The sequence below is a fragment of the Callorhinus ursinus genome, unplaced genomic scaffold (genome assembly GCF_003265705.2).
Source record: "Callorhinus ursinus isolate GAN/ISIS: 27379988/994484 unplaced genomic scaffold, GSC_fseal_2.0 scaffold16, whole genome shotgun sequence".
In the NCBI taxonomy this organism is placed as follows: domain Eukaryota; kingdom Metazoa; phylum Chordata; class Mammalia; order Carnivora; family Otariidae; genus Callorhinus; species Callorhinus ursinus.
The window spans coordinates 24,370,261-24,442,172 of record NW_027397078.1 but is presented as its reverse complement, the minus strand read 5'-3'; the positions used below and the strand labels follow the sequence as shown (position 1 = coordinate 24,442,172).

The window sequence follows — 71,912 nt, the reverse complement described above, 5'->3', positions numbered from 1 at the left end:
GTGACTAACATAATAAAATTAAAAATAAATAAATAAATAAAGAGGGCTTTAAATATATGAAACAGGCTGCCTCAGAAAAGCCACAAGGCTAAACACGCAGGCTTAAAAGTGTAGAGACAACATCACACTAGAGATAATCCAATATATAAATTCTCTCTAAGAACAACCGGTAGGACTCAGGCCTAGAGAGAAATGAAGGCAGTCACACATGTGGTCTGCATTCTTCCTGACAACTCCAATAAGATGAGAAAAAGTATACTGGCTCTTCCCCACTTTACCTGACCATGACTTTCTGAAAATTCTCCATCTCCTCTTTTTTCCACTTCACCCCCAAATTCCCCTTTCTCTATTTTTCACTACTCCTCTCCTATTTTCGCTCATTCTGTCTAGTCATATTTATAAAGTATGCAGTGGTTCTCTAATTTGGGTCAGGACCCCAAAGCTACAAGGGGCCTGTGATATTTAGTATCAGGAGTTGTACTGAGGCTTTATATTTATCACCCCATTTCAGTTTCACACATAGTGAGGGTCATGAAATATCTCCCACCTACACTAGAGAAAACTGAGGGTCAGAGAGATTAAATATCTCTCCCACTGACACAGGGCCAATAAACAGTAGGTGTCAACTGGGACTAAGAAGAAGTTTTTCAATATTCAGGAGTTGGGGGTTATGATTATTATTCTAGATTGGGTTTCTAACTTCTTGGAAGTAACCATAAGATAGGTTATTTAAAAGTAAACAACTGCTGGAACTTCCTGAGATTTCTTCCCATACATAGGAAGAACAGATCCCCAAGCCAGCTTTCACACATAAAGAGAAGAAGAAAGTTACTTTCCCTTTATACCAATGAAGGTAATCTCAACAATAACACAATTACAATCACAGTGAACAAATTCCCATCAGAATATACTCCAACAAATCAATTGGACAGGCAGGCCATCATAGTGAGGAGTGTGGGAAAGGACTCCATTCTGGACTATTTGAAAGCCCAAGGCAGGAGATTACAATACATGGTGACTTCTCAGTGATGAACAAAACTACCGTTCTAGTATTTTTTAATTAGACATTGAAAATATGAAAAATAAAAAGCCCCCCCTGAGAAAATCCATTAGTACAACAAATTACCCTCCTTGACATGGGAAAGTGAATTTCACACTGGAGATGAACCTTCAAGAATAAAAAGAGGGCTTCTAACCCAGAGAAGAGCTGAATGCATTCACATATGTGACGGGGTGTGCATACAATCTGGTAATCCAGAAAAGGACAGAATGAAGGGACACTGCGTTACACCCATATTATACCCACTTTGTCTTCCTGGATTGCTCCCAGTTCAACCCCCTTTTCTCCTGTCCTTCCCCTTTTTGCTCGTTGTCTCTTTCACCCTATGCCTCTAGGATTCTCATTCATTATGCTGAGTAATATCTACTGAAAAATACAGTGGTTCTCACACTGACAACTGGATTCTAACCTCAAGGACACTTTTCTAACAGTGGCTGGGCTGGGAAAATCCTAGTGGAATCTATTTCCACATACTCATCTTCCGTACATGTGGTTTCCTAAATTAGATCTGCCCTCAAATGACCATGGAACACATCCAGGTTCTCCTCCCATCCTTTTCACTATCAACTTGTCCCATTTTAACCTGCAGGATCAACTATATTTTTCCAAGAATACACTCCAGCCTCAGAAGCCTCTGGAACTAAAAGGTTAAAAATTTCATCGAGTAAATTTGGCAAAAGCAGCTGACACCTTGAATGCCCACTCCATGCAGGAGCTGACACCAGGGCCCAATCTAGAGATAGGGCCATCAGACATGCCACCACTATTTCACTGCGAATTTGGTATCACACTTCCTACCTGGCAACTCGACACCTAACATGTCATGACACAGAGGGCAGTAAAAGTACAAATAGGGGGAAATGGTTTTTGCAAAATTCCAGGACCACACATGGATTGACTACACACCGGAAGCTACAGTGAATTTAAAAGCCAACAAATACCAATTTTTCAGGGGGCCTTAAAAATATAAAAGATGCTCTCAGAGAATACCCACTAGTCTAACTACTTTACTTGAACATTAAGGGAAAGGAGATAATCCAATATAAAATTCTGACAACAACCAGAACAGTTCTAGTCCAGAGAGAACAGAAGGAAGTCAGTATGTGGCAGGGCCTGTGTACACGTGACATCTCACAGAATTACGGGATGAAGGAACACTGGCTTGCCCCCACTTTTGAATATGTAAAGTAGGTAAGGAAATGTACCCGCCATACCTACAATTAAGGGTACAATGAAAGAAAGGGCTATGGGTCAGTCACATCTCTGAAAGTCTGTCTTGACCTGAATATTGAAAGAACTCATCCTCTGATAATAAGCACTGACCGAGGCTCCCAAGACCCGAACAATAAATGCCCAGAACTCTATATTATAAGGTGAGGCACTGTGTTAAATAGATAAAACCTGACCAAAATTAGGTCTGCTACCATTAACCCATTAAGTGGAAGTGGAAGAAAGGAGGAAAGAAATTTTGAGAGTTATCAGTGTGATAGGCATTATCTTCACTGTCCTGAATCTGGGCCTCCTCCCACTTTCCCCAACCTCAAAATCAAACATCTGGGAGACTCCTGCTGGGGAAATGCTACATTTAGAGGCCAAACTGATGGAAAAGAGAAAGGGCTGGGTAGAAAGGTGATGCTGAATGTGCTAGAAACAGTCTGAAGAGCACAGATTTCAGCAAGGGGGTCTAAGTCTCTAGATCCTCCTCCTGTCATTAGCAATACGGACGTGGCCAGACAGGCTTGAAACATGGGGTTGGTCATAGATAACCAGGTGATCTTCATAGCCAAGGAGCTCAGCACATACCCTCCCATTGGGCATTTTCCCAAATACAATTGTCATATCATTGTTTCCCGTTCACTCTACTTATGGACCTCAGTACATTCTGCACAACCTACTGCCCCTCGTCACCAAATACTTTATCAGTGAGGTCTGCTACTGCCCCTAGGTCCTGTTCCATACTTGACTAGCCAACCTGCAGGATCCTGCCTGTAGTTTTCCAAAAGGGCACTGTGACCTTACCAGCCTCCAGGAAAAAGGAGTTTAAAATCCCATGGAGTCAATCTGCCAAAAACAGGTGTAATTTTCCCTCTTTTATAGTAAGACAAACTGAGGAATTTCGGCAGCCCTACTGTAGCAGCAACAAACGTTGTCTCAGAAACACAGAACACTGTAGTTTGGGAAAGACAGCAGTTGCTCTTTGGCTACACGGGATACAGTGTGCAAACCCACCTACCTGCTTCAAGTATCATGACTGGCAGGTAAGCCCTGAATTTTGTTGCAGACTGTAAGTCTCCTTACTGGTGGGCATCCAAGGCCATAGAGAATAACACCTTCAACTTGCCAATCAACAAGATATCATAATACCATGAAAGTGTTGAACATCAGGGAATTTTTTTCCCTGATACCATGTGAACATTCACAATTCAGCACAGAACACATTACAATACGGGTTACATATTAGTACACAGAGCAGATGGTGAACTGGCTGCGCTCGCAGGCCTCTCAGTGACAAAATCACTTTTAACTTTTCCTCTTTTCACAAGTTCTCTCAGCTGCTTTCAGACACCTTCTGCAGAAACAGAGACCAGGGATATTTTTACGTAGACGCCACAACACCAGCTTCCTGGAGACCATCTACTCTCCTCAGTTGGAAGCTCAGGATATAAAGGGGGGGAGCAGGCAGTGGGAGCAACTGGCACTAGTAAGCACTGATTAGCACATACTTTCAGACATTCTCTGGCCCACAAAAAGGTACTTTTAAAAACAATTAGGCATTAATTGGATAGGTGATTTTAATTCTACCTCTACCTGCCTAACCCTCCAAACTCTTTCAACAGGTAGCATACACAATGGCCTCCCAGAAAACCTATCTTACTCCTAAACTGGCCCAGACACCCTAGAAGAGGTTGGACAGTGGGAGGACCCTTATGCTCCCCATCACCCACCATGTAGATAAGGAATGTGTGACCAGATCCTGGGGAGCCACACCTCTTGTAACCTGGCCCACGCTGATCCAGCGCAGCATGGATTTCTCCTAATCTGACCTTACTGTGTTACCACACAGATTGGGAGAGTCTCATCTCATCCACTGATCCAACCAGGGTCAACCCAAGTGCCATGGATCCCTGGTACCTTATCCTTTCTAACACAGAATGCACTATGCCCTAGTGGGGGGGGACCTACAGACTCTCTCACTCACCCGGATTACAGGATGCACTACCAGATCCTAAGGAATCTATCTGAGGCCCAAACCAGGCCAGAGTGGCCTCTTGTCTAATAAAAGGGCATCATAATTTTTTGGGCCACACATTCCAGACCAAATCTGTCATCTCATGCACAGAGACATGCAAGGCCAAAGCCAGAACCCAAATTATTATTCCACTAAAAACACAAAAAACTTTTAATATTTTGACACTTTAATACTTAAAAAAAAAAAACAGTAAAATGAAGGATGAGGCAAAAGCGTCAGCTTCCCACAATTTTGTCCCACACACCAAAACAAAGACAGGGTAACAAGAGGGTAACTTAAGACCTCAGTTTGAGTTGTAGGATACCCCCTTATGGAGAACCACCTCTAGGCTGCAGCTAAGTGCTTTTCTATCCTGCAGCTCTATACTCATACGAGGGCAGGGTAGAAATTCCCATATCTCAACAGACCCCAAGATGATGAGAAAAATGGCCTCATGAGGATGAGGATTGGAATGGTTGACTCAAGGGCAACCTTTCAGAAAGCTTCACTTGTGTTCCCTGGATTCATGTAGAAAGAGTAGCAGGAGCTAGAATTCCCCTGGCAATAAACACATAAGGAGGCTGACATGGGAGAGGACTGCACGTCCCCCAACTGAAGAAAGAAATGTCCACAATAGCCAAACTGTGGAAAGAGCCGAGATGCCCTTCAATAGATGAATGGATAAAGAAGATGTGGTCCATATATACAATGGAATATTACTCAGCCATCAGAAAGGATGAATACCCAACTTTTACATCAACATGGATGGGACTGGAGGAGATTATGCTAAGTGAAATAAGTCAGGCAGAGAAAGTCAATTATCATATGGTTTCATTTATTTGTGGAACATAAGGAATAACACGGAGGACATTAAAAGGAAGGGAAAAAATGAAGGGGGGGGAATCAGAGGGAGAGATGAACCATGAGAGACCATAGACTCTGAGAAACAAACTGAGGGTTTTAGAGGGGAGGGGGGTGGGGGGATAGGTTAGCCCAGTGATGGGCATTGAGGAGGGCACATACAGCATGGAGCACTGGGTGTTATATGAAAACAATGAATCGTGGATCACTACATCAAAAACTAATGATGTATTGTATGGTGACTAACATAATATAATAAAATAAAATTTAAAATAATAATAATATTTTGAGAAGGGAAAATTATGTACATGCAAAACACAGGAACAAGATGGAAACATTGGAACATAGCTGTATAAACTCAAATAAAATACTAGCAAACCAGAAAAAAAAAAGAAATGTATTTTCCAAAGTTCACATGTAGACCCTGAAAAAGGAACAACAGTGGGCATTTTCTCAACCCTCATGGGTGGGGGGGGACAAAGATTATTCCCTCCTTGCCTCAAACTAAATACAGACAGTTTCAGAAAGCTTGATGTATGTCCCCTGGAGTTAGGGGGACAGTGGGATTAGTGTTTGACTCACAGAAATGAAGCTGAGAGCCTGAGGCAGGAACCAACTGGGTCTGAAGATACAAGAGAGGACTGGCTGGGAGCAAAGAGCACTTCTAACAGCTGCTATGAGAACAGCTGTGTTTTCTATGGTCCACACACGGACTCTGCACAAGTGTACTTCTGAAACAAATAATGCAATATATGTTAAGAAAAAAAAAGAAGCAGAAGATAGCAGGAGGGGAAGAATGAAGGGGAGTAAATCAGAGGGGGAGACGAACCATGAGAGACGATGGACTCTGAGAAACAAACTGAGGGTTCTAGAGGGGAGGGGGGTGGGGGGATGGGTTAGCCTGGTGATGGGTATTGGGGAGGGCACGTTCTGCGTGGAGCACTGGGTGTTATGCACAAACAATGAATCATGGAACACTACATCAAAAACTAGTGATGTAATGTATGGTGATTAACATAACAATAAAAATTTTTTAAAAAAGTAAAGCACCCAAGAAGGGCACCTGGAGACAGAAAACCCCAATCCAAGAGAGGCCTACAAAAGCCCGAGTGTTTAGGGGAGTTTAATGTCCAGAGAGAAGCTGCACCCATGGTCCCTTCAGATAAAGGGACACAGGCACTAGTCTCTAACTGACACAGGACAAGAAGATACGGGTAGAGCTGCCCTGCGGTGGAAAGGTCTCTGTTTTCCAAAGTCAGTATGTGCACCCTGGGAAGCGATAATGGTGGGTGTTTTCTTCACCTTCATGAGGACAGGACAAGGATTACTTCTTCCTACCTTAATCAAATATAAACAACCTTGAGAAAGCTCAACTCGAGTCTTCTTCAGTTGGTCGGACACCGGAACTAATGCCTGACTCATGCAAGTAAGTCAGGAGTCGAGGGCTGGAAATGTCCAGCTAGAAGCTACACTAAGAGGGCTTGACTGAAGGAGAACTACACTATGACTACGTGCACAGAAGGATGGTGGTTTCCCTGGTTGACATGAGAACCCTGTACAGGTGAGTATATCAGCTGTCTTAAAAGGAAGGAACCAAGGTAGAGCACCCAGAGAAGTAATGACCCCAACAGAAATGTGGGTCACAAGAGACTAGGGGCTAAGGTGGAGTCTGGGGGCCAGTTAGAGCAAAGGCACATGATGAGGCAGGAGCCAGCAGTCTTAGGTCCCTTTAAGAAGCTCAAAATGTGCCCATTAAAATGTCAGCTCAGGATTTCACTGTCACAGCCCCAAAACTACATTACAACTTTACAGATCATGCCAGGGTGTACTCTTCTCCACACACCTCTCCCCCTGGTGATCAAGGAGTGGAGGGAGGAGTAAAGAGAGGAAAGGCAAAAATAAGTACTATATCCATCCTATGAACACATATACACACATCACTAACAAGATGAAAAAACCCATGAAGGCACCAGTTGGTTTAGACAGAAGCTCCCAGTATTCAGGAACATAGTGTTTTGATTGTTATAGTACACTTCAAGCTGCTTGGAAGTGACCACAGGATGGTTGGTTATTTAAGAGTTAACAGTTGGCTATGGGACCTTCTGGAAATTTCCTCCCAGACTAGGGACAAACAGATCCCCAAGGAAGTTTTCATGCACAAGTAGAAAGAGAAAAAGTTATTTTCTCTTTACACTTGTCAAAGGATATTCAACAGACTGTTGATGAAGACCAATTCCAGAGGAAAAACCCATTTTTTGGAAAAGCTTCTGTTTTCCCTCCAACAACTGTAGGACAGCAATATCAAAAAAGTATCTCCAAAAAGAAACATTCTTGGAAAGGGCTGTGCAAATGTGTATAGATAACTCTAGAAAAGGTCACCTCAACTCTGAAAGAGGAAATGATGAGGTCCCATTTCACAGCTTTGATGCTCAAATGAGAGCATGCCATTTCAGCCTACAGAGTATCACCTATATTTTTCCAAAAGAATATTGTGGCCTTAGCCTCCAAGAGGAAGGAGTTAAAAATCCTGTGGGATCAATCTGTCAAAAGCTTCTGAAAGCTCAAGAGCTTGGGCCAGAGACCCACATGAAGACAGGTCACTTCAAGGAACATTCACTGCCATGTGCCCAAACTTGGGCTCAGGCTTTCTGGCCTGGTAAGGAGCCCATAGAGCCTGGAGGACTGATACGGTGCTACACAAATTGCAGAAGGAACATAAGGGCGAGGAACTGGTGTTCAATGAAACAAAGCCCTACCTACACTGGCCAGCCAGACTGACTAGACCCATTAAGCTGCAGTGATTTCAACAACCAACAAATACTGAGACTTTTTAGGGGGCCTTTAAATTTACAAAACAGGTTCCCTGAGAGAACCCAAAAGGCTAAACACTGAGGCTTGAAAGTGCATAGACAACATCACAATGGGGATGTTCCTATATGGAAATTTTCTCTGAGAACAATCAGGAGAATTCTGGTCCAGAGATAGATGAAGGCAGTCACATATGTGAGGGATCTCCATGCACCCTGAAAACTCCTACAAGGATGAGATAAAGGGAGACAGCCTTCCCTCACTTTACCCCAGTGTGACTTCCCAGTACCCTTCTAGGCCCCCACTTTTCTCTCCTTTTCTGCCATATTTCAAACTGGTGTTAAAACACATCAGTTTCTTTAGTATGATGCTGATAGCCCTAGCAACCAAAGTAAAAGTAATTAAACAGGAAATTATGAAAATTTTTGAAATTTTGTGTCAAAGAACAGTATCAAAAAGCGAAGATGATCCACAAAGTGAGAAAATATATTTGCAAATTATATCTGATAAGGTTGTAGTACCCAGAACAAACAAAGAACTCTTAAAACTCTATAAACAAAAGACAACCCAGTTAAACAATGGGCCAACATATGAATGGACATTTCTCCAAAGACAATATACAAATGGCCAAAATGCACATGAAAAGATGCTTGACCTCATTAGTCATTAGGCAAATGCAAATCAAAACCACAACGAGATACTACTTCACACACAGTAGGATAGCTATCATCAAACACATGGACAATAACAAGTGTTTGCAACCATTTGGAGAAATCAGAATGCTTGAACATTACTAGCATGTGATGGTGTCATTGCTGTAGAAAACACTTGAAAGGGGCCTTAAAAAGTTCAATGGAGTTACCATACGGTCCAGCAATTCCAGTATAGATATACCCAAGACAACTGAAAAATATGTTCACACAAAAACTTATATTCATATGTTCATGGCAACATTATTCATGATAGCCAAAAGTAGAAACAACCCAAACATCCATCAGCTGAAGAACAGATAAAAAAAATGAGCTTGATAATGATCATTACTCACCCATAAAAAGAGTGAAGGCAGAGCACAGAGGATTTTTACAGCAGAAAAATACTCTGTATGATATTATAATGATGGATATATGTCATTATTCATCTGTCCAAACCCACAGAATGTACTACACCAAGCATGAACCCTAAGGTGAATTAGGGACTTAGGGTGATTATGATGTGTCAGTGTAGGTTCATACTCAGTACAAATGTACCATTCTGGTGAGCCATTTTGATAATGGGGATGCTTATACATGTGTGGGAGTGGGGGGTATATGGGCAACCTTTGTACCTTCCCCTCAATTTTGTTATAAACCTAGAACTGCTCTAAAAACAAAATCTTTTAAAAAGAGAAATGAATGATTGACTCATGCTGCAACATGGAGGAACCTTGAACACATTACGATATATATATGTAAGAAGTCATTCCCAAAAGACTAAATATTGTATGATCCCATTTATAGCAAATGCCCACAATAGGCAAATCCTTAGAGTCAGATAGATTTGTGGTTGTCAGGTGACACAAAGTAGAGGGAACTAAGAGTGATAGCTAAAAGGTATGGAGTATCATTCTGAGGTAATAGAAATGTTCTGGAATAAGATAGTAGAAAGAGTTGTACAACAATGAATATACTAAAAATCACTGTATGTATGTGAATTGTATTTCAAAAATTGCAAAATTAAATAGTAATGAATATTTATCAAACTCACTGTTTGTGTGGGTCACAATATTCAGGAACTGCTGAGCTGGGTGCTTCTGTTCCAGGGCATAGCATGAGGCTACAGTCAGAGGTCCCTGGGGCTGCAGTCATCAGAATCTGTTGGAGCTGCAAGATTTGGTTCGAAGGAGGTGCAGTCACAAGGGTTGCAAGGTGATGCTGGTAGTTCATGGGAAGCCTCAGTTTCTTCCCATATGGGTTTCTCCACAAGCTACTTGAGTGTCCTCATGACTTGGTAGATAACTTCTAGAATGAGAGAGGGACAAATGTTGCTACCAAGCAAATGACAAAAGGTTTCAGAAAGCTGGTGTCTCCTGCAGGTTGAAGATCACAGGAACTAGTGTCTAACTCAACACAAGTAAAGTCTAGAGGCTGTGGCTGGAACTGTCCTTACCAGATGGGACAATAAAATGACAGCCTTAGATGCAAACTGAACTGCCAGAAAATGCAGAAAAAAACTATGTTTCTAGAGAACAAATGTGGACCCCACAAAAGACAGTGGCCTGATTGTTATAAAAGGAAAAGTAGGAGCACCTGGGTGGCTCAGTTGATTAAGTGTCTGCCTTCAGCTCAGGTCATGATCCCAGGGTCCTGGGATGGAGTCCCACATCAGGCTCCCTGCTCAGCGGGCAGTCTGCTTCTCCCCCTCCCTTTCCCCCTCCCCCTACTCATGCACTCTCTCTCTCTTGCTCATTCTCACAAATAATCTTTTAAAAAACTGAGTAAGAGATTTTCATAGACATTTCTCCAAAGACAATATACAAATCACCAATAAACTCAAGAAAAGTTGCTCAACATCATTAGTCATTTGGTAAATGCCAATCAAAACCACTATGAGAAACTGCTCACATCCACTAGGATGACTATAACCCAAACAATGTAAACTACCAGCTGTTGAATAGGATGTAGAGAAACCAGACCCATCACACATTGCTGGTATGACTGTAAAATCGTACAGCTGCTTTGGAAAACACTTTGACAGTATTTTAAAAAGTTCAACATAGAGTTACCATGTAGTCCAGCAATTACAGTCTTAGATATACACCCAAGAGCACTGAAAACATATGTTCACATAAAAACTTGCATGAGGGGCACCTGGGCAGTTCAGTTGGTTGAGCACCTGACTCCTGATTTTGGCTCAAGTCGTGATATCAGGGTTGTGGGATCGAGCCCTGAGTCGGGCTCCGCACTCAGCACAGAGTGTGCTTGAGATTCTCTCTCTCCCTCTCCCTATGTCTCTCCCCGCAACTCACACTCTCTAAATAAATAAATAAAATCTTATTAAAAAAAACCTTGCACAAGAATATTCATAGCACCATTATTTCATAGCAGTCTAAAAGTATAAACAACCAGGGCACCTGGCTGGCTCAGTCGGTAGAGCATGCAACTCTTGATCTTGGGGTCATGGGTTCATGCCCCACGCTGGGTATGGAGATTAAAATACATAAAGGAATTAATGAATGAATAAATAAATAAAAGGACAAAAAACCTAAAAACCCATCAATTTATGAGTGGGTAAACAAAATTAGTACATCCATACAATGGAATATTATTCAGCCATAAAAAGGAATGAAGTATCAATACATGCTACAACATGGAAACCATTGAGCTCAAATGAAAGAAGCCACACACAAAAAGATAAATATGTGATTCTACTTCATGAGGTACCAGCAGTAGTGAAATTATGAGATGAAAAGTAGAATGGTGGTTTCCAGGGGCTAAGGGGAGGAGAGAATGGAGAGTTACTGTTTAACGGGTATAGCTTCAATTTGGGAAGATGAAAAAATCTGAAGCATACTAAAAACTGCGGTGATGAGTACATAACAATGTGAACAAACTTAATGTCACTGAACTATTCTCTTAATGGTTAAAATGGTATTACAGTATGTATATTTTACCACAAAAAGAAAAAAAGGAATGAAGTACCAGTACATGCTACAACACAGATGAGCCTTGAAAGCGTTATACTTAAGTGAGAGAAACCAGACACAAAGGGACACACATTGTAAGATTCCACTTATATGAATATGAGATGTCCAGAATAGGCTAATCTATAGAAAGAGGAAGCAGATTAGTCATTGCCAGGGGCTAGAGAGAAAGGAGGAATTAACTACTAAAAGCATAAAGTTTCTTTTGGGGGTGATGGAAATGTTCTGGAATTAAATAGTGGTGAGCACAAAGCACAACATGATGACTATGCTAAAACCACTGAATTATACATTTTAAAATTTTAAATTACATGTTTTATGAATTTTCCTTCAAAAAAAGTTTGAACAAAAAGTCTTCCCCCAGAATGAGTAATCTAAGTGCAAGACAGAAACTATCCTTTTTATGACCGAGCTTCCCAAGTCACAAAGCATTTCTCCTGACATATGCATCAGAAGTGAGTCCTAAGTTGTGAAGCCATAGCTGCCTGGGACCCCCCTCCAAAGGACCTCTTAAATAATCATTTGTAGGGGCGCCTGGGTGGCTCAGTTGGTTAAGCGACTGCCTTCGGCTCAGGTCATAATCCTGGAGTCCCGGGATCGGGTCCCGCATCGGGCTTCCTGCTCGGCGGGGAGTCTGCTTCTCCCTCTGGCCCTATCCCCTCTGATGTGCTCTCTCTCATTCTCTCTCTCTCAAATAAATAAATAAAATCTTTAAAAAAAAATAATAATAATAATCATTTGTAGGGCTTGGTCGGTACACTTGAATGTTTTTAAGCTCCCCAGATGTTTCTGAGACGCATCCTATATATAGAACCACCCCCTCCGTGCCTGATAATTTTGTATTATTATTATGGGCAGCTGACTCCAGCTGGACGGTCAGTGCCCTGGGGGCAGGTCCCCCACCTCCAGCTCCCTCGTGACTGCCACTGTGACAGCACAATGTCTGCCTACACAAGGCAGGAGCTCAGGAGCTTTCATTGGACAGAAGGATTCAGAGCAACTGCCACCTAGAATGTCCGCTGCCAAGGAGTTCACAGGGAGGTAAGGGGAGCACAGTTTGTGCCTGAGAGCTGGCCACCCTGGCCACTCTCACCAGCGGGCAGGAAGGTTGCTGGGCCCACTTGGTGGGCAGCCCCTGCTGCCAACTGGGGCACCTCAGCTCAGCCTAGAACGGAGGTGTCAGGAAATAACACTCTCCTCAAGCTTCCTCTCCCAGTTCTCAAACGTAGAGACCCAGCCTAGGGCCTAGAATTCACTGAGGCTTGGTGGCTGTCCAGCGGTCAGCATGGATCACCGAAGCCGACCTCGGGGCATAGGCCTGAGCCGAATCCCTGGGGCTCAGTCCCGAACCTCTCGGATCCCGTTCCCCTTCCACGTGGAACAGGAAGCCAGGGAAGGAGAAGAATGGGAACAACGAGAGCAACCTCGTCAGAGGACACCTGTCTACGGCCCCCCGGAAAGTGAAGAATTGTCAGACAATGTTATGGGTAAGAACAAGCTTCTCCCCCCCCCCCCGCCGCCTCAGAAAAGAGAGGTAGCTTCATATTTTCCTTCTCTGCCCACAAGAAAGAGGTGTCAGGAAACAAAAATCAGAGCATAAAATGGGCAGAACTGGGGTGAGAGATGAGTCTGAAAGGGCAGATTTCCTATTGCCTCAAAGGGCTGTCACAAGGACCAAGGATGTAATTTGAGAAAGCAACTGGAAGCTAAGACAGGCTGTTGGGAACATTAGGTGTCATATAGAAAATCAAGTGCTTACCATAGCAAATGCTCACAGAGTGCCAGGTGCCTTGGGAAACAAAGATGAATTACACATCGATTTCAACCCCAGGGAGCTGTCTAGTAGAAGAAAGACAAACTGTTAGGATGGCTTCTGCAGAATTCAGAAAAATGACAAGAGCTCAGGGGAAGATAGAAAGGATGGGGGCGGAGCATAAGGGCTGCCAGTGGCCGCTGTCCTTCTGGCGTGTGTTGTACCTCTCCCCCCAATTCTCACCTGCCATCCAAACAAATGGGTGAGTGAGGGGGTTAACTGCTGGGAGAAAGGGTTCTCCGGGAACTTATCAAGTCTTAATTTTTTAAAAATTATACATACCTTTAGACAGTCTTAAGTCACCAAACTGACTTTACGGCTGGAAGAGTCCTTTCTCACTGGATGAGAATAAATGGTCTCCAGATAATGCTTTTCAGGTTAGACCTTTCTTCAAGTTTTCCCGGGACGTAAAAGGGATCCAACGGGAGTGGGAGTCATCGCTGTTGACCCGCTCACTGCAAGGAAAAGGAGAGTAAATGTTAAAGGTATAAAATGTAATCCTTTCTAAGGCAGAATGGTTTGTTTCAGCTTTCGGTGGGGAGGAAGGCTGGCTTGCGGAAGCGAGGCTTCCGGCAAGAGGTGGGCACCGAAGGGTGAGAGGATCTAAAACAGTGCTGAGTGCAGAAGACCAGTCACCAGCAAGGGCCGGAGGTCATCTCCAGCTAAGCTTTGTAGAAGAGATGGGCCTGCAAGGATGAGCAGCGTCTAAAACAATGCTGAGGGCGGACGGAACACGGTACCACAAATTGGTCTTCCGGGGGTTAGGAACCACCTGGCCGCTGGGGTCTGGCCCCAGAGCGCAGGCGCAAATACCCGCGGGGTGAGGGAGGAGGTGAGGGCCTGAGGGAGCAAAAGAGGGGGTAGGGAGCCAGGGACCTTCAGCCCTATTCCCATCAAAGTCTTCCAAGGTATACAATGGGCTGGACTGGGGTAAGGGTTGAGGCTGGAAAAAATCAGGTTTCCTATCTGCTTCAAAGGGTTGTCACAAGGAGCAAGGACATAATATGTGAAAGCAACTGGAAGCTAAGACAGGCTGTTGGGAACATTAGGTGTCATTTAGAAAATCAAGTTCTTATGATAGCAAATGCTCACAGAGTGCCAGGTGCCTTGGGAAACAAAGATGAATTACGCAACGATTTCAACCCCAGGGAGCTGACAGTCTAATGGAGGAAACAGGATGACTTTTGCGGGATTCAGAAAGAAGACAAGAGCCCACAGGAAGCTAGAAGGGATCCTGGGGAGCGTAAGGGCTGCCGAAGACTCCTGTAATGTGATGGGGTAATTATCAGAAGATGGAACAACGCTGTGTTGGGAGAAAGTCTGGTTTTCTGGTAACTTATCAAATTTTAAGTTAAAAAAAAAACAAACTTTGAGACAGGCTTAAGTCACCAAACTGTCTGTTTGCTCTTGCCTGCTTGAGAAGAGTAAATGGCTAGACCTTTCTTCTCCAAGTTTTCCAGGGACTTAAAAGGGCTGCAGCTTGAGCAAGTAGTCCTGGCACTTTTCACAAACATCGCTTCAAGGAAAAACCGAGTAACTGTGAGAAGTACAAAATTTAAGCCATTTAAAGGCAGATAGGTTAGTTTCACTTTGGGGGTGGTGTGCGGTGGTGAGGCTTTGTCAAAGAGATAGGCGTGGAAGGATATCTAAATCTGTACAGAGGGTTGGCGCGCTTCGACCCACTCGCGCGACGCCACTGGGCGGCTTCCGTTCGCAGAGTTCGGCTAAACTCCCCGGCCCTGGCCCGCCCACGGCGCAGGCGCAAACTCCGGCTGGGGGCGCGCAGGCGGGGCTGGAGCCCACGTGGCGGGGGGAGGGGGAGTGGGTGGAGCAGGGAATAAGGGGGGGCCGGGGCGGGGTGGGGGCGGAGCAAGTCTCGCGAGGCCGCGCCCCGGCTCACGCGGACTCCGGGCGCGCGGTTGTAGCTCCCTGACGGCGGGAGAAGTCGCGCTCGCGCCAAGGGACGTGTGTTTGCGCTCGCGTGGTCATGGAGGCGTCGCTGCAGCCGCCAGCCGCGACGACTCCGGCCTGTGGCCGGAGCCGAAGGCTGCTGCTGCTGCTGTCGCTGCTGCTCTTCTTGCTGCCAGCCGGAGCTCTGCGAGGCTGGGAGGCAGAAGAGAGGCCCCGAACCCGCGAAGAGGAGTGCCACTTCTACGCGGGTGGACAGGTGTACCCAGGGGAGGCGTCCCGGGTTTCGGTCGCCGACCACTCCCTGCACCTCAGCAAAGCCAAGAGTAGGTGGTGCCCCGCCAAGAGGGAGGGTGGGGGGTAGCAGAGGGAGGTGGGAGGTGGAGAGGGCCGGAGACACGTGCACCCTGGTAGTACCTGGGAGCCTGGCTTGGGCGGCACCCTCTGGGCGACCTTAGGTCCCTGGGCGGGCCTGCCTGGGGGGCGGGGTAGGGGGGTGGAAAGGGGTTCCAGCTGTGAAGGGATGGGTTCCACGAATCAGATTTTGGAAAAAGTAGTGGTTACCCCAAAGCCGCAGATGAGGGAAAGAGGGTGGCCCTGGCCCAGAGTTTGTAGGCATCAGGATGTTGTGCAAACTGAAGCACTTCCTCAAACATTAAAAAAGTACCAGCAGCACATCGCGTCTGTTTTCAAGTACTATTTCAGGGAAGAATACATTGAAAAGTTGAATAATGGTTCACAGAAAGTATTAAACAGAAAAGTGGCTAACCAAAATGCTCAGGAAGACAAACCTTTCGTTTTCCTTTCTTTCTTTTTTTTTTGTTATTGCATCTTATAAAGACTATTAAAAGCCACCTTCCCCAAAACCTGTATAGTTAGTGGGTATTCTTTGTGTTTCTCAAAAAATGAAGAATTTGTTACAGGCTGTACTTGGGAGGCTCCTTGTAAGAAAATGGGGGGGAAAATGGTTGGAAGTAATGCATTTGGGTTGATGATAAACCTTGTGGCAAATTTGTGTCCTGCCAATTTGGCTTTCTGTTATTTGCATTTCTGTCCAGTGTACACAGCTAATGGCCACTTTCAGGAAGGACACGTCAGACTAGATACTGAGAAACTTGTGGCCTACTGCATCTGGATGTTAAGATTGGCCAAAAAGAAGTGGCCAGGGGCTAAAGGATAAAGATTATCTCTTGCTTGCTTTTAAGTAATCAGCTTTTCCTGTGATTATTTGGCATTCTGTGGATACATATTTGGTTCAGTTATAGCATGTTCCCTGCCTGTATTCAGTAACAAAAGTAATGCTTCACAATTATGAATCCTCAGTCTTAAATGGGATGTTGTTATAACTTAGGATGGAGTGGGAGCCATAAATGAGAAAAACTGTTTTGCCTCCTTACACATTTGCAGTTCTTTCCTACTGAAAGTTAACTGAAAGTTACTTTTAGATTTTTGTTTTTAAAGAGCCAGTCTTGCACTTTTAAAATCATAGTATTTCCAAGTCCTTTTGCTTTTACTTGGCTTGGGGAGATATTTTGAAATATGGCAGCCTGTTAAGTATTTACTGGCATCACATAAATTTCCCATAAGAAACGAATCCCATCCAAGTCTGCTCAAGGAAGCAAAAAAATGGTAATAATAGATTTCCCTTTACCAGCAAACCTTTTCAGAGTTTAGATACCTGCCACATTTCTGTGTCATATGTAGGCTTATCTAGAATTAAAGATAGGAGGACTTTTATTCATAAAATGGAATATTATAGAACCATTAAATTTTAAATTTTAGTAACATGAAAAACTGTTAATGATTTACTTTCCCCCCCTTTTTCAATTTTAATTCCAGTGTAGTTAACATATAGTGTTATATTAGTTTCAGGTGTACAATACAGTCATTTGACAGTTCCATATATTACTCAGTTCTCATTACTGTTCCCTTTTTAAAAATGGGTGCAACATGATCCAAATTTATGTGTTTAAAAAAGAATGGAAGGAAAGACATCAAAATGTTAACAGTAGTTAAATTGATGGGGGGGCAGATATGGGAAGAAGGTATTTAAACATTCTTCTTTACTGCTCTGCATTTGCCAGAATCTCTGTTAACTCTGCTATTTATATTTGGGACAGTTGTTATTTTGTAACAGATGCAGGGGGTTGCTTTGGGAATTCCATTTATAGATCTTAATAAAGTAATTGCAGTCTGCCTTAAAAATTGATGTTTTTTTCTTTGAACAACACTTACAGTATTTGCAGATGACATGATACCATATATAGAAAACCCTAAAGACTCCATTAAAAAAACTATTAGAACACTGCAGTTCTTAAGTCAAAAACCCCAAATTTCCAAAATCACAATTTTCAGAAAAAAAATTATTTTTCGGATTTGGTTTTCCCTGTATGCTAAAATCATTAAGGAGTGTCATTTTAACAGATCATTACAATTATAACCTCACACTTGAGTAGCATTTTCAGTAATGTATATAAAGCATATACAGTTAAGTTCCCTTCTGTCCAATTCTCCCTCATGGCCTTTACCTAACTAGATGAGGATATTTATATGAGGTAGCCTGCTGGCTCAAGATAAATAATCATGTGTTATATATTAGCTTCACAGAGAAATTCATCTTAAGTCTGTCTTCATTTTCAGAGTGATCAAAAATGCTAGCTATTGTAAGCCTCACTTTCTAGGAACCTTAGTCAAACTTGGAATCAAGTATTGACTTCAATGTATGTAATGATTCTGAAAGTTTAAGTGCCATGTGAACGTGTTAACAGAAGATCAAGGTACATTATTATGAAAGCGTGTTGGCTAGAATTACAGCATGCCCTTACAGGAGAGCAGCATGAACTATTCAATTTCCATCAGTCACTTGAAACCTGTTCAGAGCCCTCTGGGAAAATAATCCCAATGGTCTGGGATTTTAAACTTCTCACCTGACATTTGCAGATTTCCTACTCCTTGAGTGTGGCAGCAGGTCTTCTGTGTGAATGTGAGAAACTGGACAAACATTTAAAAAATGAATACATCTAGAAGACTGCCATTAAAGAAGGAAAATCTAATTATTTGAACTGTAGGAAGTTGATTAACTTGGAGGGGCTATAATGAAGTATCCAGTAGGATTTAGTGCAGGGATGGAATGTAGGGGGTCTGTGAGCATGCATAGAAAAACAAAGTATTTTCACTAACCTACAACTGAAATTTAGAATTTCCTTTATGAACATCAGCAACAAATCACACTAGCTTCAGCAGTACTTGCTTGTACCTGTTGCCAAGAGAATCACAAATATTTTTATGCCCCATAATTGCAGGTATCCTGCAACAAAATTTACACTCATCACTGTCTTGGACAGTTACTAGACCACTTCTAGATCTTGCAGTTTAAAGATTTTATTTATTTATTTATTTAAGCGGGAGAGGGGGGAATCGCACGCTCTCACGTGCTTGCCCAGAGAGCCAAGGGAGGGTCAGAGCGAGAGGGACAAGCCGACTCTGCGCTGAGGGCGCAGCATGAGTGGAGTGGGGGTGGGGGAGGCAGAGATCATGACCTGAGCCGAAATCAATAGTCAACAGTCGGCTGCTCAACTCAGCAACCCAGGCGCCCCATAGATCTTGCAGTCTTAAAGTGTTAATAAAAGGGTATATGTATTACTATATCACCAGTTTGTTTTCTATTATTTTGATAATTACATTTCAATATACTCAGCTTCCTTTGTAAATCCATATATTTTGTTTTATGCATTCAATAACACTATCCATAGAAAAAGTCCATAAGCTTCACCAGACTGCTAAAGAGATCCAAAGGTTTAGAATCCTTAATTTTCAGTGATTTCCTAAAGATGTCTTTCTGTCATCCCACCAATTTTCTCAGTGTTGTAAAGCATCATGTATTTCTCTTTCTTAGTTTCCAAGCCAGCACCTTATTGGGAAGGAACAGCTGTGATAGATGGAGAATTCAAGGAGCTCAAGTTGACTGATTATCGTGGGAAATACCTGGTTTTTTTCTTCTACCCACTTGATTTGTAAGTAATACATGTACAGGTCCTAAAATGTCAGTCATTATCAATCATTATTCAAGAACATCAAGTACAAATTATTTTATTTAGCTCTTGGTTCTTAAAAGGCAAGCTGAGATGAATTTTTTCAAGAAGGTAACATCTACCATGTATTTCAGAACCAAAACCCATTGACCCCAATACGTTATCCTTAAATCTACATGATTATGTTATAATATAATCATCAAAGAAAGGAAAGCTACAATTATAGTAAGCTATACCTACTAAGGCAAGAAAATGGATATTTTAGAAAGCATTTAATAGCAAGACTTATGCCACAAATCTGTTTAATGTATCTCTCTTAACTAGAAAATTAACCCTCTACAATGATGATGCCACTTAACTATGGTTTTATCATTTTTATTCTTTGCTGCATCTCTTGCTTTCCTGTGGTTTGAACATTTTCCTGAAAATACTGCATATGCTTAAGAAATAATGCCTATTAATATAAATTATGGTTATTGGGGGAATTTTCTCTTTAACTCTGATGGTAAGCACTTTAGATAAAAAGTTGACTCAAATAAATACTTTTGCAGCTTCATTCCTTTCAAGGATATAGTTTTATCTGGAGTGTTTTTCAAATTCCACAAAAGTGAAAAGGAGACTTATCCTGACTTTTATCTTTTTTTTATTTGAATATGTTTTTTGGTTATAAAAAAGAGAACTTCTATTTTGCCACTGTATTATTAAGGTCTTTTTTCCATTAGGACTAACCTAGAACTGTGTAAATAAAACCTTAAACTTGCAGGGAGAATATACATAAGCTCATCTCTATAGATTGTCTCTAGGCCAGAGGTCAGCAAATTTTTCTGTACAGGGCCACATAGTAAATATTTTTTGCCTTGAAATCTCTATTGCAACTACTCAACTTTGCCATCGTAGCATAGAAACAGCCATAGACTATACACGAACGAATATTGTTTTCTATTGAAAGTTTATTTACAAAAAATAAGGTAGGCTGGATTTGGCCTGTGGACTGAAGTTTGCTGACCCCTACTCTAATCTAAATAGGAAAAATTCTCAGAAAAATTAGTTCACTGAGACTAAACCAAGTCATAAATGTGGATAATACATAATCTTTTAAATTAGTATGAACTTCCTTCTTTCTAATCAACTTGTACTGTGGCCTGACTAGCTAAAATGTATGATATAACTTATTTTCTAATAGAAACTAGAAGTCCAGTTTTTTTAAAAGATTTTATTTATTTATTTGACACAGAGAGAGACAGCGAGAGAGGGAACACAAGCAGGGGGAGCGGGAGAGGGAGAAGCAGGCTTCCCGCCGAGCAGAAAGCCCAAAGCGGGGCTCGAATCCAGGACCCTGGGATCATGACCTGAGCCAAAGGCAGACACTTAACGACTGAGCCACCCAGGTGCCCCCAGAAGTACAAATTTTAATATATAAAAATGATAGGCCTTCTAAATTCATGTTGTTATAAAACCAAAAAGTTAACACATCTGTCAAATAAATAGGATCTAAACATGAGTTTTGAAATTAGTCTAATATAGCAGACAAATATCCTGTTTCTCCCAGTGTTACTTAAAACTCCGTAATGAATAAGACATATCTAAAGCATGATGTCACCAGTGGCCTCCTAGGGCAAGAAGCTAAGATCACTTCTTTCTGTTTCCATGTGATGCCAGATTAGGCCTGGTTAGAAAGGAAGAATTCTGAGACATTTGTCACGGTCTGCAAGTGTGAAAGTCAAAAATATAACCCTTTAGTTTTTTGCCAGAACTTTTTCTCTGTCTTCACTAAGAAGTTGAATAAATGTATCTCTAGGTAGCATTTGTTGGAATAATAAGAAGGCAGGCAGGGGCTGACCATTCCTACCTTTGGGAAAGTATTAAAAATACATATCATAGCCCAGGTTTCCAGGGATATAATCTAGATTAGAACTGTCTGCCTGCATGCGGCAGTCCTACATTTGAACAACCGAAACCTCTGAAAAGCCTGTATTGGGCTTCAGTAGGAATTTGTCCCCTCAGTCTGTGTTCTTCTGACTTTCTTGACCATGACCTGAACACAGTACAAAATCCATTTTTCATTGCCACCCAATACATTTACATATACATACAGGGTAACATTCAGTCTATAAGCACCAGTACAGCCGTGCTCATTAAAATCCTGAAACACTTCCATACCAAATGGTAAATAGCCACTTTCCCAACCTCCTCCCCAAGTTGCCCCTCCCATCTGGTCCCTTTCAGAAACCTCCAGAGCTAAAGCCAACTTTGAGTTAAGGTTGTTCAGTATTTTTAGTATCAATCCTGAACACACACACACACACAGATATGTATGTGTATGTACATATATGTTTCATGACTTACCCTTCCTGTATATAAAGTATTCTCATATTTTCTATTCCACTTGTTTAAAATGTTAGTTAGAACTCCATAAACTGGCTTAAGGAGTCCCTACCATGGTTCAGAAAATACTACCCTAAGGTAATATTCTCTAAACGTGCCTTTCTGACAGGACTGGGAGACAAGGTAGAAGAGAACCTTATCAAGAAAGGGAGGGGGGACGCCTGGGTGGCTCAGTCGGTTGGGCGTCTGCCTTCGGCTCGGGTCATGATCCCGGAGTCCTGGCATCGAGTCCCGCATCGGGCTCCTTGCTCAGCGGGGAGCCTGCTTCACCCTCTTCTGCTCTTCCTGCTTGTGCTCTCTCTCACTATGTCAAATAAATAAATAAAATCTTTAAAAAAAAAAGGAGGGGGATGGAAGAGCATTTTCTCATCTCTGAAATAAAGATCAGTGCATCTAGCTCATAGAAGTGGAACGATGGAAAATTTGTATAGATCCTTTGAAAGCTGCAAAGCACTATATAAATATAAAGCATTGTCAAATAAAAGCTAATGAAATAGGACGAGGTGCTGCCGTAACGGAGAAGGGAACATTGGTTGACCACGGATCCATTAAGTTATAAAAATAACATTTACTGAGATGTAATTGGGAACTCTGTAATATATATTTTTTAATTAAATGATATTTGATCAAATAATCTTCTAGACACTTGCATTGTGACAATGTTCATATATAAAATTGTTCTTAATATGCATTTTTATATATTAAAGGTGTTTGTAAAAACTAAGTCATTTGAAACTTAAAGTATATGCATATTTTGAGAATACTGAAATTTTTTTTAACTTTCAGCACTTTCGTGTGTCCAACTGAAATCATCGCCTTTGGTGATAGGATTGAAGAATTTAGATCTATAAACACTGAAGTGGTAGCATGCTCTGTCGATTCACAGTTTACCCACTTGGCCTGGTCAGTATCTTACACTTAGTTTTGTAGGGGAAAAAAAATGAATTTACTTTTCAGTTATAGGTAGACAACTCTCATTGTGATAGGAATATAGGGGTTTTTTTTAAATTTTATTTTAATTATGCTTCACACCCAATGTGGGGCTTGAACTCATGACCCTGAGATTAAGACTTACACGCTCTACCAACTGAGCTAGCCCAGCACCCTGGAATATAGTTATCAAACAGTTTGGGAATAGATATATTTGAGAGCTACCAGTTCAATGAAGTTATGGTAAAAATGCTTAAGGATTTTGTAGGACATTTCCAAATTGGGAAAAAAGCTCAGTGCAAAAGACATAATATCCATAGTAAACACCATAATATCCATAGTAAACACCACTGAGTTGTATGATTCTTTTATTATGATAAATTGGGTAGCCTTAATCTGGAGGGAAAAAATTCTTTAAAATTCCATTTCTCTGTTACATAGTTGTCTAGTATTAAGTCAAACTCAAAATAGCTTTTGTAATTATTTTTCAAGAAGCATTGATTTTCTTAATTTTTAAATTTTTTTAACTCATTAAATGTGAAAAGATGTTTCACCTGATTAATTGCCAAGAACTGCAAATTAAAATGACAAGAGATGCCATTTTTTCCCCTGTCTGATTGGCTAAGATTTCAAATATTGAAAAATTTCATCCAGTGATGACAAAGGTGTGAAGAAATGGTCCTCTCACACATACAGTTGGTTGAGCATTTCTGGAGAGCAGTTAGGCAGTATGTTTCAGAATCTGAAATGTGTGTGTTGATGTAAATTTTTCATGTCCACAATTCTGTGTGCAAGATTTTATGTACAATAAAGATGGTTCACAATTATCTTAGTTTTAGAAGTTAATATTCATTTCATTAAAGTAAATTCAAAACAACTTTTTATCCATTTACAATTATATAGAGACATATATATACAACTAAAATTTTAACTGGTGAAGAGCTACAATTTAATTTATATTCTCTTAAGTAATTAATTCTTTCAAGTATTTTTAAATGCAGTTATATATTTATTTGATTTCCTTTGTGTCTCAATTTTCAGATAAAACTTCCAAGAACTTAAGTAATTCTTGCAAATCTAATAGACAAATACGGCACGCCTTAAGTTCTTTAAAAAATGTTTCTTTACTATATTTATAAACAATAAAATTTCACATTATACATTTTAAATTGGAATCACAAAGTGAAAACAATGGGTTTAATTTGCGTCGTCACTTCTATAGTAATTCTAAATCTTTGTAGGATTACAACATAAATCCACTAAGGAAAAAGTTATATCCTCCCAAATAATTTGGGATTGGCTTCTCAAGGAATCTGAGGGGGATGCATTCTGAGCTGGATAGGTTTCATATCAACCAGAGATTTCTACTTGGATGTCAGAACTGGGGCTGCAGACATCTGGAGCAGTATTTCCCTGTTTGCTAGCTGCTCTGTCAGTCCCCTCCCACTGGGACGCCGACATTCCCTGGTTTCAAGTAAAAGAATGCTTGTATCTGAAGACTGATGTGTCTGAGATTATAATTAACTTCCTTCCCTGCTTCAAATGGACTTTGCATTCCTTTGTCTCAGAATATTAAAATATCCAGTTGTATTCTGTCTCTCAAGGCTTTGTCTTGTGATCACAATTCTAAGGTTATGGTTATGACAGTGCATATCCTTTGATCCATCAATTCCTCTTCTAGGAATTAATCAAATAAATGTGCAAAGTTGAGAATACATAGATGTTTCCAGCAGTGTTGATAAAAGCAAAAGAAAAATGGAAATAGTTTAAATGTCTAGCAATAGAGATTGGTAAAATACAGTATGTCAATACTTTAAAAATGTGATACATATCTCCATATTTATTGTTTAAAGGAAATGAATATATTAGGTCTGGCGTAAAGGCAAAAAATAGAGTGTGTATTAGCCTGTTTTTAGAGAGAGAATGTGTGTGTTGTGTGTTCATTCATATGTGTGTGATGGAGACAAACAGTGCTGTTTGAATACATTTACTTCGCTCTGAGTGGTAAATGTTTTGTGTGTTATAGGATTAATACCCCTCGCAGACAAGGAGGACTCGGGCCAATAAGGATTCCACTTCTTTCAGATCTGACCCATCAAATCTCAAAGGACTATGGCGTATATCTGGAGGACTCAGGCCATACCCTTAGGTACCTTTCAGTGGTTTTATATTATGACAGATCCAAATATATTTGTAATCATCCCTGAAATGGAGTTAGAAGATACAAGGTTTGATCAAAAAGATTTATTTGCTCTATTTGCAAAAATGTTGTAGATACTGTTTAAAATAATTGGTAAGTGCCCTACTTAAATTATGTGAGTATCATAGTCTGTTAAAGCTTGAAGATTATTTGGAGGTCTTTGACCAACCCTGTCATTTTACAGATAAACAGATTCATAGAATTCCATGAATTTAGCCAAAGTTATATAATCAGTTAATGGTAGAGCCCACACTTGAACCCAGGTACCCAGACTCCTTGCCTATTTCTTTCTCCTCTTTTCTAAAATGACTCCAGTAATGGTTTTTCCAAATGCAAGTATCCTAGTATTTAGCAAACTTGTGCCTTAGGGAGTGGGACAAATTAAGGAAGTGCCACTAGAAGTCTTTGGTAAAAGGACAACTTTAGCTTAAAAGAGTTGTAATTTTATTATAATTATATTGTCAATTTGCTTTACTGTGTTAGTAGTTTTTTTAAAATGTTTTATGTGAAGGTGCCAGTATTTTATAATCCTATGTTTTTTAATAACAGCTTTATTGAGATATAATTCACATACAACTCACCCATTTAAAGCATACAACTCAGTGGTTTCTAGTATAGCCAGAGAATTGTGCAACCATCACCACAATCAATTTTAGAACATTTTCATTACTCTAAAAAGAAACCCCATACCCATTAGCAGTTACTCTCCCTTTCCCCCAATCCCCCTCCCCTGGCCCTGGACAACCACTTACCTACTTTATGTCTCTCTGGTTGCCTATTGTGGACATTTCATGTAAATGGAATCCTACAATATATACTTTTTTATGACGAGCCTCTTTCACTTAGCATATGTTTTCACGGTTCATTCATATTGTATCATGTGTCACTACCAATAGTTTCTTTTTTTGTACTTGCCGAGTCTTTAATATTTTCTCCTTTCATAGAGTTTATGACTAAGTTAATTCCCAAAAAGTAAATATGCCACTATAAAGACTGAAGCTATTAAGCTATTTTAAAGTTTGGAATTATTTGAACATGAACCAAGTAAAACCAAGTAACCCCAAGATCATGACCTGAGCTGAAATCAAGAGTTACCTGCTTAACCGACTGAGCCACCCAGGCACCCAAGGCATATTTGTTTTTGTGTGCTGTGTGTTGGTATGATGTATGTTACCAAAAAGTAAGTTCAAAATTTTACATCAGACTCACTCCAGAACAAACTTCATCACCAGTGACAACCGTTTTCTACTGTAAAAGTAGCTACATAAAAGAACACCCATATGAATAATAATTAAAAGTTTTACCCGAGTTTAGCCAAGTTGACCTAGTCAAAGGGGAGTGAGCTGTAGTTGGTTCAGACATCATGGTGCTCATTAAAAATATATATTGTGGGGCGCCTGGGTGGCTCAGTCATTAAGCGTCTGCCTTCGGCTCAGGTCATGATCACAGGGTTCTGGGATCGAAGTCGGGCTCCCTGCTCAGCGGAGAGCCTGCTTCTCCCTCTCCCACTCCCTCTGCTTGTGTTCCCTCTCTCACTGTGTCTCTCTCTCTGAAAATAAATAAATAAAATCTTTAAAACATATATATATATATATATAGTAAGATAAGCAGGAACATTTTAGTAATGTTTAATATGATTATAAAACAAAATTTCATGTAATAGATAAGTAATTCCATGTATTTCTATCAAAAATAAATCTCATTATTATTTATAATACTTGTATGCAAGCAATTAGCCCTAGTACCTGAGATCTTTTTCTAAACCAGATATTGGGTTGAAATCCATATTGACTGAAATAAAGACAGTAAAGTCCTTTAGAGATTTTTGTTTTTCTCTGGTCTGCTTTAACTCTTGCAATGCCACTCCATCTCAACAGCAGGTCTTTTAAGTGAAACTACTCCGTTATTCCCTAGGCCAAAAAAGTGAATCACATACACAGATTTAGAGGGAAAGGTAACTTTGCTTGTATTGGGACTTTGTCTTTTCCACCTCTGAAAAAGGAAATACAAAGGTGTTCTAAACAGTCAGTGATAAGAAAGATGGATCACTCTTTCACCCAGAGGAAGACTTTGCTATGTAGATGCATCATTTCATTAACAGTGCAGTAAAATCCCAAACCTAGTACTCGGGAAGATTTAAATGGAAGTACAAGAGTACATTGCATAGAAAAAAACAAATTTTTTAAAGCTACCATTTGACAGTGATAATCCCAAATTATACAGCAGATAAGCTTGGGTATGGGGACAGGGGTGTATTTGTGCGCACGCGCATGTGTATGTGTGTGTGTGTGTGTACACCAGTCAAGCAGGTGGGTAGTGTGTTGTTGGTTGTGTAGGACATCCTTCCATGTGGACGGCATAGGGATCAGATTAACTAATGTTTGTCTTAACTGAGATGAAATGACCTCACCTGTACCACTCTTGTGTTTTACAGGGGTCTCTTCATTATTGATGACAAAGGAGTCCTAAGGCAGATTACTCTGAATGACCTTCCTGTCGGTAGATCAGTGGATGAGACACTGCGTTTGGTTCAAGCATTCCAGTACACTGACAAACATGGAGAAGGTACCCTTTCCTTTTAAGCATCTTAGCCTTTTGATTTTTTCATTTGAGAGATGATAGCATGATTAATTTGGTTTCTTAGTCAAAAAGTAATTTGGATGGTTCCAAAGTCCTCTGATTATTTTCAAATTATTACCTGATCTTCTTAGCAGATCCAATTATTACTTTAAAAGTGCTTTTAACAAAATATCACTAATATATCCTACTTACAGAACAAGATGCAAAAATATTCATTATTTGCACAGTCCACAGAGAAAAGTTTCTGCTACTGTAATTTTTCAAATTATGTTTCTGTAAACTTAAAACATGCCAGTCTGGCAATATTTAGTGATGCAGGTTTTATTTGCATGTGTACATTATTTGACTTAGCTTTTTCCCTCACAGCTGTCCGGTATCACACTGGTAATCTATCAGTTCGTCCTTTTACTCCAAGTTTTTGCAGTAGCTAAATGGAAGAGGTCAGATTTTGCTAAAACAGAACATACGTTATATATTCCTTTCAAAAGTGTAACTCAGTGCCTGAGTAAGGGTGCATTCTAAATAAAGGGGAAATGCCACTTTCCTAGTAATTTGGCATACTGTGGCATCAGTACACAGTACTGCAGAAAACAGAAGATAAGCTAATACTGGAAGTTTTTGTAAATTCAGAGAAGTTTTTGCCATGCCCCGACCTGTCAGTACACCAGATTCCCAAACCTTCCAACTTTATTAGGGGAACACTCAACTTGGTTTCTTATGTTGTAAGTGTAACTAGACATAATTGGCAAAAATGGACATAGATTAGCTGCTTGCTGATAAACTCCATGACTGGAATTCTTGGTGCAAGCGGGCAGGCGAACAGTAGTCAAGTGTTTGGTGGCCTAGAAATGTTCTCATTGTTATAGGCTCTTTTCAGTTTCATTTTGGAAAAAGAAAAACCAAGAGCTGCTGAAGACAACTGAAATCTGTTCTTAAACTGTCTTTTTGCCCATTTTTGTTCATTTCAGTCTGTCCTGCTGGTTGGAAACCTGGTAGTGAAACAGTAAGTCAAACTGATTTTTAAAATGTCAACCTTAGAATAATCTTTCTTTGTAATAGAACTATCTTGATTTTGTAAATGAAGCAAACATTACTAGACAGAAATCATAAGAGTACAGGCATTCTTTGGACCGTAGAGAGAGTAGCTGAAACTGGAGAAAGCAGAATATGAGACTTAATGCTGTGAATTTTAAAGCCAAGCATCCAGAGAAATATACCATCAAAAAAAAAAAAAAAAAACCCCAAAGGGAACAGTAGAGGTCTGATAGAATAAAGTCAAAGGTCTTAGGGATCATGTATGGCATTTCTTCCTATATTATGGGCCAAGAAAATAGTCACAAGCAAAACCTTTCTGTATATAGTAAACTTTTAAGAAAATCTGGCTTAATTAACATTGCAGCTAATGATTCTCTCCTTATCAGTTGAAGGAAGATTGAAACACGTTTATCTTTTCATTTAGGGAGGCTGTATAATTTATAGGCAATTCCTGAAGTAGTCTCTGGCCAAAATACAATTTGGAAACTCGCTTGAACCTTTTTTAAATAACATGTTTATCTTCTAAAAATCAACAGTTCTATACAAACTGTAGTTAGGAAATTGACAAATACTAGAGCATCAGAGGAAGAAATCATTATCTTAGGATAAAAGAAAAATACAGATTCCTAAGACTTTCTTCTTTAGCAAATCAACAAAAAGTACCATTAATCATAGACAATGAGAGGTAGAAAGTCACTCTGTAACCTAACTCAGATTGGGGATTGGGTAAAGTAACATTTCACTGATTTTGAACCAGTTTTTGACGAGTTTGCAAAACAGCTTTGCCTTTGTGGGTCAAAGTTAAGTTTACAGTACAAATTTATTTACCTCTACATATATCTGATGGATCTCCAAGATAAATATGAAGGTAGGTGTTAAAGGTACTTTGAGCACTAGGTACTTTAAATCATACATGAGGCATTAGGTTAGCTTACAATTATTGACTGTGAGGCTTCCAGATAGAAATAGGAATCAGAAGCTGCAGAGGCATCGCCTGAGAAGCCTTAGAAGGCATTTCTGGATGGGTCTTCAAAGTAGGGGGCATGTTCTGCAGGAGCTGTAGCAAAACCAGCAGTGAGTGATGAATAACCTCACCATCGATCACATGCTTGTATTGAGAGATCAGCAAGAGCTTGCAAGAGGTACAAATTAACTACACAGGGTATTAGGGGATGAGTGTTTTACATTTCAGAAAACATGTTGACTATCCACTTGACTAACTTTGGGAGGGGCCACAAACCCCTTTGAGAATCTGATGAAAACCATGAATTCTCCCACCAAAAACATTCACATATGTAATCACATACTGTGTTTGGGCATTCCTTTTCTTGTTGTCAGCTTTACTGAGGTATAAGTAGATAAACAGAATTGTAGATATTTAAACTATACCATGTGACGATTTGATATATGTATACATTGTGAAATGATCACAATCTGATTAACAAATCCATCACCTCATATGGTTACATTCTTTTGTGTGTGTGGAGAACACTTAAGATCTACTCTCTAAGCAAATTCCAAGTACCCAAAACAGTATTGTTAACTATAGTCACCATGCTGTACATGACATCCTCAGAACTCACCCGTCTTAAAACTAAAGGCTTGTACCCTTTGACTGACATCTCCCCATTTCTCCCACCCCCAGTCCCTGACAACCACAATTCTTCTCTGTTTCTATGGGCCTTCCTTCAACAGACATTTCTTGACCACCTGCTATATGGCAACTATTCAAACTATTATGATAGGCAGATGGTACTTATTAGTGAGTACCACAGGCCAAGGTCCCTACTCTCGGGGTTACATTCTAATTCTATCTTCCCCCTTCCCTAAATTCTACTCATCTTTCAAGACTAACTTAAATGCCACCTCCACTCTGAGGCCTTCCTTGATGCCATCTCAGCCTCCATTCAGACACAGCCTGCATCATACATGATCATCCTGTGCATTGCGTCAAAAACTTGTGTACACACACATCTTCCCCACATGCTTGGACAAGTCTCAAAGACAGGGACTTGAGTGGAGTTATCCTCGTACCCCTCACTGCCCAGCACACTGCTGGCACACAGTGCCATATTATTCCATAAGTATTTGCAAATTGAATTTCAATGCAGAGAGATTATAAATCGGCAAAGACAGAATACTTCTTGAAGTGATACCTGAAAAATTATGTAATATTTATTATAGGCTGATGAAAAATTCTGAAGAAAATGAATATAGAACTATTGTAAACTGATTACAGTGGGTTACTTTTTATATATAGGGCCAGATGTACTTTACCTATAACTATCACATAATATAGTTAATAGGAGGTCAAATCATATAGGAAGTGTCAAAAAAAATATAATAGGGTTCTAAGGCTGTGATCCTGTTAAGGAGGGAGCATTTTTTCTTTCAGAATGTTTGTTCGTTCACTAAATAGTTATTGAACATACTGCTTCATATATTTGAGTAGTTTTTTACTTTGCAGTTTGAGATTAAAAGGTTGCATTCTGGACCTCCAAAAAGTCCATTTAATGGATAAAGAAGATGTAGTATTTATACAGTGGACTAGGGCTCAGCCATAGAAAGAGTGAAATCTTGCCATCTGCGGCAACATGGGTAGCCCCAGAGGGTATCATGCTAAGTGAGAGAAGTCAGAGAAAGACAAATACCATGTGATTCCATATATATATATATATATATATATATATATATATATCCTTAAAAAAACAAGACAAAACGGAAACGGAGTCATAGATACAGAGAACTGATGGTTGCCAAAGAGGATGGGGGGAGGGGGATGGACAAAATACGTGAAGGGATTTAAGTGGTACAGTCTTCCAGTTATAAAATGAATTAAGTCATGGGGGTGAAAAGTACAGCACAGGGAATATAGTCAAGAATACTGTAACAACTTGGTATGGTGACAGATGCTGACTGGACTTATTGTGGTGACATTTTATAATGTATATAAATACTGAATCACTATCATATATACCTGAAACTAACATAATATTGTATGTCAATTATTTTTAAATAAATAAATAAAAATTTAAAAATCCACTTGAACACACTGCCGCCTTTCAGGTTATTTTGGCATAGCAACATTTCATCAGCAGATAACTTTAAAAATACATTAACATCTGTAGCCACGCTCTCTTAATGTGTTCAACTTAATTAGATCAAACCTGAAGATGTCATGAAAGCCTGGTGGCCAAGAGAAGAGCTGTAAGTAAATTTTGGGATGCTTGAATACAGATGTTAATTTATTAACAAATTTGCCTTTTGGGATAGGTGAGATTAGTAGGTAGGACAAATCCAGTCTTCCTATATATAATTTGGGACACAAAAATCATCTTTATCTTCTTTAGTCAAGAGATGAGCAACTGATATCAGACTACTACCAATGTACTTTGGCTTTTAAAATAAATAATTTGCAAACATCAATTTGAAGAGATATGTGTACCCCTATGTTCAGTGCAGCATTATTTATTATAGCCAAGATATGAAAGCAACCCAAGTGTCCATCAAGAGATGAATAGATAAAGAAAATGTGGTGTATATACCCGATGCAATACTACTCGGCTTAAAAATGGTCTTTTTCCATTTGCAACAACATGGATGGTCCTAGTGGGTACTATGCTAAGTGAAATAAGTCAGACAGGGACAAATACTATATGATTTTACTTATATGTGGACTCTAAAAAACAAAACAAATGAACTAACAAAAACAAACAGTATTAAATATAAAAAACAAACTGGTGGTTGCCAGAGGGGAGGTGGGTTGGGAAAGGGCAAAACAGATGAAGGGGATTAAGAGGTACAAACTTCCAGTTATCCAATCAATTACAGAGATGAAAAGTATGACGTAAGGAATATAGTCAATATTGTAATAACTTTGTATGATGACAGATGAGAACTAGACCTGTTATGGGAGTCATTTCATAATGTATAAAAATATCAAATCACTATGATGTATACCTGAAACTAATAAGATATTGTATGTCAATTATACTTTAATAAAAATTAACATTTTTTAAAAATGAATAATTTGTTTTTTTAACAGATAATTCCAGATCCAGCTGGAAAACTGAAGTATTTTGATAAACTCAACTAAAAAATACTTCCTCAGGTTTCAATGCTTGAAAGTTCTCAATAAAGTTCACCGTTTTAGTACCATATTGTGTTACAGTGGTTATTTTTTGAAGAATATAGAACTCCCTAAGGTATTTAGAGTTCAAGTTAAATACTGATGCCAAAAGATAAGCAGTTACTATCTTCCCAAAGCAAGAAGTGTCAGATTGAATCAAACTAGTAACAAGAGTAACTAATATTTATATAATACATGTCATGTGCTGGAGCCTGTGGGCTCCATCCCATGACCCCAAGATCACAACCTGAGCTGAAACCAAGAGTCAGATGTTTTACTGACTGAGCCACCCAGGCTCCCCAGGCTGTATCTTCTTGATTAATAATTTCCATTCCATTCCATCAATAGTTTTCTAGCCTCTGGTTCAATTTAGGTATGTTTACAAGGAAGACAGTTATGTTCAGGTCTGTTCCAAAAAGCCAGTCATTAATGTTTCATTCAGTATTCAGCGGCTTTTGATCGTCTAAATACCTGGCCTTTATCAAGTAACCAAAGATAAATTTCTGCCTTCAAGGAGCTTAGTATTTGATTACTGAGGCAGGTGCTGATAGTGTAGTAATTGGGGGGGTACCTAAAAAATACATCCTAAGTCACCCCTTTCATATTAACTGGATAATGTAAGCAGCCTATGAATAAAATGGCATTCAATGCACTCCTTCTCAATGCCTTTTACAAACTATCCCTTTAAACAGTTTACTTTTGAAAGTCTACAGATCCAAAATTGTATCCTAAAAATGATCTCATGTGGCCATTTACAGAAGACAGGAAAAGTAGTGTTCAGAAAGGAGAGTCCTGTGTCCTGCTGGAGAGGGTGGGCCCTGGGCCTGACTGGGGTCAACTGTAGGAGACCTATTCCCAGAACACACTGACCTCCCATAATCTAGAGCAGGGCTTCTCAACTGGGGACAATTTGCCCCCAGGGGACATGGTAATGTGTACAGATATTTTTGGTTGTCATAACTGTAGGAGTGCTACTGGTGTCTAGTGGGAAGAGGCCGGGGTGGTGCTACACATACTACAAAGACTTCCCCGGCCCAAGAAGTCAGTAGTGGTAAGGTTCAGAGACCCTTCTCTACAGACAGCTCCCGAGTACTTGCGGAAAGAAGGCCAGTGCGGTTTAGCAGCTGCTTGCGCCGCAGAACAGACTGTGCCCCCACAGCAGCAGCTTCTCCAAAGTAATACATCAAGAGGTAACTTCAAGCTTCTACGAAGTACACTAGGCAATGTCTTTCAGGGCACTGGTACATAGATGACATCTGTAATTCCCTGCATCTCCCTCTTCTGCTGAATATTTCCCAGCTAAGCCTTAGCAGTGTTCGGAACTTTACAATGACAGTGGCGGACTGCTCTGTCAGAGATTGTAGTCTCCAGAATCTCATGCAAGGACTCCTTCCCCACCCCCATCATTTCTTCTCTGTCCAAGGACATCTCTAATCCTACATCCTAAACTTCCCATCTGTCAGTAAACTTCCAGGTTGTATATTTTATTGTCAAATACATTAACCACTATTTTATTATTTCATGATATTTTGTACCCTAACACCCCTATCTGATAGCGTGGAATGGCATCCTTGTATTTTGTTACCCATGAACTTGCTGACAACACGATGTCAATGAAATGTCTTTGATAGAGTCGCTAATATATGAATGTGATGAAATGTGTATTTGAGGTAAATAGCTCCACAAAGGTCTCCATGTCAGGGGAGATATATGCATATATACATACATACATATGCAGACATACACATAACACATACACACACACACACACACACCTTTAATTAAATTTGTAACTAGCTTTTAAAAGGAAAGAAAATGTTTATCATAGTTATGTATTTAGTCTTAGATAGCAAAGCAACTTTTACCAATTCCATTATTAACATAATAACACAATTTTGGCATAATGTTATACACATATAAAATCCTGAAAATATATTTTTAAAGATCCACATTCCTAAGGCTTAAGCTTACAATTTTTTAAATTAAAATCTAAAGCCAAGTCAAAACCCAAATTTACGGGGCACCTGGGTGGCTCAGTCGTCAAGCGTCTGCTTTCAGCTCAGGTCATGATCCCAGGGTCCTAGGATCAAGCCCCGCATGGGGCTCCCTGCTCTGCGGGAAGCCTGCTTCTCCCTCTCCCACTCCCCCTGCTTGTGTTCCCTCTCTCACTGTCTCTGTCTCTGTCAAATAAATAAAATCTTTTTTAAAAACCCAAATTTACCTAAAGCATGCATTTGTTCATATAGAAAATATGACCTACACATGTGCAAGGTACTGTGCTGGCGATGTGGATAAGAACACATGAAACAATCCCATCAAGAAGCCCACAGTCTCCCAAATGAAAGCCTACAAAAAGAGCAGCACAATGTAATAAATACTAAAAACACCAATACTGGTGGTAGCACTAAGGGGAGCATGAGCAACTACAAGGAAAGACAGGGATCAGAGAAGGTGTCCCATAGGCAGGGAGTTCACATTTCCTACTCCTCCACTGAAGGCCATACCACCTACAAGTACTGTCCTTTTTAAAAAAAAAAAAAAAAAACAGTATTTGTGACCCAAACTCAAGAGACAAAGCACTAACTGGTTTCCCTCACTCATGATAATCTATTGGGAGATAGCATGTACTTTAGACTTGATTGGTTAGGGTTAGAGGTGTGTGGCCAAGGTTACATGGAAGTAAAAATTGAATCTCATGAACTTCAAGCTCTGGCCATTTGTACAGCTCAGTCAGGACATCACAAACTGGGTTTACAAGTTTTCTATTAAAGGTAGTATGCTGCACTGTAACCCAAAGCCACAAGATGGCACCAGGCAAACCGAAATGACGTAGTAACTTGCTGCGTCCTAGAACCCTGTAAGGCTAAACTGAAAGAGCAATGACTCTCAAATGGTTTTTTGTTATTGTTGTTTGGGTTTTTTACAACTCTAATTTAAAAACAAAACTTGAGCACTGGGTGTTATACGCAACTGATGAATCCTTGAACACTACATCTGAAACTAATGATTAGCCAACTATGTTGGCTAATGGAATTTAAATTAAAACAAACAAAAATTCTGACCAATTCAACCTAAGTACAGCTGAAGTAGGCATCTTAATGCGTACTAAGTGTACTCCTTCCATCAATTACCCTGACCCAGTGAGTACATTTTACAGTGTGACCGAGTGCATCCATAAATGTATGCACCATGAACATGCAGAAAAAGTTTCACATGATACTTACCATTACTTGGCATGATGCATTCTGATCTTTTATTTTTGTAATGTTGGTCACAACCCACTAAATGTCATGACCCACAGTTTAAAAATTAAATAAATAAATAAATAAATAAATATACAGTTTTCTTATATATGATATAGATATAGGTACATATAAAATCAGGATAAAATAAATGCCTGGTATATCAATACCTTGTCGCATATAACTTTCATTTTACTTCCATTAGGGTTTTTTGTTCATTTGTTTTAGTCTTACTATTCCCTCTATTAAAGGTGTACAATTTCTGTGACACAAACCAAAATATCCTACCCTTTTTTTTTTTTTGGTTACTCTAATCCTTTCTCTGAGGTATTAATTTCTCAAAGCCTCTGGATTACTGAATGGTTTTTAGAAGGGCCTGTTTTATTCTGAGGCTCCATATTTTTTTAGCATACGCATCTTAAATAGAACTTGATTTTTAAGATGATATGCAAAATATTCATTAAAATAGTTCACTAACTGAAAAGCTGAATCATGTGAAGAATAGAGGCCTAAATCAGGGGACCGTGGAATGAGGAGAGCACCCCTCCTTTACAGAGTAGGAAATAGAACTCAAAGACATGAATCCCCTAGCCCGCTCCCAGAAAAAAACCAGTTGCAGACCTATAGGCAAGAGCTCACAGGAATGGACATTCAGGCCAACACTGCTTTACCCACGTCACAACACACTGCCTTCCGAAACCCATGCAATGGATGTAGGGGCCCCCAAATCCCCCTCAGATTGATCCCCTTGGATCAAAATAATTTTATGACAACAGTTTCATCTGGAAGCAGTGTGATGAGTCAAAGCCCCTTAAATCCATTTTGAACTTGCTAAATCCTTATTTTTAATTCCTCTTTCCTGTTACCTATTTTACAGTAATTTGTTATTTATTGCCGGCAGTAGGCGGCGGGGGGGGGGGGGGGGGGGAATTCACAAGTCCATTTAGAGAATCAATCACAAATGTAGTAAAAATTTATTCTATAAGGGAATTAAATGCCAAAAATATTTCAGCAATCCTCATCTCTCATGGTTGGAGACCTGACTGTATCCTGAGATTATATATTTATATATATATATATATATTATTATGTTATATATAATACATATACATAAATATAGAATCAGTACTTAAACCTTTATCATAACAGCTGTATGAAATGTGTAAAAGGGCAGGACTCTAGACCAGTTACAGGAGGGCTTTGGGAACTCACTTTCATCTGCAAAATGTGGGTAACAATGACAGTGACCTCAAAAGGTGACTATAGGGATTCACTGAGAAACTACACTTGAATGTCATTAGTACAGTGCCTGACCCATAGCAAGACTCCAATGTTAGCCATATATAAAAATTCTTATTTTATGATGATTACATCTTATCACCGATTTTTTGCAGCACTTTGCCAACATACAAGTTGCCATGGGGTTCTGTAACCAAATAAAGAATCCCTAATTACTCCCAAATGTTTATATGAAAGCATAAAACCTTGAATTTGAGCTTGAGACTCTGGCCCAGAAACAGAAATTGGTAACAAACTTGGACTGTTGGTATTAAAATGGAGGCAAATGTAAACTAACCTTCACTGTCCCCCTCTGGCACTTCCTTTTGCTTCCCTCTTCCCATCTGTAAGGAGGTACAATGCTATAAGGTTATTGTTCAGAATTTGCTGTAAAGTTAAACACATGTTCCTACAAGTTAACATTTTCTACCACATCAGCAGTGACAACAAGCAATTACACTCCCATTAAAAGCAAGACTGCCAACAGTTGAAAGCTGGAAATGTCACTCAGATCTAACATGAGATCCTACATTTGGTTTTCAGAAACATAACACTAATATTTGATTCTTCCTAGCAAAAGAGGGCATAAAGATTTACTCTTTGGACAACATACTACACTGCTTTTTCACAGTACAAAATAGAATAGAGAGTAGGACCCCAACTTTGTAAGTTATAAAAACTCTTCGTGTGTGCAATTTGTTAAAAGCTATTTTTTAAGATTCTATTTATTTATTTGACAGAGAGAGAGCGAGTGAGCACAAGCAGGGGGAGGGGCAGAGGAAGAAGCAGGCTCTCTGCCCTGGGATCATGACCTGAGCCAAAAGCAGATGCTTAACCGACTGAGCCACCCAGGCGCCCCTGTTAAAAGGTTTTAATAAGAGAAAAGGTCCATGGTCAAATGAGTTTCATGAAAGCTGATTAAATAAAGTTAAACAGGTGTTCTTATGGGCCTACTTTTCAAAGTGTCTTTTGTAACCTAATATGCATTAAAAACTACCAGAGGAGGGGTATCTGATGTAGTGTTTCCCAATGGGACTTGTTGATAAAATGTTTTTAAAAGAGTATCTCATTGGGCTCCTGGGTGGCTCAATCGGTTAAGCGGCTGCCTTCGGCTCAGGCCATGATCTCAGGGTCCCAAGATCGAGCCCCACATCGAGCTCCTTGCTCCGCGGAGTCTGCTTCTCCTTCTCTCTCTGCTGCTCCCCCTATTTCTGCTCTATCTCTCAAATAAATAAATAAAATCTTTAAAAAAATAAAAGAGTATCTCATTAGCACTACCATCCGAGGAATTCACTCAGGAAAGAGAGAACACTTGGAATGACTCAGCCCTTTCCCAACCAGCTCACATTTTGAAACTTTTCTTACCAGTGACCTCTCAGTCACCCCACTGTTGGCCTTTACCCAGTGCTCATCTTTGTCAACTCCCATGACACCACTGATCATTCCCTCCACGGAAATGGCTTTGAGAGGCAGGAAGATGGCATAGTTAGGATCTGAAAATCTGGCTGGCTGCTCTTGGAGCCCTCAAGCCACCATTTAAAAAATCCAACCCGCCTAGTACAGGCCTGGTCAGCCCCCAGCAATTCCCGCCACCCCAGCTGAGGTGCAAGATGTTCCAGTCCCAGACATGCTCCCAGCTGCACACAGCTGCCTAAGTGATCACAGCCAGCACCACGTGGAAAAGAACCTCCCAGGTGGGCCCACCATCCCGTGGAATCAAATATGCCTTTAGGGGGCACCTGGGTGGCTCAATCCGTTAAGCATCCAACTCTTGATTTCAGCTCAGGTCATGATCTCAGGGTCATGGGATCAAGCCCTGCATTGGGCTCCACGCCCAGCTTAAGAGTCTCTCTCTCTCCCTCTGCCTCCCCCCCTCCGCCTGCGCTCTTGTGCATGCTCTCTCTCGAAAAAAAAAAAAAAAAATGCCTTTAGAAAGATAAAAGGTCTTTCTCTGCACAAACTTACAAAAAGAAAAATAAAATGTTGAACTCTCTGGGGTGACAGTGTGGGGAAGACTTCAGTTCTTCAACAGTCAAGCTCCTGGCCCTATTCAAAGAGATGAGAGAAAGCAGATCATATCACAGAGAACACAGGGAGCGAAGGGAACATGCGGAGTGTTCAGATGCCACAAGAAGTGGATCCACAGCATCACATGGGTACACACAACACAGTGCAAAGCATACTAGCATGAACTCTTCCAAAAAACCAGTGTCAAAGACACCATCCTCAGAGATTGCCCACTGAAGAAATACTTAAGCAAAAACAAAGAACATGGTAATAAACAAGTAAATTTGGGGTATCTCAGCATGGACAATTCAGTACAAAACTATGTCCAGCCCATACTAGGAAATTCCATGCTAAACACATAACAATGCTGGGTCTACTTAAAAACTCGCTATTTTTTTTAAGATTTTATTTATTTGAGAGAGAGAGAATGAGAGCGAGAGAGACAGAGCATGAGAGCGGGGAGGGTCAGAGGAAGCAGCACACTCCCTGCTGAGCAGGGAAGCCAATGCAGGACTCCAGGATCATGACCTGAGCTGAAAGCAGTCACTCAACCAACTGAGCCACCCAGGCGCCCAAAACTCACTAGTCTTTAAAGAGGGACAAAACACTAAATATCTAGAGCCTCCTGTATGCCCTTTGTAGTTTGCTTCATCTTATCTTCTTAAAGTCCTGTATTAAAAATGAAAATCTCTTTTTATTTTCATGTGCCTACTGGCCATCTGGATGTCTTCTTTGGAAAAATGTCTGCTCGTGTCTTCCACCCATTTTTTTGACTGGATTATTTGCTTTTTGGGTGTTGAGTTGCATAAGTTCTTCATATATTTTGGATACTAACCCTTTACCAGATATGTCATTTGCAAATATCTTCTCCCATTCTGTAGGCTGCCCTTTAGTTTCGTTGTTTCCTTCGCTGTGCAGCTTTTTATCTTGAAGTCCCAATACTTTTTGCTTTTGTTTCCCTTGCCTCAGGAGACATGTTTAGTAAGAAGTTGTTATAGCCGAGGGTCAAAGAGGTTGCTGCCTGTGTTCTCTTCTAGGATTTTGATGGACTCCTGTCTCACACTTAGGTCTTTCATCCATTTTGAGTTTATTTTTCTGTAGGGTGTTAAGAAAGTGGTCCAGTTTCATTCTTCTGCATGTAGCTGTCCGGTTTTCCCAACACCATTTGTTGAAGAGACTTCTTCCTACTGGATATCCTTCTCTCTTTGTCGAAGATTAATTGACCACAGAGTTGTGGGTTCATTTCTGGGCTCTCTATTCTGTTCCACTGATCTATGTTTCTGTTTTTGTGCCAGTACCATACTGTCTTGATGATTACAGCTTTGTAATAGAGCTTAAAGTCTGGAATTGTGATGCCTCCAGCTTTGCTTTTCTTTTTCAGGATTGCTTTGGCTATTTGAGGTCTTTTCTGGTTCCATACAAATTTTAGAATTGTTTATTCTAGCTCTGAGAATTGTTCTTATCATATGAAAATCCATATTGGCAGGTAACAGATTTTGAGTTAAGATTCTGATATATAAAATTACCTGAACTAGTAATTTGAAAAGATAATAAGCAATTTTTTAAAGTTCAATCTCAGCAGAATTCAAAGAAAGGCCATTAAAAAATGTCATTTTTCACCTATCAAAATGACAAAGATGTTTAAAAAGAATAAAATTTGGCAAATTTTAGGGAAATTTATTCGTAAATGAAGGTGTCCAACTGTTCTGGAAGATTATGTGAAATGGATATTCAAAGCCTTCAACATGTGCATACTATTTGGAACCAGACATCACTTCTCTACAGTTTTCCTAAGGAAGGCATTTCAAGGTTATGTATTTCAGCTATTTCGGATATTTAGTGCAAAACTGCTTAGAATAGCAAGAAAAGTTCTAGAAAGACCTTCAGTGAATAGAGCAATAATTGCTCAAATGTATAATCTATACAAGAGCATACAGTAGTCTCTTAACTGCCCTGCATTTACCACATTCGCACAACTCCCAGGGTCACCGAGTCACAGGTGAATATGCAAAATGCTGTACCGAAGAGCCCAGACAGAGCAGCTCAGGACGGTAGCACAGGCAGTGCAGGGAAACAAAACGCAGAGCGAGCAAGCTACAGCAGTGCAGCACGGACTGTTCTCCAAGAGTCAACAGCACGCCTCCTGGGGACCTGGGTCTGTTCCCCTGACTACGCCAGAAGTGCGTGCTCATATACACTGTGACTCCAGGAAATATTATAATAATGTGAACATTTTTTAAAGATTTATTTATTTGAGAGAGAGAGTGCGAGCAGGGGCCGAGCCAGAGGGAGAGACAGAATCTCAAGCAGACTCCCCGCTGAGCGCAGAGCCTGACACGGGGCTCAATCTCACAACCCTGAGATCACGACCTGAGCTGAAATGAAGAGCTGAGATGTTCAACCGATTGAGCCACCCAGGCGCCCCAATATGAAATTTGTTTCTTCAAAGAAAGCTCTCCAGCTAATTCTGTAGCAGAACCAAGTCTGTGATCGCTGATCTAGAAGCAAGACTAAGGATCGCTTCCTTCCCAGGAGCACCTGCTCTGGGATGACTCTTCTTCTGTACAGCCTGGGTTTTGTCTCTTGCGGACTCAACCAACCTCCCATCCCATCAAGAAAGACACTGTCTTGGCAAGACTCATGGGAATACCTCCCTTTGGGTTCCTAGGTGACCCTGTGATACTGGACACAGCCTCCCTTGCTAGATTCCCAGGAAGCAGTACAGTGTTCTGGTAAGAGTGCCCACCGCCTGGCTCTGAGGGCTAGCACCACCACTTACCAGCTGTGGGACGATGAGCAAGTTACTTAACCTCTCTGTGCTTCCGTTTCCTGAGTGGACTAATCTGAGGGGGTTTCAGAACCTACCTCTAGTGTACATGTCAAGGGCTTAGGACTGTGTTCAGTAAGCATCCGCAGCTGTCATGATTACTGTTCCTGTTTTTGGATCAGATATATCCTGGCCAGCCCATAGCCGAGTGTGCCGAAGAGTTGTCCGGCAAACAAAAGAATGAACACTTGGCTCCTGTGTGCCCTCATCTGGATCATCTCTGAACACCTCCTCTTAGTATGGCTTTAGATCTAAAGCTTCCCACAAATCATTCCAAATGCCTTACCTTTTGTTGGATCCCTTTACCCTGACTTTTCATCTTCCCTCTGCTAACAACAAAAACTAGGAAGCAGGGGCACCTGGGTGGCTCAGTTGGTTAAGCGTCTGCCTTCGGCTCAGGTCATGATCCCAGGGTCTTGGGATCGAGCCCCGCATCGGGCTCCTTGCTCAGCAGGGAGCCTGCTTCTCCCTCTGCTGCTCCCCCTGTTTGTGCTCTTTCTCTGTCTCTCTCTGTGTGTCAAATAAATCAATAAAATCTTAAAAAAAAAAAAAAGGCTGGGAAGCAGAGGGAGGCAAAACACAGAGGAATCACGTCGGGTTGATGGGCTTAGCACAGGGGAACTGCCGCCAAGGTGAGGTTTAAGGAGCGCCCTCCAAATACCTTGGCAGGAAAGCGCACATCCGGACAGTTTGGGAGAAGTGTAGGAAAAGAACTGTTTCCAAGTGCGTACCAAGGCCTTCTGCCCCCATTTCTCGACCACACAGGAGGCAACACGGTAGGGTCACAATTTAAATTGTCTTGAGAGTATTTATTGTTTCATAACTCCTCCTCCCTCTGCCCCACCCAGCTACCCTCTCAGTCTGCTTTTCTGATCATCCTAAAGGCTGAAAACATTCTTCTCTCTGGAGGACAAGTATAAACACTGCAGCCAGGGCACGTGACCAGGCCTCCCTCAGGTTCTATGTCAGTGTGGAGAGCTGCTCTTCAACAGCATGCTTTTCCTAGGGCGCCTAGTCCTTTCTCAGGTTCACTGGTACGCTCATGGAACTGAAATGCCGCTTCCCATCTAAATACAACATGGACTCTGAAACACAGAAGAGAGAACTGTGAAGAAACCCGCGGAACCTTACAAAATCATCATACGGACACAAGACTACTTGGGAACACAAAGACAGCAATGAGCATGCAAAACGCACTGGGCATGCCCTGTGGGGCCGGGGCCGGGGCCTCGCCAGGCTCCTGAGGGAGTGGGCCTTGACTCTCGCCCCTCTCCTCGGGCCGGGCCAGTCTCTGACCACCAGTGGCTGCTTGCAGTTGGCCCCAACCCCTCCGACAACAGGCAGGTCGGGCAATGCAGTGACAGGCACCTGCAGGCCAGGAGGCATCCGGGCCTGCAGGGCTACTGCCCCTCAAAAGCACAATCTTCTAAGGACATGCTCTTGCACTAACAGGCATCGGTATACTTCCTACAACAATTTAAAAGAAGAAAAATATCTTTGAAAGTTCTTCCATTCATTAGGTACAAGCAGACATTTCTGCTCACCTCCGTATGTTCTGGGGAAAACCAACGGCACCTCTTTTTCCGACATGAATGTGAAATGAAAGACATTGGTGGTCATATGCTCTTTACTCTCAAGAGAGGCCACTTCACTGTGTACTCGGACTTGAATGTAATTGTCCTGAGTAAAGCAAACCTAGGAGATTTAGACATGACAGTTAGTCAAGGGCACTGGCAAGTGGGGGGAGGCAGTCTTAAGAGAAACAGTGGCTTTAGCAAAAAAACTTCTCTTCTAGGCCTAAATGATAAAAAATTGTCTTTCATCTCTCATCACACACCTACCTGCGAAGAAAGAAACAGCAAGGATCCAACATCTACGGGTTTTTGAAACATGATATCATCCACTGCTACTACAAACGGTCGGGAGCCACTAACAGACATAAGGCAGAATTGGGGTCAAGCACAAAATGCAGATGATCTCTTTTTCTCCCCTAACAATCAGCTGAAGCAAAATTTAAATGATCAAAGAATAAACCTAGGGAAGGGGGAAATAACCCTACCGCTGAGAAATGGTAAGTGATACCCCTGAGACCAGATCACCCCTCTACCTTTTCCCTCCTGTCTATCATCACCTCTTCTCAGGTCATTAACGTACTGACAAAGGCAGAGCAACAGCCTTTGAAAAGTAACATCAAAGGCAGCTGGTATCACTGTAATATTTATTTAATAGCAGAGCATATGCCCCAACACACACAGACTGGTCCAAAATGCTTCAATTCAATGGGGTAGTACACATTGGTTCTCAGAAGTTAAAACCACCTTTAATCTAACTCACCCAAAGTTACAAGCAGTAGCCCATCCAAGCTCATATGCTTTCCTCATCAGGAAACCACCAAAGATCCGATTGAAAATGTTGCGCTCCTATTGGACAGAAAATAAGATTAACAGACACAAGCTCACGGCCACCCTCAAAGCCAGAAGGAAGGAATTCACATTGCTGCAGAACGGAGGTCAGTTTCACGGTGTGTCCGATTTTACGTGAGAACCACGAACGCGAGCTATCCTATTTAAAAGATTTTTCACTAACTGACAATACCTGTGGGTGGCAAACTTCCAAGCTCTTCAGTTTTGAATCCTCCATCCACACCGCATTGGGGGGCAAAACTCGACTTTGAAAACTTACAGTCCTGTACAAATGGAGATTGAGTAAACCTTGTCAATGTCATGGTTTTGCTGCCGAAAAGTAAAATATTTGCAAACTGCCAGTATGCTGAGGCGGGCGTAACTGTGGAGAGGGCCGAGGTGTACATGCTTTTGCAACCTGCAATCTCACCGTGCTAACTTACTTCGGATCCAGCGTGTGAAGAAACATCTCATGGATAGTACTCCTTTCCTCAGCACTGGGAGCCATTTTCAGTAATGACTTGGCACTGAAGGCAACCCTTCTCCCCTTGTTCACTGGAACACAGGACAATAAGGAGCTACAATTAGTGTGTGTGGGGGGGGGTCACCGAACAGCACTAGGGTTCCTGACCTGGGCTGCCTAGGACCCTACAAAGGCAGCATTTCTAGATTTTGAAAAGCCCACGGGAAATTCCACATATATCCCAGAGAAGGCTGCTGAGGCTTCATGATGTGACTGGCGATTCTTTGCCTCCAGATGGAAATTATACTGGCTCAGTGTGGGAGCACTTAAAGACCACATGTAAAGACCATCCTGACCTACAGCCCTGACCAGCAGTTATTTCACTGATCCATTTCCCATTTTATTAAAAATGAGAAAGCAAATTATTTTACTTAATGAATATTTTCTAATTGATAAAACTGTTCAAACTACGGACTCCAGTGGAAAAAAAATAAGGTATTTTTAATTTCAATAAATTCTTGGCATGAGTAAGACACGTGACTGGCATGAGGCGTCCATCCATACTCTTCCACAACCTCCTCTGCAGTACAGGTAATGGGCTTTTTAAACTGTATCTTTACATTATAAACAAATTAATATACATTCTCCTTGTCTAAAGAGCTCTTCTTCCTCTGGGCTTTCAGGGATGAGTGGATTTACAAACGCCGGCCTAAAGAGAAGAAAAGAAAAGATTACAGCTTAAGAGGTGTCATTCCCCAGTAAATATGGAAGGTGAACAATTACCCACTCATTTCAAGAAGTCCTTGCTGCTGGTCTTGGGTAATGCTGCCTGACTGCTTCCCATAATAACCCTGGAACAACTGGGGAGCTTTCCAGTTACGGACCAGTCTGTACACTAGAAAGTTCACATTTATAAAAAGGATACTGCCTTTCACCAAAAAATTTCACCTGATCGCGGTAACGAGGAAACAGTCAAAAATAGGCCATAGAACATTCTACAGGACACCTGGCCTGGACTCTTCAAAAAATGTCAACATCTTAAAAGACAGAAAACGGCAGGGGGACTCTTTTTAAAACACATGCTAACTACATGCAGTACATGATCCTTGATCAGATCCTGACTCAGGGGAAAGGGCTATAAAAGACATCCTAGGGACAAGTGGCAAAGTTTGAATATGGATAGTATATTAGATAGTATCACTATATCACTTAAATTTCTTGGCTACAATAAAGGCATCGAGTTTGTGTAGTGGAATGACCTTATTATCAGGAGGTACATGCTGAACCGTCTATGGGTGAAGTAGTCTCAAAATTTACTTTCAAATGATTCAAGGAAAGAGCGTCCATATGTGTACTTACAGAGAGAGGGCCAGAGAATAAGGCTGGAGGCAAAATGGTAATCGGTGAATGTAGGTGAAGCCTTTATGAGTGCTCGCTGCATTATTCTACCTCTCCATAGATGGCAAAGTTTTCAAAACGGAAATGATAGAAACAAACATACTGAAATGGCAGCTCGGAAAATTCAAAAGCATCAGCTGTGAGAGAACCTTTAAATCCCGCCCTTTCCAGGGCTGGCAAGGAGCCCCAGGCCAGCCAGCAGCAGCAGGTCAGCCGGGCTGGCAGCAGGAGTGAAGAGTGGGTGGCTGCATTCTACGCTCATATCAGTCACCAAAGGACGGTTTGATCCTAACTTGCTCTTCCGCATCAGCTCCCCATGAAGCAGGAGAGACTTCTCATTGCAGACTCCTCCTTCAAGGTTCTAATCCAAATTAGACTCCCCACAGGCCCCTAGACTGTCCTGTACCAACAGCAATCCTGTTCCATTCCCTCCCACCCAGCGCCACCCCAACAGTTTGACAAGATTTCTCCATTTCGACGCCTCGGGCATGACTGCTGGTTAGGAACCAAAAACACAACTTAAGAGGAAAAAGTAGAGAGCCAAAGCAGTCAAAATCTGTAAAGTTCAATCTGACTTGGAATTGATGGTATAAACTCATGAGGTTGGGTGTGTGTTTGTTGCTTTTTTTTTTTTTTTTTAATATTTAATTTATTATTTATTCACGAGAGACAGAGGGAGAGAGAGAGAGAGAGAGAGAGAAGCAGGCTCCCAAGGAGCAGGGAGCCCGATGCGGGACTCGATCCCAGGACCCTGGGATCATGACCTGAGCCGAAGGCAGACGCTTAACCATCTGAGCCACCCAGGCACCCTGTTTGTTGCTTTTTAACAGACATCCTAGCTCTGTCCACTGAAAAGGCTTAGAGACAGTGACAAACGAGTAACAACGTACAGTTCTGGTGCCTGGATTCTGGTCTCTAAACACCAGTGCTCGCTAAGGGGAACCCCAGGGCTCTGTGGAGAAATGGCTGATTCCAGGCCTGAGGAGGGAAATGTATAAGATGAGCCCAAGATATCCCACTGTACCAGAGAACAGGAAGACTAGCGGGGAAATATCAAAAAAGCTTTTCACAGAAGCAAGCTTAAAGGGGCTCCCACTGCCCAAAGATGGTACACTCTGAGCACCAGGAAGAACAAGGGCTGCAATTTACTGAAATACATACCATTAAAATCCAGGAATTCACAATGACACTTTTAAAAAAACCAAAAAGTAGACAAACCATGTCATCACTAGCTAGTCAAACAACTGATTATTAGGAAAATGTGTAAATAAAGGGCAAGAATGAAACATTAATCCTCACTTTCCTTTACAAACCAAATTGCCCTAGCCAATAAAGGAAAGCTCTTCTTTCCAGAACTCCAGGTAGTAAATATAGAAGAAAGGACAGGATTTAAGAATCGTTTACACCCCTTAATGATTAAAGCAATGATTAGCAATGGCGTTCAAAGCACTGGAGAAAGACTGATAGGGAACTAGCTATTCACAGGGTGACGAAGTATACTCGGGGTACACCCTGTACCCTACTAGAGCCTGCAGATTATTGCTGATCATACAAGGACCGAGTAAACCCTATAATGAGAAGACCAGTTTAGTCACTACTGAACTGCCATGCACCAATCTTGGCATCGCTATGAGTGGGACAATCCGTACCTCCTGATATGATACGACATGAGATACATTACAATTTGAGATACACAGATCTCATCACCTACAAGATGCTCTCATCAAGTAAGTTGAACCTGAATCTAATCAAGGCTTTAGATCTAACTTCAGTTTAGAGAAAATACTAGGGATAGAGAAACAAGTAAAAAAAATACCATGAGGAAGCCATGAGACAAATCCAGAAAGTTGGACACCGTACGGAGGACTCCACCTGGCCTTTCAACAAATTGATATAAAACACTAAGGGGGCAGCAGGGACACACAACTATTTTGGATTAAAAAGCCTTAAGAGGGCACCTGGGTGGCTCAGTTGGTTAAGCGACTGCCTTCGGCTCAGGTCATGATCCTGGAGTCCCAGGATCAAGTCCCACATCGGGCTCCCTGCTCAGCAGGGAGTCTGCTTCTCCCTCTGACCCTCCCCCCTTTCATGTGCTCTCTCTCTCTCTCTCTCTCTCTCTCTCATTCTCTCTCCCTCAAATAAATAAAATCTTAAAAAAAAAGCCTTAAGAGATCATACAATTCTGTGAATACACTAAAAGTCATTGAATTGCACACTTTCAATAGGTGAATTGTATAGTATGTGAATTATAGCTCAATAAAGCTATTAATAAAACAACAGGCTTAAGGGACATAAAAATCAAATGTAATATGTGAATTTTGTTTGGATCCTGATTCGAACAGATCATTAAAATAATATCTGGGGAAAACTGAATATGAATTGACCATGAGAATATATTACGAACTTACTCTTATTTTTGTTAGGCACACTAACGGTAATGTATTTATTTAGGAAGATATCCGCATCTTTAGAGATGCCTACACAAAAGTATTCAGAGATGAAAGGTCATTATGTCTGGGATTTGCTTTAAAATATAACAAAGAAAATAATATAGTATGAAGAAACAGATGAAGCAAATATGGCAATAAAAAATGTTAAAAATTCTAAGTCTGATGGGTATATGGAAATTCTTTACGGTCTTCTCTCTAGTTTTGCTTTAAAATATAACAAAGAAAATAATACACTATGAAAAAACAGATGAAGCAAATATGGCAATAAAAAATGTTAAAAATTCTAAGTCTGATGGGTATATGGAAATTCTTTATAGTCTTCTCTCTAGTTTTAGGTCTCTTTGAAATTTTCAAAATAAAGAATTAGGAAAAAAGAGCAGTTACCCTTTATTTTCAGAATCACGAGCCACCATTACAAATGTTGCATCCAAAACAGGACAAAATTCATTGCCATGTAACTAAAGAACAATGGAAAGAAAATACAGATGTAAGAAATGCATTTACTGGGAAGACCTACTACAATTCTAACAGCTAGCATGCATGCTTTGAGAAAGGCTGCAATTAGGAAAAGAAAAGTGCATTCATTAACCACCATCTGCAGAACTAAGCTCTGGGGAAACGGCAGCGTGACCAAGGAGCCTGTGGTGTGGAAGAGGAGACAGACTTCCTAAAGTTCAAACAGCATCCAGGTGAGAAGGGCTGGGGTGGCCACGACCGATGGGCTTTGGAACCGCGCATGACTGAGATTCAAGGGCAAGGGTCACAGAGGGACCCTCTGCATCAGCATCATTTAACTGTCCGGCAGCGTGCAGGACCCCGGTGTTCTTCACGCCCGCTGGTCCTCACGACGGCACACGGAGCCAGCCGAACGGACCACTGGTCTCACAGACATTAGTGTTTTCCGTGTGCCAACGCCGAGGTGAGGATCATGATAATCCTGTGGGTTGAGTGACATATTTACAGTTGCACAAGGCTTTGAGGTTTTAAGGGATTTCTTATCCTCTAGGAGTCTGTACTTCCAGAGAAGCTATACTGTGAAGTCCCGTCATCAGCTGGGGGCACACCAGGCTCACTTGTCCACAGACCTCATCCCTCGTCCTCCTCCCTGCTACCCATTCAGGCCCCTATCACCCTCCTGCTCGACCTTCCTCCCGCATCCGCTCTAAGCCTGCGGGCACTACATATAAAGCCTTCCACAACACAGCCCAGATTCCTCTCCGGTTGTTCACCGAGCACCCCCTCACACCTGCACCTTTCGCCCCAGCCACAGCTGACAACTCGGAGGTCCTGGAAGTACCCTCATCCTGTCCGGGCCTGTGCCTGATGCCTTCCTCACAATCGCCCTCCACAGGACACTCCTCCCCACCCCTGCCCCATCCCTCCTCCCCAGGCAGAGGCCATCATTCCCTCCTTGGTTTGCCATGAGAATGGGAACGAAATCCTCCCCAGAAAGTGGCTCTCAATATAACAGAGATGGATAGCACCCCTATTGGGAGCATTTGGGTATGTGTCGAAGAGGTTTTGGTTGTCACATGACTTGAGGGACGTCGCTAGGGGGGCAGAGGTAACCTAGACACCTCACAATGCAGGGGACTGTCCTGCATCACTAAGAATCTTCCTACAGGCAATGCCGATTGTGTCTCTGTGGAGAAATGCTGCACGATGCTTAAATACTACAGACCTCCTTTGACTTACAATGAGATTACATGCCAACACACCCATCATAAACTGAAAATATCATTAAGTTGAATGTGTCTAATACATGGAACCTGGAGAATATCACAGCTTAGCCTAGCCTACTGTACACATGCTCAGGAACACTGACATTAGCCTACAGTTGGGCAAAACCATCCAACACAAAGCCTATTTTATAACAAAGCATTGAGTACCTCAGGTAATTTAGTGAATACAGTTCTTTCAGAATGGCTGAATGGGGACAGGCGGGTTGCAAGCTATGAGTCAGCTACCCTCACAATCATGTGGCTGCCCGGGGGCCGCAGCCGCTGGTGTGCTGCGTATCACTCGCCCAGGAAGAGATCAAAATTCAAACTTCAAGGTACAGTTTCTACTGAACACTCCCTCACACATCGTAAAGCTGAAAAATCAGAAGTCAAACCACCCTAAGTTGGGGGACTGTGTGTATATCACAGTCATTTATATACGTGACTGACTCCCTATTGAGGACAAAGACCGTTTTTGCTCACATTTGCATCCCTAGCCCTTAGCACAAAGACCGGCAGATAGCAGATAATTGCTGATGGATGAATTAAGACAGAAAATGATTGAGCACTACTAGAATGTAAACTCTAAGAGAACGAAACTTCATGTAGCTCACTGCTGTATGCCCAGCACAGAATAGGCACTCAAGGAACAATGGCTAAGTGAATGATAAATGAATGGATGTCCGGAAGTGGGCTAAGCGACTCACACCCAGATGCTGTTGTTAAGACATGTATAGCCTGGTAGAAGACAAAAAGATATGTTCATACGCAGCTTGGTGGAGAAGAGATTCACAGGTGCCAGGAGACAGGGTCAGAGCAAGGGTACTGAGGAATGAGTCATGGGGAAGGAACAGGGGCTGTGAGCTAGAAGGATGAGGGAAGCATCCAAGCATGAGGGGATCTGGAAGCACAGGTGGAATGTGGATATGTGGAGCCAGAGCATGCCACGGCCCGCGTGCAAGGTCGAACAGGGATGAGGGTAAGAGAATGAAACATAAAAGTATGGGAACAGGAGGGTTGCCCACGGGGATGCCGTGAGCAACGACTTTATTCTTTCTCACACACTTTATATAGGCTTAGGTTATATAACAATAAGACATAAACAAGTTCCACAGGTTCCTCCCTGCCCTTCTCCTGGCTCCGTCCCGTGTTTCTGATTCAAGGCCAGATTCCTCAAGCGCATAGTTTCTTCCCATGCCTTCAAAGGGCCTGGTGCGCTATTTTTCAGGGCTTATCAATAACACTGTGGTTTTTTAGCCTAAATACAACTCGGGCTAGCCAGTACCACATGTTTTTGTATGGGGGCAGTCAGGTGGCCATGGTTCAAAGGGATCAGGGAGCCTTTGCTCTACCTGATTAACCCCCTTGTTGCTCATGGCTCCCGACAAGAGCATAAGCATTTCAGGCAAAGAAAAAAGCATAAGCAATGATACTCATCCAACTCACTGTTTAAATTATGGTTTATTATAATGAACACCTAATAGTGTCAAGCATGCAAAAACGAACAACTCTCTACTCCTGGAATGTTCAAAATGTCCAGCAGCAAGCTCTAGGAAGGTATATAAATGATAAGTTCGCGGGAATACAGTTGGAAAGGTAGGTGGGAGCTAGTTTATGGAGCACCCTGGATCCTAACTAGTCAAAAGAGTTTAGGCTTTAATGCACAGAGAATGGTCACAGAAAGTTTTTGAGAAGGAAAGCAATGTAATTTAAGGTCGGCTCTGAAATGTCTAACTGGTAAAAATCTGTACAGTTAACAGAGAGACAACAGACTAGAGGCAGGCAGACTCGCTAACTAGGCCCCTGTGTTTCATTCAAGGCCTTACTGCTTCTTGTGTGACAAGAAAGAACTCTGGTGCGTTGTCCTGGGTGATGAATTTGCAAGACTTGGCAAAAGGCTGTGTAGGCAAAGGGGAAAATGGAGCAGGATCAGGACTGGAAAAGAAGCTAATGTACTCAGTTTGTAACACACTGGATTTGAGGTAGCAAGAGCACATGTAAGGGGAGAGATGTCACAGGCGCTCGGAAGATAGGTGTGAACATCAATCCCAGAAAAGATTTGGGACCACGTCCATAGTAATGATAATAAATTAACATTGCCAACATGTGATTAGCGGTCATTGTGTGACAGGCAATTGTACCAAGTGATTAAAACGGTTGGGTTGTTTTTTCATTCATCCTTACCAAATATAACATGGTACTATTTCTGCGTCCATGTTACACTTGAGAAAACAGAAGCTCAGAGAAGGTAAGTAATTTACCCACAGTCACATGGCCAATAAGCAGCAGAGCTGGGATTTAAACCTACGGGTACCCAAACCAAAGGCAAAACACCTACCACCAACCTTCCTCTCTGGAATAGAAAGGATCACTCAGGTCTTGCATTATTCGTCAAAATGGCCAGTGAGAAACACAAACTTAAAACAGGAGTTTGTACTTGTCTGATATTAATTTTCATTGACTCTCTCCTTGAAATAACTCCCGCATCTTTTTTTTAAAGATTTTATTTATTTAGTTATTTGAGAGAGAGAGAATGAGAGATAGAGAGCACGAGAGGGAGGAGGGTCAGAGGGAGAAGCAGACTCACTGCTGAGCAGGGAGCCTGATGCGGGACTCAATCCCGGGACTCCAGGATCATGACCTGAGCCGAAGGCAGTCGCTTAACCGACTGAGCACCCAGGCGCCCTCCTGCATCTCTTTTCAACCTATTTGGCCAAGATTCAAATTACTAAGATTCCCCAGAAAGCAGGTCCTATGGCAGGAATCAGAGCAGGGTAGGAATCAACCATGAAGGCTCAGTAGGTTAGGTGTCCAACTCTTGGTTTCAGCTCAGGTCATGATCTCAGGGTCCTGGGATCGAGCCCCGTGTCAGGCTCTGCGCTCAGCGTGCAATCTGCTTGAGATTCTCTCTCCCTCTCTCTCTGCCCCCATCCCACTCTCTCTCTCAAAAACAAATAAATAGATCTTAAAAAAAAAAAAACAATGTGCACAAATCACAGCAGCATCCCCTACAACCTTAGTGTGTTTTGTTCTAAAAACGGTGTTACTGTCAGTTACAGCAACATGGGAGTTAAAGAATCCAACTGCTTGTATATAGCATCAAATAAAAAACTACCTAACCGTCCTGACAAAAAACTTTAATTACTGCAGAGCAAGCTTCAGACTTTTTCCAAAAGGTGAAATGCTTCATCATTCCGGAAAAGAAAAAATGTTTCTGAATAATGGTCCTACTGAATACCCTGGCATAAGTGAAGCCATTCTTTTTCCTCCCTTTTTTATTATTCATTTATTTTTTGAGTAAAGTTGACACACAGTGTTTCATTAGCATCAGGTGTACAACACAGTGATTCAACAAGTTTATCCATTATGCTATGCTCACCATTCGTACTCTGAATCATCTGATTTCTGTGCTATTATCCTCTTTGAGGAAACTTTTCCTGTCAAATTTCTTGATTTCTTTATAACACCTACTCTGAGTTCTGCTCATTAGAGAGGCTGTTCCTAACTGCTGTACTGGTCTAAGTGACTGTTACGGGTTGAACAGTGAACAGTGTCCAGCAAAAAGATATGAAGCCCTACTTGGAAATAGGACGAGGCCATACTGGATATTAGTGAAGTTCTTATAAGAAGAGAAGAGGGGCGCCTGGCTGGCTCAGTCAGTAGAGCATGTGACTCTCGATCTCGGGGTCATGAGTTCGAGCCTCATGCTGGGCATAGAGATTACTTAATAAAAAAAAAAAAGAAGAAGAAGAAGAGAAGAGACACAGAGACGCAAGAGGAAAAGAGCATGTGGCAATAGAGGCAGAGATTGAAGTGTTAGAGCTGCAAGCCAAGGAATGCCAAGGACTGCCAGCAAACCACCAGAAGCTAGGAAGAAGCAAGGAAGGATTCTCGCCCTACAAATTTTAGGGGGGTCATGGTCCTGCTGAGGCCTTGATTTTGGACTTCTAGCTGCCAAACTGTGAGACAATTTGTTTTAAGCCACCTACTTTGTGGTACTTCTTTACAGCAACCCCAGGAAACTAAGAGTGACGAGTACCATTCATGCCTAATGTAACTCAGACTCTTGTGAAATCCTCTGGGGCAAAACCAGGAACAAGAACCTTAATATGTAGCTATATACGATTTGAAAGTAATAAACACAGAACATAAATATCAAATAATATATCAGTCTTTATACAGGAGGAAGACGTTACTAACCTACCGTTTACGGGGTGCCTGGGTGGCTCAGTCAGCTGAGTGTCCGACTCTTGATTTTGGCTCAGGTCATGATCTCAGGGTCCTGAGACTGAAGCCCTGGTTGGGCTCCCAGCTCAGCAGGGAGTCTGCTTGAGATTCTCTCTCTCCCTCTGCCCCTCCCCCGACTCGCTTTCTCTGTCTCACTCTCTCTAAAAATAAATAAAGCTAAAAAAATAACCCACTATCTGCATGAAATGATCTTTTTTTTTTAAAGATTTTATTTATTTGACAGAGAGAGACACAATGAGAGAGGGAACACAAGCAGGGGGAGTGACAGAGGGAGAAGCAGGCTTCCCGTGGAGCAGGGAGCCCGATGCAGGGCTCGATTCCAGGACCCTGGGACCATGACCTGAGCTGCAGGCAGACGCTTAATGACTGAGTCACCCACGCGCCCCATGAAATGAACTTTCAATTCTTTTTCTAGAAGTGGTGAGCTATATACCTGTCTATTGATAGATAGGTAAATATGCTGTTCTTCCACTAGGCTTAGCTGGCTGTATTGGAACAAGCAGGCAAACTTTAGATGAATACATACCTGAAACATTTGCATCTTCACTTCCATGGATGTCTTCCCAACCCAGCTAACATGGCCACTGAACTTAATGTCTTGTTCTGGGCTTAAGCTCATCTTCTGCATATCTGCAAAACAAAAAAATCAATCTGAGTTCACACCATACCCAAAATTTTCTGTATTACAACTGGAAAATTTCACTTGAAATTCTAGCAAATTCCACCATATTTCCTCTTTTCTTTTTTTTAGTCTTCAAAACTAAAAACAACTTTTTAGACATAGAAGTTTGTTTATCTTTTTGAAAACTGCAGACAATGCAAAGAATATAAAAAATAAAACTGGAATCATGCAAAACCCTTCCACTCAAAGATTATTATAATAAATATGTATCTTGGTATACAGCATTCTAGATTCCCCCATAAAAGGAAAATACTTCCTCTAATTTCAATAATCTCTTATAATTACTGAGAATTCTAATGACATATAGAAAATAATATTGCTTACCAATCTTGTCTACCAGGGCTGTAACTATTGACAAAGGAGACATCTTAGCTTCATGAATTCTGGTGTGCATGTAGCAGATAAGAACTGTAAGAGAAGAGAACCAAATAAAGGAAAAGCAAAATTATGTCTCATCATTTACAACTGACTCCCTGAAATTATCTTGTTCTGAAGACCCAACCCCCTACATCCCCCTAGCGGTCTTATCTGAGGACCAAAGACTTTTCATACACTGAAGAGATTTGGGGATTCTCTAATCTGACTGCCCACTCAATTTTAGATTTGGTGAAGAAACCAAAGCCTAAAGCCCAAGCCCACCAGGTGGCCTGTCACCATTGCACAGAGACGCAGTGCCTCAATTACAGAAAGACCCCAGCACATGAGTCTGACAGCATCAGACACCTTCAGAAAAGAGAAACAAATCACAAGGACCTGGCTATTTTCCCTCTCTTTCCTAATCATAAAGCAATTATTTCGCTTAAGTTATTCCTCCTTCCCCATAACACCCTGGGGGAATGAGAGGCTGAAGGCAAGAAAGACCATTTAAAAGCCTCTGTGGTACCCATAAAATAAATAAAATAAATTGTATGTGGCTGACCTATGGCAGTATCAATGGAAATGAAAAGATCCTAGAGTTAAGAAGAAGGTACACTTGACAATACTGTAATAACCCCAGTGAAGTGGTGAAGATGGTACACCATTCACTGAAAAAGAGAATATGAGAAGAGCAGAATGGACTATTTTCAACATGTTAAATTTGAGAAGCCTATGGCGTATCCAAATGGAGATGTCCAGGAGGACAAATTGGTCTGGAACTCAGAAAAGCATACTGAGAACAGGTGAAGCATTGGGAGTAATTGAGATTACTTATAGTAAGTGTACAAATAAGCAAAAAAGGGCAGAAAACAAAACCATAGGGGATAACTAACATTCAAAAGATCACCAGAGAAAGAGAAACCCCACAAAGGAGACTGGGAAGGAACAGCCAGAGAGGCAGGAGGAAATGTCCCCAAAGCCCAAGGATGAGTTTGACAATATTAGGAGCCACAAAGGGGTCAGGTAAACCTTGAAGAGCACCCATTAGATCATGAAACAAGGGGGCCAATGGAGAGCTTGGCAAGAGCACCTCAGTGGCACAGAGGAGCAGAGGTCAAAACACGTGAGACCGGGAAGGGAAGAGGGCGTCAAGATAGAGAGGAAATAAGAGCAAATTACTTTTTCCAACTCCTTCCAGAAAGTTAGCTCTGAAGTGAGGGAGCAAGTTCAACAGTGTTGTAAGGGAAAGGGATTTTACCTACTTTTCCTTATCAGATGGAAGAGCCTTGAACATCTTTATAAGTTAAAGGAAATGTGAAGTTGAAAAAAGGCTTGAGATATGAGAGAGAAAGCACAGGTGATAAGGCAAGTTGCTGGAAGAACTGGAAAGAACGGAATCCAAGTGAACAGGTGAAAGGAATTTAACAGGAGCCAATGAGGAAAAAACAGGGTAGAGGCAGACGAGTTTGTGCATTTAGGGACACCTAAGTAAACCAAAGTCAACAGTGTGGGGGGGGGGGGTTTAAAGGTCAGTGAGAATGTTTACCCAAGTTTATTTATTTTTTAAAAATTTTATTTATTTATTTGAGAGAGAGAACAAGCGAGAGAGAGAGCATGAGCTGGGGGGGGGGGCAGAGGGAGAGGAAGAAGCAGGCTCCCTGCTGAGCAGGGAACCCAATGTGGGGCTCAATCCCAGGACTCTGGGATCACGACCTGAGCCGAAGGCAGATGCTCAACCGACTGAGCCACCCAGGCGCCCCTAACCAAGTTTATTTAATCTGAAGAAACAAGCAGCTGGGTGTTAAGCCTAACAATGGACTCATATCTATATTGTAGAAGTCATTAGAGCCTTTCTTTAAACCCTTTCCAATAGTTCAGTCCAAAAGTCATTAGTAAGAGCAAGCAAGGTGGCCCAGAGTAGGATGTTGGAGCCCAAATAGGGTCAGGAGGACATAAAGAGAGGAGGCAACAAGAGCAATGGCCCAGCATGTTGCAGGCTGAGCACAATGAGGACGGTGACCCTGCAAAAGGGAACCTAGTATGAATCCCAGTGAGATGAGGGGAGCATCCAGGAGGGGTCCATGAGGGGACAGGGGTGGCAGAGATATGAAATTAGCTTCATGCCAGGGAAACCGATAAGTAAATGGATTTAGGATAATGGAGCCAGCTGGAAAAGGAATTACAAACATGAAAAGGGAAGAAATGAATGAACCTGTGGTGCTGAACCAGACTTGGAACTGTCAGCGTGAACCCATCATTTTCATAGAGGGATAAACATAGATGGATAAACAGACAGAAAGACAAACATGGAAGTAAATGTATGTGCATGTGCATAGATGCCCCACCTCGTCCACTGAAAGGGCATGGGAGCAGTGACACCCCATCAGCAGGGACCACTCTCAACACAGATATCTTGGTTTCTAATGACCGTTCTCCATCAAAAAGAACCAGAGCTCCTTGGAGATTTGGATGATTCTAAGACTGAGCCAGGGAAAGTACAAATAAGCCTAGAACGTCTTCCTGTGCCAGAAAGTGAGGAAGTGCTCAAAGAATGATAGGGACACATAAAAAAAAACAAACAAACAACAACAACAAAAAAAAATAGGCCAGTCTTAAGGGATTGGGACAGTCCTGGCACAAAGTGAGCAGCACAAGAGATGAAAGTGACATTATAATCCATTCAATGAACTAGAAATCCTTGAGTCCATACTGATTTTAAAATAATAAATTAGGGGGGCGCTTGGGTGGCTCAGTCATTAAACGTCTGCCTTCAGCTCAGGTCATGATCTCAGGGTCCTGGGATCGAGCCCCACATCGGGCTCCCTGCTCAGCAGGAAGCCTGCTTCTCCCTCTCCCACTCCCCCTGCTTGTGTCTCTCTCTGTCAAATAAATAAAATCTTAAAAAATAATAATAATAACAATAATAAATTAGGGGCGCCTTGGTGGCTCAGTCAGTTAAGCGGCTGCCTTCAGGTTCAGGTCAGGATCCCAGGGTCCTGGGATCAAGCCCGGCATCAGGCTCCCTGCTCCGCGGAGAGCCTGCTTCTCCCTCTCCCTCTGCATGCCACCCTGCCAATCTGTGCTTTCTCTATGTCTCTGTCAAATAAACAATTTTTTTTAAAAATTAAATAAATAAAATAATAAATTGGAGGTCTGACAAGAAATGGACTGTTTATAAGGTCTGAATTTACCTGCTTACAAGGTACTTATTCATTACAAAGGGGGAAAGAGTAACTCTACAGAGAAGAAGCCTGGCAGATACCACCTTCATCAAGGAATCAAAGTTAACATCCCAGTAATGGGACAAATGAGAATTACGCACCAGTTGATGAGAGGCAGTAAGAACACATCATCCTTTCTGTGATGTTCCTGCCAAAGATGCATGTCTCAAATCTCATCTTAGGGAAGCATCAAATAAACCCAAATTGAGAGAAATTCGACAAAAGAACTGGCCTATAACCTTCAAAAGTATCAAGGTCATGGAAGTCAGAGACACACTGAGGAGCTATTCCTCACACAACAACTAAATGCAACATTTGATTCAGAACTGGATCCCCTCTGCTACAAAGGACCACTGGGGAAAGTTGAATGGGGTCCGAGGATTAAAGAGTCTAAAGTAGCAGGGTTAATTTCCGGATTTTGATGGCTGTATTGTGGCTATGGAGGAGAATGTCCTTGTTTGTAGGAAATACTAATGAAAACCATCAGGGGTGATGTGCATCACATCACAACGTATTCTCTTACACGACTCAGAGAAGAACAATTCTTTGTACTGTACTAGCAACTTTTCCATAAATTCAAGAGTTTTTGAAAAGTTATTAGAAAGAAGAATTAATGAGATTACAACTGTTAAACAGGAATCTGCATTTTCAGGGAAAAAAATTATGACAATTCAGAGGTAAAAGAGGCCCTTCTTTCATTCCTCTTTTAGAATATCCTCAGCTGCGCAAGTTAAAGAATTAAAAAAGCCCCTCTCCAGCCAACGGATTCAATGTATAGCTTTAACTATCTACTTAGAAATGCTAAAATAATACCAGTACCTCCTAAGCTGTCAAGGTCCTCAAGAATCCTGCCAAATCTGTGAAATAAAGAAAACTGTGATTAAATGAAAACCATGATCATCACCCCTTAAAAATGAAGAACACAGTTTGGGTAGATGAAAGGTTCTAAAATTGAATGGGGTGACGGCCGCGTGACTCTATGAATATACAAAAAACCACAGAACTGTACACGTTACCTAACTGAATGGTATCATGTGGGAATTACATCTCAAAGTCACAATAATGAAAGAAAATAAAATAAAAACAAATGACGCAAATAAAAAGAGTGCTGTGTTACCTTATGGTGTTTTGAACAGTCAAATACTTCTCTCGTAATTCAGGCTGACTACCCAAAGGCAAGAGAACCTCAATATGACTGTCTCTCATTCTCCTGGGTGGCAGTCCTTTCTGTGACTCAGCCAAAAAACTCTGAAGTACTTTTCTTTCCTCCATTGCTTTCACATGGTCTCTGAGAAGAAAGGATGCAAGCTTCATGAAACACAGAGGCAGTTGCTATTCCACATGCCAGTGACATTCAGGCAGGTCAGACACCATCAAAGGAGGAAAATGAAGGTCTGGACCTACCTCATTCTCTCTTCCTTCCCTCCCTCCCCACCTGGCACTTGGTGGAATTAAAATGTTTCTGTTAAAATGTCTTGGGCTTGTAGATAAAAAAAAAAAAAAATACTTGTAAGTGATACAGATATACCCAAACAAACCGTATATTCACCTCACCAAAAAGTGTATTCAAAACACAGAATATGTGCCATCCAATTAAAAATGCAGCGATGGACACAAATATACATGTGGACTAAGGAACAAAGTGGCCACTGAACTCCATCTTCCCATTTCTCACCTTGACAATTCTCGCTTTCTCTGTGCCCCAGCTCGCACTCGCTCTCTCTCTCTCTCTCTCTCTCTCTCTCTCTCTGCCTTCAATTTCAGGAAAGAGAGACAGAGGAAGGAAAACGGAGTATATCCAAAAAAGTATGGAAGGCAGAGCAAAAGGTAAAGAGGAGGAGAACGTGAAAAGGAGATGGGAAGGGAAGGCAAAGAAGAGACGATTGAAGTGGGACAGAAGAGAAAAGGGAGAGGAAACTACAATGCTGACAATATCATCAATTCAGACGTCTTTCTAAGCTTCACTTACGAAGTATTATTGCCAGAAAGGCTTAGCTTACCAAAAATAGAGGGGATAGAGGAAAAAGTTAAATGGCACCAAGTCAATCCTAAATATGGAACATTCTACATGACAAATGGCTTGGCCTCTTTAAAGTCAAGCTCATAGAAAAAAAGAAAAAAGGAGGGAGGATAACTGTCTACTATTCTAGATGAAGGCAGACCAAAGAGTCATAACCACTAAAGGCAATATACAATCCTTTATTGGATCTTGGTATTCTTTTAAAACCTGTAAAAGACATTTGGGGAACGGGTGAGAAATTCTGAATAGATAAGTAATATAATATTAGGGAATCAATGTCAGTTTCATTGTGTAAGAGAATATCTTGTTTGTTAGAGACACACAATTGCTGACTTTGTTACACAAGAGAATATATTTATTTATTGGAGATATATGCTGAAGTGTCATGATATCATGATACCTGTAATTTACTTAGAAATAGTTCAGCCAATATATGCATATTGGCAAATCTGGAGAAACATAAGTATCCAATCAAGACGGTTGGGACACAGGTATTCATTTTTTCTACTTTTCAGTAAATTGAAAATTTTCATATAAACAGTTAAAAAGAAGTCATTAGATAATTTCTACACCAAGAATAGATTACTTCATGACTAGTGACTGCTTTTCTTTTTATCTCATTTTAGTCTCAAAATTCGGTACACCAAGAAGGATATTATCCTATTTCACAGCAGGGAAATACTGAGAGACCAGGTTAACTGCGAACTGACAAGAAGCAATAAAGGAGTCAGGTTGCATGAAATAGAAAAACCGAAAAACTTGGGTTTAAGTCCCAAACCCTGATACTTAATCATTCAATCTCTCTGAGTTTCAGTTTCATCATCAGTAAAAAAGTTAGGAACATACACCATAAGCATGTCACAAGTTTTGTTGAGAATCAGTGAGGTAATATACCTGAATGCACTTTAAAAAATGTAGAGTATGTGTAAATCACATTATTTTATGACAACAATGCATCCAATGATGAGTATGGTAGAATGTTGGTCTTCTCCCCAAGTAAAAAAAACACCTCTCAACCCATTTCCGAACACAGGACCCCCTCCGTCCCTACAATGAGACCATCAGCTGCACCTACATACAGCCTAGCCTATAGGGATAAAAGAAGGAATGACCACAAAGCATGCCTACCTCCAGTTTGTGGATACTCCTACTATCTCCCGCAACTTATCACGAACTGAAACAAAAATAAAGAGGTCACTCCAAGAAACAAAGAAAAATTGGAACTGGATTATGGCAATAAGTTCAAGAACTAAGAAAAGCAGTTCATGCACTCAGAAGCTTTAAAGAACGATTAGTTTCCATTTAATGCCACAACAAACAGCTCAGAGAAGGGATCCTCTGCTTCCTAAAAACTTGAAACAACTGTTGTCTCCTTCGTGCAGAAAAGAATACTCTTGTGCCAATCACTAGGATTTACTTACATAAACAAAAAAGGGTAACTCCAATTATTCATCAGGTGGGGCAGTACCACAGTCAGTAGGAGTCCCCTTATAATGGAGATATTATGACCCAGATCATCACCTCACTTCTGGTAGGCAGTAGTAGATCAGACTGCTTAGTGCAGAGACCAACACTGATATCCAAGTCTCATTCTGATTTTTTATACCATCCTAACTGTCAGAAAAGTTTAAGCCACAAAAATGAAGCAAAGATGTAAATCAAGGATAAGCAAAGAAAAGCAATTTAATTTTAGTTAATGCTCAAAGAGTGCAAGAATGAATTAATGCAAAAACAAAGCACTTAAAAAAAGTTGATACTAATTACCACACACACCATGATTCACATGTATAGGTGAACATGCTATATGGATAAAGGGAAAATAAATTAGATAAGCTGTGGAAATTGAAGACTAAAAAATAAATCTATACGATTTCATATAGTGTGCTAAGTTCACGTTTTTTCTAGCATTTACATGCATTTATATAGGATTTATAAAATACATATTCCAGTGATAGGAAATGAACTATAGCAATCCTTGGTCCTTCAATAACTAACTGATCAAAACAAAATAAAGTTAGATAAACATGCACTTTAATGAAAAAATAGTTGATTTTTCTGTCAAACAACTGTTGTACACCATAAATTTGGTACAAACTCTAATTACAACTAAATCATAGGGGCGCCTGGGTGCCTCAGTCAGTTAAGTGTTCTGACTCTTGGTTTTGGCTCAGGTCATGATCTCAGGGTTGTGAGATCGAGCCCCACACCAGGCTCTGAGCTCAGCCTGGAGTCTGCTTGGGATTGTCTCATTCTCACTCTGTCCCTCCCACTACTCTCTCCCTCTCTCTCTAAAATAAAATAAATAACATCTTTTTTAAAGATTTTTTAAAAATTATTTATCTATTTGACAGAGAAAGAGCACAAGCAGGGGAAGCGGCAGAGGCAGAGGGAAAAGCAGGCTCCCCGCCGAGCAGGGAGCCCAATGCAGGGCTCGATCCCAGGACCCTGGGACCATGACCTGAGCCAAAGGCAGACACCCATCAGACTGAGCCACCCAGGTGCCCCAAATAAAATCTTTAGAAAACTACTAAATCATGGAGAACTGCAAAATATACAGGCATACCTCATTTTATTGCACTTCACTTTATTGTTCTTCAGTGTGTTTTTTACAAATTGAAGGGTTGTGGCAACCCTACATCAGTGCCACTTTTCCAACAGCATTTGGTCACTTCATGTCTCTGTCACATTTTAGTAATTCTTGCAATATTTCAAACTTTTTCATAATTATTATACTTGTTATGCTGATCTGTGACCAGTGAGCTTTGATGGTACTATTTTAATTGCTTTGATATGTACACTTTTTTTTAGACATAGCACTATCACATACTTAACAGACTACAGTGTAGTGTAAGCGTAACTTTTAAATGCACTGGGAAACCAACAAATTGATTTGACTCACTTTGTTGTGATATTCTCTTTATTGCACTGGCCTGGAACCAAACCTGCAATATCTCCAAGGTATGCCTGTAACCACTAGGAAATTGTGGACTTATTTGTGACTTTTTTTCCCTCCTGAGCTCCTTGAATAAAAGAATGGTCAGAAAGCATACCAAACAGTACACTCACCGATCCTCACTGACATAAAATCATTATTACCAGTTTAGTCAGTGTAAGAAGAAAGGTGGGTATTGAGGGCCAAGAAAAAAAGTAGAAATATATATATAGATATAGATATAGATATATGACAATATGAGGATCAGATTATATATATATAATAAATTTGTACCTTTTCAAGAAGCCATAATTTTATTTTTTTAAAGCTTTTATTTATTTATTTGAGAGAGAGAGAGAATGAGAGAGAGAGAGCACAAGAGGGAAGAGGGTCAGAGGGAGAAGCAGACTCCCTGCTGAGCAGGGAGTCCGATGCGGGACTCGATCCCGGGACTCCAGGATCATGACCTGAGCCGAAGGGAGTCGCTTAACCAACTGAGTCACCCAGGCGCCCCACAATTTTAATTATAATGAATACTCCTAAACTGATATAGACATCCATAGTTTGCATATCAGACTAGTAACTGAAATTAACTTCAACTAAGCATGGATTAACAGCTTCTCTAACAAAACTATAGATTAGGAGCATTTAGTTGCTACAAATGAAGGGCCCATGTCTTACTTATACAGATGTCTTTTGTGCATGCTCTCCCCTTTAGTACTGATACAAGGAAGGTGGATATCATTTAACTGAAAGAGCTCCATCTCCCAGTCTCTCAGGAACAAAAGCTCAAATTCTGAATGTGGTTTCTACCCAAAGCTATACTGAGTATTTTATACATGAGAAGTTCTACCTTTAGTATGTCTCATCTATATGCCTCCCAAGTAAGACAGGGTTTTTTACCACGTGGGTCTAAAAGGTAAACAGCCATGCTTGCCTTCATGCATATGGATGACTCTCTGTTTCTCTGGATTCTGGGATCCTTGAGTCAGTCCTCTGCCAGGAATAAGCAGCCCCTTGTTCAAGGAACAAAACCTACAAAACAAGATAAAACACACTGGAGTAGGTTCCATGGCTTCTTGGCAACCCCAAAGACCCGCCCCTCCTCCCAGAACACTTGGCTAATCCATATCCTTAGTAAATACTTTCTTGTAATGGTCTGTACTTGTTTCTCCAGTGTATGTATATTTGCATATGATGCTATTCTATAAATCATCTCTCCAACTACAGTAAACATTTCATGAGAGCAGAGACCAATTAGCTAACAATCTACAAAATAAATAAAAGATATCAACCAGGTTTAATGGATTTACTCTTGCTTTTTTATTAGCTTCAGAAGCCCAGAATCAATTTGGTAAACAGTTGAGTAAATTATTTATGAACATTTATTCTTAATTATGAACATTTATTTTGTTCTTTATTCTCACAACATAAGCTCAAGCCAATTATAAGTTAATGAATTTGAACCAGACTCAAAGAGAATATTTATTGGACTGGGGCAGAAATCTCCTAATCCCCAAACAAAATAAGAACTATTTGCCCAAATGTGCCTAGCCTAGTCTGCCAAAATAAGTTAAGCTGGTTTTAGTTCACTGTTTTAAGTGTTGACTCCTAATCACCCACTATCATATCAGGGATAACACACATACAGTATCAGAGATTGGCAAAGCAATTTGCTGATTGCACAGCTGAAGAAAGCAAGGCACTGAAGAGGTCAAGAACCCCAAATACTGTTACTCATTCTAGTTCAAGTTACTAATAAATTCTTACTACCTCATGCCAGGACAAGTGAGGACTAACACCCCCACCCCCCAAAAAAAGTTCCTTCATCTGTAAAATGGGGTATAGTATCTTATCCTACAGGACTGTCATAAGGAAAAAGAAGTTCCTATACACACATGCACGCATAAATGCATCTGCAGGCAAGCTTTTTTTTTTTTTTTTTCACAATCTCAGGCTACTTCCCTTTTATATATGCAGCACTGAAGTGGAGGGAGTGGAAGAATGGTTTAATCACTACCCAACATCTCAGTACCTCAGAGTTACTGGCTTATCCCCCGATAAGCTCTCCGGAGTTTTACAGCAAAATCCCTAGGTAGGCCTTTAGAAGAAACTGTCGAGAAGCTTTGGGACATTCAGGCCCTAGGACTCTATGATTGAACCTTTCCAACAAAAGAAGACCAAGGAGGCCAATCTCTTCATGGCTTGCCTAGGAAGTCACAGAAGTCACCTAAGGTGTGAGCAAAGTGTCTTAGCTCTGTTCTGGGTCCCAAGCTTAGGGTAGGTGTCCAGGAAGAGCTTTCAGTACACTAGCAGGCAATGCCACTCATATGCCCTCCACTACGGGGAAATGCCTCAATTTAGAAACCGAACAAATTCAGGTGACTCTTTGGTGAGTCTGGGGGAAAAAAAGAAGCTACAAAGATTGCCCACTTGTCAAATAGCCTTATCATTTCGAACAGTCAGTATTCATTTATGAACTCTTCCACTCACTAAACACTAACAGAGTACCTGCTTAAGGTTCAACAGAACTCACAAGAAAGGAATGCAGGTTTATGGGAGTTCAGGGCAAAGAAAGAGACTTCCAACGTGGGGGAGAGGAGATCAAAAAAGGTTTCCTTGGGAAAAGGCACATGGCAAGACCATGTAGCTTTTTTTTTTTTTTTTAAGACTGATTGATTGATTGCTTTGACAGAGAGAGAGCGCGCCCCGCACAAGCAGGGGGAGCTGGAAAAGAAGAAGCAGGCCCACCACTGAGCAGGGAGTCCAATGTGGGACTCGATGTGGGGTTCGATCCCAAGACCCTGAGATCATGACCTGAGCCGAAGGCAAGACGCTTAACTGACTGAGCCACCCAGGCGCCCCAAGACTGTGTAGTTTTGCAGAAGGCCCCTCACATCATGTCCAATATAAGCAAAAGCCAACTGTGGCCCTTCCTCTAATTTAACACTGTCTATTAAATAGTGTTAACAAAGCTTTTTATTTTTTAAGTGCTATGAGAGAGAGAGAGAACCTTTTTTAACAGATAGCAAGATCCACAGGGACAGTGAGAGAGAGAGAAAGAGAGATGCAGGATCCCCAAGAGAAATGATGGAGTTCAGTGTCAGTCAGCACCAGTATGGCCCACACTGAGCTGGTGCACCTGTAGCGGGATGATTCCAAACGCTGGAACAGGGGTGAGGCCTCTGGGAACCTGGCCAGGCACAAAGAACCTGGGGACAGCTGGAGTGCTCGGGTGAAAGGGGCTGGGGGAGAGCCAGACTTGCCCTAGAGTCCCTAGGCGTTAACTGTGCAAGCTGGCACGTGACACATACAAAAAGGCATCCTCCTTGTCCAAGTAGCCTAATCAAGCCCCCCACCTCGCCCCCTTGCTGCTCATTAAAGGTAAAATTTAGATCAGCACCGAAGGCCCTAGGCAACACAGTCCTGACTGAGGTCCTGACAGCCCAAGAGGTACCCTGCAATCTCTGCGCACATTACAATACACTTTACCCAGAGTCCAAGCCGATCAAGCACGTAACCCTAAAAATGCTCTCCAAAGGAGGGCAAAGGGCTGGGAAGTTAATGTGGAATCCTAAACGCTAGCTATCCGACAAGGGGCTACCCCCAAACCACACCCATGATGAGCAAAGAAAAAGGAATTTGAGGGAACACCCAACTTCCTCCCTTAAAGTGCCGCTTCGCTTTTAGCATCAAACTCTGCTCCAGAAACCTTTAAGGTGGGGGTCGCGGCGCCCCACCCTAAGCCAGACAGCACCCGTCCAGGCGCGGTAGCGGAAGGTGGGCGCCCCTTCCGATCGGGCTCTCCTTTCTGCCCCGCCAAACCCTCGCATTAGTCCCTCCAGCAGGCGGCCGGCTCCTTCCGCCCAGGCCAGCTAGCAGCCTGAAGCGCGAGCGTGGGCGACCCCAGGACGGCGCCGCACTTGCCCCCTGCTACCTACCGCAGCGCCGCCCGCCTCATCGCGCTCTGCGGCCGCGCGCGCGACCAGAGACCCAGGCCACGCGAGCCGGTCGGCTGGGGAAGTCGCGGGAATGGAGAGCGCGAGCGCGAGCGCGGGACCAGACCTAGCTCCCCACGGCCGCACCCTCGCGGAGCAGCCGCCCGGGGGCGGAGCCTTGCTGCTGGGGGTGGGGGCTCGCGGCGGACCGGGGGTGGTGCGCGGCGCCTGCAGCCTCTGTCATTGGCGGGAAGCCTGAGTTGGAGGACAGGCCAGCCCCGCCATTATCGATTAAAGGCACCACGCAGCATGGACAGAGCGTGACGTGGAGACCAGCGGTCCTCGAAGCTTGTCTCCGTTATTCCGCTTCGCCGAAGGCCGCGCAATCTTGACCCCCATGCCTGGGCTCCCGGTCTGTGGTTCTTGCCCTTAGCTGCGCGTCGGAATCTTCTGGGCAGCTTTCCGGAACACTGATGCCTGAGCCCCACCCTCTGGGGATTCCTATATAGTTAGGAGTCCGGTCCGGCCTTCAGGACGTCTAAAGGCACCCCGAGGTGATGCTTACGTATGCGAAGTTAGAAACCACTGACCTAAAGGGAAAAAACTGTTTCTATTCTAATTTCGGCCTGCCCCCTAGTGTTTGAAAGTTGGAGATTTTGGCTGGCCCAGAGCTATTCAAGGCCAGAGAGTTAATATGATTTTACCCTACGACCTGATTCTCCATGTCATTCAACGAATTCTTACTAAGCCGTTTGCAGTGCGCCAGACGCTGTTGTAGATGCTGGGGATGCAACAAAATAGACAAAAATCCCTGCCCTTAGGGGGCTTACCTTAGAAGGAAAACAAGTCAGCAAGTTCGCAAATAATTTCAAACGTGGTAAAGCAGTCTAAAGAGAAACAAAACAAGATAATGAGAGAGGATCCTTCCAGAATATACACAAATCTTGACTTTCCCTGAAGATGTTTGGAGGCAGGGACCATACTGCATGCTTTTTATGATACCTCATGCTTAGTAAAAATGTCCATTTTAATTAAGCTGGCTTTTTTTTTAAAAAATCACTTCATAAATTACAAATGGAACATGGTCTTTGGCTTTGTCTTTCCTCTTTACCTACCTTTCCATGAGACCCACATCCAGAAGACTCTCCTTTTGGCCATTAGGGATACATTCTTTCATTTTTGTTCATATTGTCTGTACCTCTTCAGTGATGGTTTTGAGACATTTTGTGTCACTTATGCTTTTTAACACTCTACCAACCTAACACAGTATAATAATATTTTATTGAATTACACTATTTTTCTTCTTTTTACTTTTGGTTAAAGCAGTTGGATGCAGAGAGAAAAATTGAAGAGAATTTTTCAGGTTACAAAGATGGTATAATAATGGATAGGGACAGCTTATAATTTTTGTGCAATCCAGTCACCTTCCAACCAGACACATTCTCATCAGCATATAAATGGTGTCGATTTGGACCAGAACAGCTGAAACCAGGGACTCAATGCCACGAAGATGCCTTCTTTCCATCGCTTATCTTCACTTCCCTTTGCACACTGGCCTCATTCTTTTTTCTCTGTATTATAGCATTCTCCACATAGCAAAAGAAGTTCCTGAACTTTACATCTTATAACCATAGCCACATGCATAGAGACTGACCCAAATTTCTGTGTCCCGAGTAAAAAAAAATTCCTGAAAAGAAAGGGGATTGAGAAGTATAAATTTCCCATTATAAAATAAATAAGCCACAGAGATGAAAAGTACAACATAGGAAATATAGTCAATAATATCTTAATAACTTTGTATGGTGACAGATGCTGACCACACTTATCGTGGTGAGCACTGAGTAATGTATAGAATTGCTGAATCAATATGTTGTATGTCTGAAACTAATATAACATTTTATATCAATTAGACTTCAATGAAGAAAAATTCCTGAGAAGGGATTCACTGGCCCAAGTGGGATCAGGTACACACCCCTGGAGAGGTCAACTGTGGAAGCAGCACAAGGTCATATGATTGGCCCATGTGACTTACCAGGAATCCCCTCAGCCAGAACCATGGTCAAGTACTAGGTCACAATCTACTAACATGGCTATTTCCCATAGATAGGGAAATGGAGCACTTCTTAGAAAAGGAGTGCTGAGCAACCAACCCCATAGATGTCCACTACATATGTAATTTAAACAGGAAGAAAAAATGATCGCATCACTTAACCCACTTACCTCAATTCTAATCTCACAGAACCCCTATTAAACCCAGCCAACCCAGCATTCATCCATGTGCCTATAGTTTTCTCAAATGGCAGATGCATAAAATTCTTAAACCAGGGGCACCCGGGTGGCTCAGTCGGTTAAGCGTCTGCCTTCTGCTCAGGTCACGATCCTGGGGTCCTGGGATGGAGCCCCATGTTGTCGTCCAGCACCCTGCTCAGTAGGGAGCCTGCTTCTCTCTCTCTCCCTCTGCCCTTACCCTCAACTCGTGCTCACTCTCTCTAGGGCTCTCTCTCTCAAATAAATAAATAAAATCTTAAAAAATAAATAAATAAAAATTCTTAAAACAGTTTGGCAACCCTGATTTTTGTGTGTGTAATGTTGTAAAGCATATAGGTTATACCAAATTGTGGTTAGCAGGCATAGAAGGCAAAATGGCCCAAAATCAGACCAGGAAACATCCAGCAGTTGTATAGTGGTGAGATCACTGTCCTTAAGTAACAGATTCTTTACCCAACCTTTTTGTTTCCTGTTTTGTTCCATTAGTTCTATTTTGATTTGGTGTCAGGGTAACAGAGATAGTACCAAGAAAAACCATGCATTGACAGATACATAAGATATCATCAAGGTCACTATTACAAGTAGAAGAATAAAATCAAATAACAAAACTTAAAATGTCTGCTCAGTCATGCAATATGAGTGAAAAGTATCTAGTAACCATCTTTCCTTGGGTTGTTGAACCATATAAATTTTGGATATCTAATTTAGGGTAGAATATGTTTTTGGAAAACTATGTCATCGACTTTCAAACAAACTGATTCTTGCTACGATTTCAATTAGGATCGAGAAATTACTTTTTAAAAATTAGTTTATTTCCTGGATTATAGAGATTACACAGAGGGATCCAGAATTGGGAGGTACAGGAGGGAACAATGGAAAAGAGATTTCCCCCCCAAACCTTAAAAAACTGGAAAGACTACTGAGCTGTTACATGAAAGTGCTTAATATCATACCCACTTGCGCCAAGAGAAACAAAACTCAGTGTAGGCAATTTTGAAACAATGGTGATTTTTATCAGTTTCCCTACCTTCCCTCAGTTCCACTTTTATGACTGCTCATCAAATCCAAGGGTTGAAAGGTTTGTGTCTTTAATGCTCTCCTTTTCCTCTAACAATTTCCCCTTGTTTAAAAATAGCAAATTTTTACAACATGCCTACTATTAGTGATATGGGATCCGAGGGCCTCCTTAGGATGGGTACATCTTCATTTCAGGGTGTCATCTTCAGTAAAAATGCCTCTTTCAATAAAAGAGGGCTTAAACAGTACAATTTCAAAGGTGCCTCCCCTACCACTGCCTAACCTGATCATTCTTCACCTTGTCATGCCCACCCTCTCTCCCACTCTATCCACTTTCACCAACCAATTCAGTTCTTTTCCGTTTGTTCCTCAGTCTGCATCTTATTTCTCTCCATTCTCCTGTCCAGCCACGTTGCATATTTTCTCACATCACCCCAAGTGCTATCATCCCAGGAAATAGAGCCTCCCGTTAGTCCCCAGGGGAGCCTGTTCAGCTGGGCCAGCGTAGAAGCCAATTCTGCCATTCCTCAGGCAAGGAAAACCAACAAGTACCTCCAATACAATTACAGCTGCACTGGGATGTATAACCATGAAGGGAACAAAGCTGTAAACATATTTCATTCTCTTTGCAAAAGCTCATGCTTCAGAGTGCATGCAAGCTTTTAAAACTTACTTTGCAGTAAGATTTATATATTTCATATATGCTAAAATCATGCTGGCTGTTTGAATTCATAAAACATGCCTTGGGGTATAAATTTGTATTTTGTGCTTTTTGGAGATGGGCCACACCAAA

General features: G+C 41.5%; 2 protein-coding genes and 1 non-coding gene across 8 annotated transcripts; 2 read left to right on the top strand and 1 right to left on the bottom strand.

The window, feature by feature from the left end:
• Positions 1 to 12,658: 12,658 nt before the first annotated feature.
• PRDX4 (peroxiredoxin 4) lies at positions 12,659 to 32,677 on the top strand. 3 transcript variants are annotated; one of them, XM_025857445.1, is made up of 7 exons: positions 12,659 to 13,124; positions 19,254 to 19,371; positions 22,561 to 22,677; positions 24,731 to 24,853; positions 27,339 to 27,469; positions 28,453 to 28,487; positions 32,565 to 32,677. In XM_025857445.1, the coding sequence occupies exons 1-7, from the start codon at positions 12,923 to 12,925 to the stop codon at positions 32,613 to 32,615; spliced, it is 777 nt and encodes a 258-aa protein (XP_025713230.1). In that variant the 5' UTR covers positions 12,659 to 12,922; the 3' UTR covers positions 32,616 to 32,677. The 3 variants fall into 3 exon arrangements, with proteins under 3 accessions (XP_025713230.1, XP_025713229.1, XP_025713228.1); XM_025857444.2 differs by lacking the exons at positions 12,659 to 13,124; positions 32,565 to 32,677 and adding exons at positions 15,340 to 15,684; positions 31,680 to 32,480; XM_025857443.2 differs by lacking the exon at positions 12,659 to 13,124 and adding an exon at positions 15,341 to 15,684.
• Positions 32,678 to 40,831: 8,154 nt separating this feature from the next.
• On the bottom strand, positions 40,832 to 67,997 carry ACOT9 (acyl-CoA thioesterase 9). Of its 4 annotated transcripts, XM_025857440.2 has the most exons (16): positions 67,838 to 67,997; positions 64,834 to 64,931; positions 62,738 to 62,764; positions 62,093 to 62,138; positions 60,062 to 60,232; positions 59,764 to 59,801; positions 55,691 to 55,774; positions 55,211 to 55,314; positions 49,100 to 49,173; positions 45,509 to 45,576; positions 44,848 to 44,959; positions 44,598 to 44,688; positions 44,337 to 44,422; positions 43,844 to 43,931; positions 43,547 to 43,697; positions 40,832 to 43,087 (listed from the first exon to the last, which is right to left on the bottom strand). In XM_025857440.2, the coding sequence occupies exons 1-16, from the start codon at positions 67,855 to 67,857 to the stop codon at positions 43,014 to 43,016; spliced, it is 1,332 nt and encodes a 443-aa protein (XP_025713225.1). In that variant the 5' UTR covers positions 67,858 to 67,997; the 3' UTR covers positions 40,832 to 43,013. The 4 variants fall into 4 exon arrangements, with proteins under 4 accessions (XP_025713225.1, XP_025713226.1, XP_025713227.1 ...); XM_025857441.2 differs by lacking the exon at positions 62,738 to 62,764; XM_025857442.2 differs by lacking the exons at positions 62,093 to 62,138; positions 62,738 to 62,764; positions 67,838 to 67,997.
• On the top strand, positions 54,078 to 54,150 carry TRNAE-CUC (transfer RNA glutamic acid (anticodon CUC)). The gene has a single exon. It is a non-coding gene; the product is annotated as a tRNA-Glu (tRNA).
• Positions 67,998 to 71,912: the final 3,915 nt, after the last annotated feature.

What these genes read in the sequence shown, in the direction of transcription:
- PRDX4 (XM_025857443.2), top strand. Translation starts at nt 15,438, where the DNA reads ATGGAGGCGTCGCTGCAGCCGCCAGCCGCGACGACTCCGGCCTGTGGC. An exon ending in GCACCTCAGCAAAGCCAAGA is followed by an intron (nt 15,685 to 19,253) that starts GTAGGTGGTGCC and finishes TCTCTTTCTTAG; the next exon opens with TTTCCAAGCCAGCACCTTAT. An exon ending in CAGTTTACCCACTTGGCCTG is followed by an intron (nt 22,678 to 24,730) that starts GTCAGTATCTTA and finishes TGTGTGTTATAG; the next exon opens with GATTAATACCCCTCGCAGAC.
- ACOT9 (XM_025857440.2), bottom strand. Translation starts at nt 67,857, where the DNA reads ATGAGGCGGGCGGCGCTGCG. An exon ending in ACCTATACATGTGAATCATG is followed by an intron (nt 62,139 to 62,737) that starts GTGTGTGTGGTA and finishes TTTTTGTTTCAG; the next exon opens with TTCGTGATAAGTTGCGGGAG. An exon ending in GGAGTATCCACAAACTGGAG is followed by an intron (nt 60,233 to 62,092) that starts GTAGGCATGCTT and finishes CTTTCTTCTCAG; the next exon opens with AGACCATGTGAAAGCAATGG.